This window comes from Lemur catta, chromosome 13 (assembly GCF_020740605.2).
Source record: "Lemur catta isolate mLemCat1 chromosome 13, mLemCat1.pri, whole genome shotgun sequence".
NCBI classification, from domain to species: Eukaryota; Metazoa; Chordata; class Mammalia; order Primates; family Lemuridae; genus Lemur; species Lemur catta.
In genome coordinates this window covers 4,938,540-5,010,628 of record NC_059140.1, presented here as the reverse complement: position 1 = coordinate 5,010,628, position 72,089 = coordinate 4,938,540, and the positions used below count along the sequence as shown (strand labels likewise).

At 39.9% G+C, this 72,089-nt stretch overlaps 2 protein-coding genes and 1 non-coding gene across 3 annotated transcripts in view; 1 reads left to right on the top strand and 2 right to left on the bottom strand.

The window, feature by feature from the left end:
* LOC123649444 (zinc finger protein 98-like) overlaps positions 1-23,394 on the top strand; it is a 27,966-nt gene extending 4,572 nt beyond the window's left edge. The window contains exons 2-4 of the mRNA XM_045567582.1: positions 11,216-11,342; positions 11,850-11,945; positions 21,818-23,394. Coding sequence (XP_045423538.1) covers positions 11,216-11,342; positions 11,850-11,945; positions 21,818-23,214 — 1,620 coding nt within the window. The 3' untranslated portion in view covers positions 23,215-23,394. The remainder of the gene's footprint in view (positions 1-11,215; positions 11,343-11,849; positions 11,946-21,817) is intronic.
* A 22,804-nt stretch (positions 23,395-46,198) lies between these two features.
* LOC123649443 lies at positions 46,199-69,646 on the bottom strand. Its single transcript, XM_045567581.1, has 5 exons — positions 69,015-69,646; positions 68,526-68,689; positions 52,195-52,308; positions 51,627-51,996; positions 46,199-46,271 (listed from the first exon to the last, which is right to left on the bottom strand). Exons 1-5 carry the CDS (start codon positions 69,419-69,421, stop codon positions 46,199-46,201), a joined length of 1,128 nt encoding a protein of 375 aa, XP_045423537.1. The 5' UTR covers positions 69,422-69,646.
* Positions 54,824-54,930, bottom strand: LOC123649535. The gene has a single exon (XR_006739043.1). It is a non-coding gene; the product is annotated as a U6 spliceosomal RNA (small nuclear RNA).
* Positions 69,647-72,089: the final 2,443 nt, after the last annotated feature.

Here is a 72,089-nt window from a genome sequence, read left to right as displayed (position 1 = left end):
AGAGTGTGTGAACTCCAAAGAGTCGCAACAGGCTTCCCTGTGTCTAACGAGGGCCCCAGGTGCTGAGAGTCCTCCGGCTCATGGACAGGACTTTTGAGTCAACACAAGTAGACAAGAACCAGCTTGTGAGCTCCTACTCACTAGGAGCAGGATGTGGATTTGAAGGTCAGTGAAGGAAGAAGACCTGTGGGACTTCTTGGGGACGAGATCAGGAGAGATAGGAGGAAACCAGGGAGAGTTTGCGAGCTTTTACTCCCTGAGGATGAAATGTGAATTGTGAAGATCAGCAAAGGGAAGATCTGAGTCCCGGTCTGGTGTCCGCCTCTCAGCTTGGTTCAGCAGGGTCCAAGTGGACAGTTACCTTACCTTGGGTGAGCTAACGCGCTCTGCCTACACTCCAGGATCAGAGACAAGTTAGAGAGGGACCCCTGCATGGCTCAGGAAAGATCCATGGAAACCTTGCCAATGACCCAGGGACTCAGGGGAAAGCACGATTCAGGGGTTAAGCCAGGATGAGCTGCCACTGCCTACTGCATCCCGAGTTGCAAGGCTTGCCTGCTAGAGATCCAGAGTCGTGTCCACCCAGTGTGCCCTCCTGGGTTTCTGCATCAAATGTTAGGTCTGGAGCCAAGAGAGAGACACCTGAAGCCTCAGGCATAGCAAAACGCAGTTTATTTTGAGCATCTTCGTTCAGATGGGTGGAGGCAAAAAAGCGTCCACACCAAGGGAGAGGAAAGCCTTGGGTTTTATAGAGGGTTTCTCAGGGAGGAGTGAGTACCTGGGCCAGAACAGCTGCTGCATTAATTTGTTTTTGACAATCAATTTCAGGGACCCCTGCCCCAGGCACATCCATCCTTGAGCTCTAGCGTGGCTCTTACCAGGAGAGCTAGGGAGGGATGAACGTCATCTCTATCAGGGAGGGAGGAGGAAGAATGGTGGCTGCAGCTGTCTGTTAGATCTACAAAGTCTGGGGACTCCCTAGACTTCCCAGGCTATTGTCTTACAAGCCTAAGTTTTGCATTAACCACATTGTGTCCTATACATACATTTCGGGTTCCCACCCGGAACAAACCTAACAGTTTTCCTGTAACTTAATACTGGAGTACAAGAAATGATTCTTCAAAAAAAATGTTGTTTAGTCATGCTGAGTGCTTTTGAAAATTGGAAAGCCTCAGAGATTTGCTTGAAAATCACCGTCCTTCTAACCTTGCCTTGATGCTTTGTGCCCTCATCCCAAGAGCAGTGAGGGACTCTCTGAAGTTTCCTTATCTAACAAAGAAAGCTTCTTACGAAAGTCAGTACAATTGCCTTCTATTGCCATCCTGTTTCCTCATTAGCTAATGCAGATATGTAATACTACCACTCCTGAATGGTGTTTCCCTCAACGTAATGCCTGCCTCTCAGGTTCATTCAGATGCCAAAAAGAACAATTTACAAGTTAATTTCTTTCTACTTGGTCCATTCATTCTTGATAATAACCATTTTTTGCTTCTCAAAAGAATGGTCTGCATTCGCCATCTGCATATCCTATGCAAAATAGGACTTTAGCATCTGAACCCCAGTGGGAGGTTGGGGTAATCCCTCTGTGATGTCCCCAAATGTATAGTAATACATTCATATGCCTTTTCTCCTATTTGCCTTTTGTCATTTGATATTCAGTGAACCTTCTGAGAATAAAGAGATAAGTTTTCCTTTGGCCCCTATATTAGTAATTTACAGGAAATAAATTTGAGTTACATTTTGGTTTGCTGAGGTAGTAACGCAAGGCACTAGAGACATTGCAGTCTAATTGCCTCCTATTTATTTTAACACTCCATAGTTTGACTTGTGTTCCCTCCATTTTCTTTTCTGTTCTCTCTCTCTCTCTTTTTTTTTTCTTTTTTTGAGACAGAGTCTTGCTCTGTTGCTGGGGCTACAGTGCAGTGTCATCATCATAGCTCACAGCAATCTCAAACTCCCAGGCCAAAGTGATCCTCCTTCCTCAGCCTGCCAAGTAGCTGTGACTACGGGCAAAACCCACCATGTCCAGGCAATTTTTTTTCTACCTTTATTAGAGATGGTATCTTTCTGTTGCTCGAGCTGGTCTTGAACTTCTGACCTCAAACTATCCTCCCACCTGAGCCTCCCAGAGTGCTAAGATTACTGGTGTGAGCCACAGTGCCTGGCCTACCAGTATTTTCTAGATGTACGGCAAGTGGGGCATAAATTCACCAGCCTGTTTCCTCAGCCTAACTCTTGTAGGCCTTACAGTAAAATCCTAAATGTTCAGTTTCTTTGCTACATTTCCAAATGCCAACTTCACATTCAATTTACACTATCAACTGTTTTTCCTTTATTGCCCAATGCAAACAGATGGAGTATTTTACTTTCTTGTCATTTCTTTACATAACAGTGGGGGGTTGTTTCTAAAATACTGGTTTTCTCTTTCTGAACGTTTCACATGGGAAGAAAACAGACAATAATTTCATGGCACACTGCTGTAAAAAATCTTTGTGTCTCCCCTCCTTTAATCTTCCTTAGGTACATACACTTTCCCAGAATGTCTTCGGGTTGAGGTTCATCTCTGGAAACTGTACGGGATGATGTGTCCTCACCCACGCTTATGCCTTTTCCTGGTCCTGGGTAATGACACAAGGACCAGGGCCTTGTCTGGGCATGACCCAAGAAGCCCAAAGCAGCCATGCTTTCTGCAGTGTCCCGTGAATATCAGTCTCTGGGACATCTCTGCCCAGAGGACAGCCTGAGGTATGTGGGTGGAGCCTCTCAGGGGAGCAGGTGATTTCCTTGAGGTTGAGAGGAGTCTCCCCTTCACCTAAAAAGCTATCCCATTGGGACTTTAAGAATTTTTTGTGCCAGCCTCTGTTTTCATTCCTTTGAGACACATTACTGATCAGCCCATCAGATGCTGGTATTCAGAGAAAGTTTCACAAATCATTTCTGCCCTCTGAATTCTCTCAAGTTTGTGAAGGCAGAAAAACTATTTCAAAGGACAAGGTTAACCCACCCCAACAAAGTGGTGCAAAAACCTGCAAAGCAGTACACCCTTGATGTGTGTTAGAAGGCAGAGTGCATTTTCTTTTGGGAGGGCGGTCGTCGAGCACTTTCTTGAGCAGGATGGCTGTGGGAGGATGTTCCAAGGGATGTGATGACCTTAGTTGACACTCAAGTCAGACATTCCTGTATTTCAGCCACCAGTGCCGCTTTTTGAATTTGTTTCCTTGAAAAGCTTTGTTGCTTTATTTCAGCTTCAGTTTTTCATTAATTGTAAAATGCAATTTATCTGTAGAACTTGAAAATGAGAAAGTATTTCTGAAAAGGCAAGAGAAAAGTAAAATTAAGAAAAGTGAATTAAACATATAGTCATATATTCCATTTCATTAAAAAAACCTTATTTACCATTTCCCCCCAGAATGAGTGTAGTAATTTTCTTAGATCTGTTCATTTTCAGGGGTGATTTCAAATGGAGTCCCAGGGCTTAGCTTTGGATTGCTACCATGGAAAAGAAAGAGACAAAGTCTCTTTTACTTTATGACTGCCTAAAAATGAATACATTTTGATAAGAAAACGTGGTAGGTAAATTGACTAATTACACCGATTTACCAAAAAGATCTCCCTTTATGGAGGGTAGAGAATATGGAGAGTGGTTAACTCTGTTCTGACTTATGGAGGTTGTACTTTAATGCTAAATCCTGTGAAATGGCACTTGAAAACTCTTGAGAAATGTTCACGTATGACTGTTTACTAAATGATTTCTTTTCATGGAAGTAACAGTTAAATGAAATGTTTATTTTGTGACAAGGATAGATAATTTTGCTTTCATGTTGAAGTATGAAATCGAAATGCCTTACTATTTCCTTACCTTCTATAAATATCAGCACCCAGTTTGTGGGATTTTGCTGAATTATTTTTATTTTTATTTTTATTGTTTATTTGAGACAGAGTCTTGCTTTGTCACCCTGGCTACAGTGTAGTGGTGTCACCATAGCTCATTGCAACTTCAAACTCCTGGGATCCAGTGATGCTCCTACCTCAGCCTCCTGAATAGCTGAGATTATAGGTGTACACTACCATGCCTGACTAATTTTTTCTATTTTTAGTAGAGATGGGGTCTCACTCTTACTAAGGCTGGACCCAAACTGCTGGCCTCAAGTGATTCTCCTGCCTCAGCCTCTCAGAGTGCTAGGATTACAAGCATGAGCCATCATGCCTGGCTTGAATTATTCAAACACTGGTTATTTTCGCTTCCAAAACTAAGTGAATAACCTTGACTGGGAACCAGAGTTTTGAGCCCAATGACTAAGCTAATGTCAGTCTTGATCTTCCAGAATGTGGTCATTGAGGACCCAGGGAGCCTCCCCTGCAGATATCCCAGCTTGCTCCCATCAGCCAGGATAGGAGCCCTTTATACTGAGAAGCTTCAGAGCCCTGGGAAGCTAGGGGTTGATCCACAGGCAGATGGAGGGGAGACTGGGATGGAGGTAGGGGTGAGTGATGAGATGCACTTTCTGAGGGCGTAACTGCTATTGCCCTAAGGCTCTTTCTAGACATTGTCCACTACAACATATTTAAAATTACAATTTGTTGTTCAATAAAATAAAGTCTTACTTATTTAAAGAAGTATTGTGATAGGGGAAAGCACCAAGTATAAGTCTACAAGCATCATGAAGGTTACAAGACAAGGGCTTTTTTTCATTGAGAGGAGCGAATGAATTTAGAAAGAAGGTGGGAGGGGAAGGGCAGGATGGATGGTGGAAAAGTAACATCGTAGCTTAGAGGCATTTTTACCCTGAAGTCGGCCTGAGGAGTGCAAGGAGGGTTTGCATGTTGGCACAGGCTGAGGATCAGTCAATGTTTAGGGTCCTGGCGGGAAGGAGAAAAACTTAGGCAATGTTTGGTCAAGGAATATTTTGTCCTGACCACTGAAAAGAAAACTGTTCTAATTTTTTATGAGGCAGTAAATGGAAATTTAAAGAATCTCTGTCAGGCTTTGTGATAGGTGAAAAAGGAGGAATAACCTCTTTCATAATGGGAAGGATGTTTCTCGGCAGTAAGCTGCTATTACAGAACACAAAGGGTGGGTGATTTCTTTCATCACAACTATTTACCAGGATTACCTGCCCAAATCTTCCCCCGCCACTTTCCCTTGCCGTATACATCTCTTCCACTGGGCTTTTTCTGAGTGGTGTACTTTATAGTATACCAAATTGATGTATGTAAGTAACGTGGTTTGCTGAGTTCACTGACTAGTTTTATCAAATTATTAAACTTCAGAGGGGGTTACAGGAGCATCTTATTGATAGGCAGTTGCTCAAAATTATGCCTGGGCCCCTGGGGCTGCCACTGGCATCTGCAGTGCGTGCAGTGTGGTAGGACTGAGGCCTGAACTCATGAGGTCTGTATGAAATCTGTGGTGTCAGAATTGACTTTTGGAGAAACATTTGGTGCCGAAAAGGTGGGCGATGTTCATCAGACTCCACACATTTGGTGTTAGAAGTGTCAGGTTTCTCAGGGAAGGGAGAGTCTGTTGTCCTGCACATAGGCTGTCGCACCATGTATTGTGCCGTGACTCTGCATCTCCTCCTGTGGCCAGAGGAGACTGAGGACACAGGAGGAGTCCTGAGGTCAGATCCCTCTGTGCAACTTGCTGCCCCATGTGATTCCCACCCATTCATGCAGTGGTGCAGCAGGCACTGATGTAGCCAGGCCCCTCCCAGGCAAGTCTCCTCCCTCTGGAATGGAGACCACAGCTCCATTGCTCTTAGAGTTTTCCACCAAATATCCACACTGGAGTCCTGGTTTATCTCCACCCCTAGACTCCAAATCTGCAGCAGAAATCTGGCCCTCCACCAATCCAGGCTTACAGCTGGATCGCCTGATTATAATCCCATGCCTGCATGGACACAGGAATGCCAGAGCATATCCCAGCCTGGGCTTGTATCTTTAGCACCGACAGCCCAACATAAGTGACTGAGGCAAACATACTAATTGATAGAGGTTTATTGGGCCAACATATAAGGATGTGCTTGAGAAAAACCAAACCACAGGCAAATCTGTGACTTTTTCCAAGGGAGGATTTGGGAACTTCAGTATTTCAAGGTGACATGGATAGAGAAAGTAAACGGAGGAGGGGTGTGGGCTGCCAGGCAAAATTGTTATATTCTTGTGAGGCCCAGAAAATTTACATATTACTTAAGCTAAAATGAATGTTTCAAGAGAAAAAGAAAGTGAAGGAAGAATCAATTATGTATATGTCCCTGAATACGTAGAAGAAAGGTTGATCTTGTTTCTGTTATATTTGTAATCAACATTATGAGTGTGGTGTTGAACAGACTCTAGTTTTAGGAGTTAGACTGAAAGTGCAGATGAAAAGTTACAACTTTTGAGTCCTTACTTATGGAAGGCCAACGAGGAGTTTCCTTTTGAATGATCTGTGTGGGCAGTCCATGTATATCCCTGAAACCTTTTACCTCTCCATGATCTGGCTGATGCATAATGCTAGTAATTACCGTTCATTTGTAAGGTGTTGCATGACTCAGCCTCCAAGCCTGACCTTTGATTTGCATAAGGAGCTTGAGGGATTGTCCTGAGATTTTTAGTTTCTTCTGCAGCACCAACCAGTCCTTACACCAGCTCTGCACTGTCTCCCACCCCTGGGTCCTTGATAGCACTCGTCTTTCTTCTGATCTTTTTCTTCCTCACAAACCTTCTTTCTTGTGCTCATAGTGTGACTAAGGCTACTCCTCTGGTGCCTGAATTCAGCACCCTCTGGGATTATAGTCATGAGTTGAAGGCCACAGCCCTTGACATGGTTTTTGTAAGAGCAGATGCAAATGAAAAATACCAATGGATCCTTCAACTGAAAAACATGAGGTTATACTCTCTTCTCTTTCTTAAAGTTTTTAGTTTTGTATGTACCTTTTTCTCTGCCACTTTGAAATATGTGTAAATTATTTTATGAGCTAACAGGTCTTTTGTATTTTTTTTTTTTGAAATTGGGGATTGTCTTTCTTTAAAATATAGGAACCACTGCTTTGAAATTTAAATAGTCAAAAAAATCTGCATGTATCCCAGTTTCTTTTAGAGTAGGAACCTCCCATTAATAGGCACCTAGCTCCAAATTGCAAAGTTGTCTTCTCTCATGAAGATATTAAAGGGTTTTTTTTTTCCTTTGAATTTAGCCCATTAGAAAGCACATTTGGCCTTTCCAATTACTGGGTGAATTTTGGGTGAACTACATTTGAAAAATGGTGCTGACAAATCTACTTGAGGACTAATTATGTTGACTTTTCTTTATGTCTTTTCAATCTCCTATCAGATTTCCTGAGATGTACATGACATTCTTGTTTAATTGTATAACAAAAGTTTTCCTTCTGTTTTACCATTGTGGAGAGTTATTCTGGGCTTGAAAACAATTTTGTTTTTATTTATATTTTCCAAACACTTTTCAGAATTACTAGGCATGGTAAAAAAATATAAAGTGCTAACCAAGCTTCACTCTAGAGAGCTCTTTCCTTCTTGGCCTTCCAGTAATAACTCACAATTGTGCAACAAAGTGCATGGTGCCTCCAATATCTACATGTAGAATGGTCTCTGTGCCTATTTGCAATCTGCTGTCTAGAGCAGTTTGGCCAGATTGCTACAAAAATAATGTTACAAGACAGCAATCATTTCTTCCAGCTGTTTGTCAATGACCCTGGCATTTTCAGACCTGAAATTTATACTGTTGGGCTTGCAAATCCAGCCAGGTAGACACATGTGCATTGAGTAGGACTGAGAATCTTAACGCCCTCTCCTCCTCTTTCCCAAATACTCATGAATATGTAGAGGGCACCAGCTGCTTCCCTATTCCTCCAAGACCTCAATCTGCAGCAGCAAATTCTGAATCCAGGTCCTCACGATCATAAGGATGTGACAGAGCAGCTTCCATGAGCAGCTTCTAGTTCCCCCTCATTCTCTATCACCCAAGAATACAGAGCCAGGTTGAGTCCACCTGTAATCCGCACATAAGGCTGGCCTCTACCTGAGATTCACAAGACAGGGCCAGTCTTGGGATAGGTTGTACAGAAAACCCGAGGGAAATATTTTCTGGATTGTGAGAAGTCAATATATACTTTGTGAAGCCAGCCTTTACTAAAGGAGGCCTTTCAAGTTTTCCAGATATTGCCCAGTGAGCTCTTACAGTTGTATGAAGGGTTCCTGTTGTAAATAGAATCTAGTGGCAAAATCTGTAAGTGTGAACAAGCACCTCAGCTGTGGGAGGCCAGGGCCACAAAGTATTCACAGCCATGATCACAACTACAGCTTCCTGTGCAGTTACTGGAGTAGGGTGTTCTCCTTCCTCATACCTAAAAGTTAGCTGATAAAGGACAGGTTATGTCACAACTGGATCCACGATCAGCTGCCCTACCAGGGCATTTCCATTTTCTCTGCTGACCTCACAGAGTCAGCCTGATTCTCTCCTGCCTGGATCAGCATGGGGACATCAGCCCAAGCTCACTGGGGACCCTCCCACCAGCATTTGGGAGGCTTGTGGAGATTTGGGAATGTCCTTCCATGCTGGGGTCAGGATGACAGGATATAATCCCGTCCATTTCAGAGGAAGAGGAATAAATTATGCAGGGTTTGTTCCTCCTCCAATAGAAAGAATCTCCCTTGTTGGTGTCCAGATTGAAGTTGCAGCAGTTTCCTGGTACTTCAGTGATGAACAAGGAGGAGGTCTTGAGACACAAACTGATAGATCAATCAATTCTTTCCATGTTATATAAGCATTAGAGGAACAAGTAAAGCAGGCAGGGTTCCTCCTGTCCAGTCTAGAGCAAATGGTTAAATGGTTGAATTCAGCACCATGTAGTAAAGACAAGGAAGTTGTTCAGACTTTTGCTTCATTTGGGCCATTTTCCTTATGTTGTGAGTTCTGATGTCAGCACATGAAGGACATTTATGCAGAAGAGTTGTTTTTATTTGTCTTTATTTCTTTTACCTTGCTAAGGATAAATATTTAGCTAGTTCTAATATAATTCCAGAAAAACTTAAGTGATTTGATTAAACTGCCTATTATTGTATGTTATAAAATGTACGAAGAAGCCTAGGGTGGTGACTCACACCTGCAATCCCAGAATCCTATGACGTAGTGTGGCCTGGAATAACAAATGGTTTATATGCTCAGTAAAGCCTGAGAGGCAATGCTTAGCTAAGTGTTTTCACCCCAGTTTCCAATTAGGATCACGTGTCCAGTTTAAAGAAACACCATCACCTGTGCCCTCCCTGCAGATTCTGTTTGTTGGGGTTGGAGCATCTATGTGGTTTTAATTAAGTGCACCACGTGATGCTAAAGTGAGTCCAGGGTCAAGCACAAGGGCTCCCAGATATATTTATGAAAGTTGATTCCAGCCTTTGTTCCATGTGGACCTCACAGAGTCTTCTCTGCATGGGTCTGTGGGGTGCAGGGCAGCACAGCCCAGCCCATGTGCCACTGCTGTAGCAGATATTGCTGGTGTCTGTGGTAGAGGAGGGCACCTGTGGGCAGGAAGGGAGAGAAATCACTCATTCATCTTCATGTAGAAGCTCCATGTTCATGACTTTGTGATGAAGGACAAGGAAGGGAGGATTTTTTTGCACTTCAAGTTCCCTCTGCCTGTGGGTGTAGTCGTAGCAGATGAAGGGGCTGTGCTGATGCCTTTGATGGCACTTTATCAAAATGCAGATGTGATTTGTGGAAATACTCTCACCTGAGAAAAAGTTCCAGAGAAGGAAGAGGAAGAAATGGCTGGTTCTTATGTACAGGTCCCAGGTCCAGAACCATGTTCACTTGTCATCCTGAAATGTCATGTGTTTAGAATGAAAGTCTTTCTTTCTCTTGTGATGTTCTGGCCTAATGAGTTTGTTTCAATGGTTCTTTTGTCCTTTTTTCTTTTAATGGTCAAGGTGCTCTGAAAAATCTTCCCCTGTATAGCAGAGCTTCCTATTCATTCTCTCCATCCAGCCGTCTTATGTGCCATGAACACTTCTCAAAAGTTTAAGAGCTGCCATATTGAAAATGTTCCCTTTGTGGCTGTCAAACGTGGGATCATGCGGCTGCCTAAGATTCTTATTTGGGACAGGGCCAGGTCCTTGGTATCAGTGAAGAAGGGGAACATGAACCTATTTAGGTTCCATGTGGATGCTCCATCAGCTCTGTGTATAACAGGCTGAAGTAAATGCACTCTTAAAGTGCTGACATTAATTGCCTAGAATAACTCAGAGTTTTAAAAAAGAATAATTAGAGAAGACTAGCTTTCTAGGATGCTAAGAAAAGACTTTACATACACTATCAGAGATTATAAAACATGGGAGATACATGTAGCTTGAGGTTTGCATAAAATTGATGTTTCCTCATGATTAGATTAAAATTATTTGCTTTTTTTGGCCACTGTTGTCACAGAGATGATGTTGTCTCTGCCTATGTGAATCAGCACCTGATACCAATGTGCTCTGTTATAGTTGTTAATGTTATACACTTAGTTAAGGTGCTCTTTAGCAGAGTTTTCCAGTATAAATTATATTCCTTCATTAATACACACCTTGGGGAGATGTGTGTAAACCATCACATTGAATCTGGAAGTTCTCATTTGTTCTTAGATTCTTTTTCATACAGCTTGCTTTGGAAAAGAAAGGTCTCATCTTTATTTACTGGTCTGATAAACTGGGATAATCCCAGGCTCTACCATATGGTGGATATAAGCCAAAATATCCTCCTGGGCTGGAAGCATTGGCATCACTCATGAACTTGCTAGAGATTCAGGCTTCATCCCATATCTTCTCAATCAAAATCTGCGTTTTAACCAGATCTTCAGTTCATTGTTGTACACGTTAAAATTTGAGAGGTACCTTCTAACCCACCATGACTTTTCCATCAGAGAAATATACACAACTTAATCATGTATGATGTAAATAAAGCACTCAAAAATGTCCATGGCTGTTTGGGTGGCCTTACTTTTATGCTGCATTATCTAAAATATATAGTAACTGCACTGTTTTTGTGCGTGTTATACTGTCCTCTTTCCACAGAGTTAGAGAATACATTAGGAAATATGTTTTTTTGTTAAAATTATCTTATGGGATAATTCCAGTCACTCGTGTAAGTCAGAACCAGTTCTCTTTACTCTCTCATTTCACCAGGATTAAAATTATCTCTGCCCATGGCTACTTGGTAAGTATGTGTTGTTTTTTTTTCCAGGCACTGTTGACATTCATGGATGTGGCCATAGAATTCTCTCTGGAGGAGTGGGAATGCCTGGACCCTGCTCAGCAGAATTTGTATAGGGATGTGATGTTAGAGAACTACACAAACCTGGTCTCTGTAGGTGAGGATAACTTCAATACACCATTCCCATTCCACACTAATAATGTCATATTTTTTGTAAATTATTTTCTGGGAGTTTCTGCTTTGCATGAATGAGTTTCTGATCCTTGTTTCCAAGAAAAGCTTGGGGATTTTTGATATAGAAAATAAAATATTCAAAGTGTTTTATCTTGACGTTAATCGTACCTCTTTTTGAGTGGCAAATCTGTATCTTTCACTCTACATTAGTAGTAATTGCAGAAACATAATAGCATAAAATATTGTTGCCCATACCTTGAAACGCAATTTCCACCACCAATTTTTGAATCCGTAGTACTGGGTAGTGAAGCTAAGAACCGACAAATGATAAATGCTTTCTAAGTGTTCTAAAGTTTCTGTCAGAAAAGAGTATTTGGGGATTATTTTTCTAGAATTTTCTATATGTTCTCTTTTCTCTATGGAGCACAGTACTAGATTGGTAATTGGAGAATCCCAGTAAGAGTCATGTGAATTTTTTCTGATAAAATAGGTCTTGCTGTCTCTAAACCAGACCTGGTCACCTGTCTGGAGCAAAGAAATGAACCTTGGAAGGCGAGGAAATACATTGCAGTAGCCAAATACCCAGGTAGGTGGGAGAGAATGAAGCAGATGGCACAGGGGAGAGAGGTCCAGAATTTAAGGAGGAAGCCAGACCTTAAAATGGGGTTTGGGAAGCTGTGCTTCAGTGAAAATGATTTCTAAGAATCCTGGGCTTCTTTCCCTTGGTCTCACATAAGGGCATGTCTTGTCTTTGTTTTTTAATTCCCTAAGCACTGATTCCCCGTCAGTGACCTTCCTTGAAGGTTACAGTGAGAAGCAAAGTTCTGTTCGTGGCTTAGAAGGGACAGCAGGATCTGAGTCCTGTTCTATTGCCTTTCAGGACATCTGTGTAATATCTGTGTATTTTTGAGGAAGTCTCTGTGAAACAATTATTTCATTTTCCTTTTGCATCATATGTGAAATGTGTGAGTGAAGTTGTGATATTAGAACTTGGTTCAGGTATCCCAGGGACACCACAAACAGATGTGGTATGTTTTCTGCTTTGTGGTTTCCTACCCTATGGAGGTTTTAAATGTAATTTTACACGAAATTCATACTCAGTAATTTGTCAGAACTCTCTAAATACAGTACATAGAATGTTATTTTACTTCAAAATTCTGTTTTTCTATCAACTATGATAAATAATTTCAACTCTATATGCCCAAATTCCTCAACTTTAATATAGATTAAGGTAATTTTTTTCTACATTTCTTAAATATAGTATGTCTTTGGGAAGCTTAGAACATTGCTCAGCATGTATTAAGCTCCCACTTGCTACTTTATTTTTTAATAACTGTCATTTTGTAGTTTTTCTTAGTTTGAAGTTTACTGAAACTGTCTCATTCATACACACACACACACACGTGTGTGTGTGTGTTGATATATAACATTTTCTTACAAATAAAATTTATATATAATGTATGCAATATAATTAATTGACATTTGTATACATTGTGAAATGATTGATAAAATCAAGTTAATGAATATACTTATCACCTCAGAATCACCTTTTGTTTTTCTATTGAGAACACTTAAGGTCTACTAGTGTCTTGGAAAAAAATAGGATACACGTTATTATTAACTATAGCCATGGTGCTATACACTAAGTCTCTAAAATGTATTCACCAGATAACTAAAAGTTTGCACCCTTTGAACATCTATTTTCCCCACCACAGGCCCTAAAAACCACATTTGTATTCTCTACTTCAAACTTTTTAGCTTCCCTGTATAAGTGAGATCATGCAGTATTTGTCTTTGTATGCCTGGCTTATTTCAGTTAGCATGTCTTTCAGGACCATCTGTGTTGGCGAAATGGTCGAATAATATTTTTTGTGTCTAAATAATATTCAGTAGACTATATATATACTGTGTATATATGCCTTATTTTCTTTATCCATTCAAAATTTTACAAGCAGCTTGTTTTCATATCTTGTCAATTGTGAATAATATTGCAAAGAACATAGGAGTACAGATATTTCTTAAAGATACTGATTTTTTTGTTTTTTTTTTTAGAGTCTCACTCTGTTGCCCGGGCTAGAGTGCTGTGGCATCAGCCTAGCTCACAGCAACCTCCAACTCCTGGCTCAAGAATCCTCCTGCCTCAGCCTCCCAAGTAGCTGGGACTACAGGCATGCGCCACGATGCCTGGATAATTTTTTCTATTTGTAGTAGAAATGGGGTCTTACTCTTGCTCAGGCTGGTCTCAAACTCCTGAGCTCAAGTGATCCTCCCATTTTAGCCTTCCAGAGTGCTAGGATTACAGACATGAGCAACCACACCCCAGTCAAAGATACTGATATTACTTCCTTTAATTATATACACAGAAGTGGGATTGCTGGATTGCATGGCAATTCTGAGTTTTCATTTATTAATAGAACCTCCATAATGACTTCACCAGTTTACAACTCACCAACAGTATAAAGAATTTCATTTTCTTCCCATGCTTGTCAAAACTTATTATCCACTCTTTTTGATATTAGCCATGTTAACATGTATGAAGTGGCATTTTAACATGATCTTGATTTTTAAGTGCCTAATGATTAGTGACGTTGAGCATCTTTTCATATATGTATGGCCATTTATATGTCTTTCTTGGAAAAAGGTCTTCTCAATCTTTCTCCGATTTTTCAATTGGGTTATTATCATTATTACTGTTTTTTTCTCTTATCAGACATATGGTTTGCAACCATTTTCTCCCGTCTTTTATGTTTTCTTGTTTCATTGTCTTTGCTGTACAAAAGCTTTTTTAGTTTAGTGCAGTCCAACTTATTTATTTATATTTACTTTTGTTGTCACATGTTTGATGTTGTGTCCAAAAAAATTGATTGCCAAGGTCATTATCAAGGAGGTTTTCCATATGTTGCTTTTATGAGTTTTAAGTATTTGTGCTTTATATAAGTCTATGTTTTGAATTAACTTTTGGGTATGGTATACAAGAAATGGTGTAATTGTATTTTTTTCTTGTGAGTATCCAGGTTTTCTAGCACCAAGTATTGAAGTATTGGTGAGACCATACGTTGCACTGTGTGCTCTGGGTGCCCCTGTCAAAGATCAGTTCACTTTCCATGCATGGATTTTTTTTATGGGCTCTCTGTTTTGTTCCATTGGTTTTTTGGACATTTTTTAATAAATGTTCTAGTGTGTTTTCATTGCTATAGTTTTGAAATTAGTTTGAAATCAGAAAGTATGAGACCTCCAGCTTTGTTCTCCTTCCTCAGTATTATGTTGGCTACTGAAAATATATTGTAGTTCCATAAAAATTTTAGGATTCTGTTTCTTATTACTGTGAAAAAATGCCATTGAAATTATGATAGGGAGTCCATTGAATCTTTAGATGACATTGCATAATATGGCACTTTAACAGTATTTATTCTACTAGTATATAAACCTGTGAAATCTTTCCATTGATTTGTGTCTTCAATTTCTTTCATCACCAGCTTATATTTTTCAGTGTAAATCACTTTCAACTTTTTAGTTCTTTATTGGTAAAATGTTTATTATTTTGAAGCTACTATAAATGAGATTACTTTCTTTTCTATTGGATAGTTTGTTGTTACTGTATGAAGACACAAATGACATTTGCATGTTAATTTAATATTCTACTCATTTACTCAGTGTATTTTTTAGTTTAAACAGGATTTATTGTACTCTTTAAGTAGTGACTTTTTTTTTCTTTTCTATTTGATGGCTTTTAAAAATTTTTTCCCAATATTTTTGCCTAAGACTTCCAATGTTACGATAAAATAGAAGGATTGAAAGTGTGTACAATACATCCTTCCATTTGTGTCTATGCATTTGAAGGAGCAAATGTGTCATCAACTTTTCATAAACTAATTTCAGCAGGTAAAAATATTTCCTTTTTGGGTCCACAGCTTGATGGATTATCCTCTGGACTTGCAAAGAATAGGAGTTTTAGCTGGCTTACAAGGCTGCTTCTAGGTCAGCTTTGATGCATCTCTTCTGTGGGTCTGTTACTAGGGGCTTGGACAGTTGTCAATTCTGTCTTGTTCCTGGGCAGACTGGATTGCCCTCGGGACTTTGATCTGTAGGGCAAGAAATTCCCGTTGGGTCTGCATATGGTGGGGAGGGTGTCCAGTATATGTATGAGTGTGGCTCCCACTGAATATGTGAGAGGTTTTCCCCAGGGCACGGTGTTGGTCCCTAGGTGTGCAGCACTGGCCATGCACTGTGGCTGAGAGAACTGGAACTGAGTTACAGCTGCTTCAGAGACCACAGTGAGTGCCAAGGTCTGTAGGCCTGCCTCCATGGACACAAATGGACAATCCCTGCAGGCTTCTGGAGAGGGAGAATCCTCCCTAGAGCATGGCTGGGAGGAGCTGAAGTTGCTTATAGAGTCACTTCAGAATTCTCAGTGGTACCAAGTGCAGTGAGCCATTTCTTGGTCTGTAGCCAAGACCAGGGGTTCTCAAGTTTACCACCTGAATGAGGGCCTGCCTTCTCAAAATGACCCTCTTTGGTCTTGGACTTTAGTATTATTTTACAGTCTCCTTCCTGGATCTCAAAGCTTTTATCAAAGCACTTAGATTTTGAGATGGGGGTCTCATAATATCACCCAGGCTGGTCTCAAACTGCTGGACTAAAGTGATCCTATTTCCTCAGCCTCTGAGTAGTTGGAATTACATGTTTGAGCTACTGTGCCTGGCTTTCATAAAGTCACTTTTGTCCATGGATGGCTGTCAAATTTTAGTTGCTGTGGGGAGATAGAAAAGTAGGAGACTTCCTATTCCACCATGTTGTGAATGTCACTCTCCTTGTACAGTCTCACTTTCTATTTTGTTCTATATCAAATTTTACATCTAAACATTTCTTGTTTTGCAATGACATATTACTGCATTACTTTTTTAAGTTATGGCCTTTGACAGAAGTTTATTGTGTGTTTTGTTTTGCCTACACATTATAATTTTGATTGAAATTGCAGCTTCCTGTATACAGTTTATCAGTCTGGTTTAATTAAAATACAAATCAGCCATATGTCTATAAAAATTATATACATTTTTTTACCTATACATTTATATATTTGGGAACACTGATTATATAATGTGTGTGTGTGTGTGTGTGTGTGTATAATAGATTTATATATAAAATAAATCTCAAAATCTAAGTGCCTGTATAAGAGTTTTAGGATCTAGGATCCCAAATATAAAAATATTTTATATATATATAAATCATAGGTTTCTAGTGAATGAACCCTTGTATTATTATTTAGTGTCCTTCTTTGTCTCATGTCAGTGTTGGCTTAAATTAGTGTGTTTTATAAAATAGGAAAGCTTTTGACTCAAAATGTATTTTGCCTAATATGATTGTGACTCTCCTGCTGTCATTTGCTTAACCATTGCATGGAGTATGTTTTTCCATCCTGCCACTTTCGGTCCATTTTTTGCCATTAGATCTTAAGTGAGTCTGCTGTAAAGAGAATATAGTTGGATCTTGCTTTTTGAGTTTCCTTAAACCCCTTTACTCAATTTTTTTCTTATGATTGGGAATTTTAGTCTATAAATATTTAAATAATTGTTTGAGTGGGAAAGGCTTACTATTGCCATTTTATTAATTGTTTTCCTTGATTCTTACAGGTATTTTGTCCTTCTTTTCCTCATTTTCTGTCCTTTGTGTCTCCTTGATTTTTGTAGTGACTTGCTTTGATGCTTTCTTTTTAAAAAATGTATCTCTATAGGTATTTTATTGTGGTTACCATGTGGATCACATAAGAGCTCTTATAGTTACAACAATATACTTTAAACTTGTAAGTAACAACTCTTCTTTACTTGTATACAAAAATTCTTCATTGCATCTGCCTTAAAATTTATGTAATTGATGTCTCTAATTCTGTCACCTTATACTGTATATCCTTTAACAGATGTTTCTTTTTTTCTTTTTTTTTTTGAGACAGAGTTTCACTCTGTTGCCCGGGCTAGAGTGCTGTGACGTCAGAATAGCTGACAGCAACCTCAAACTACTGAGCTTGAGCAATCCTTCTGCCTCATCCTCCCAAGTAGCTGGGACTAAAGACATGAGCCACCATGCTTGGCTAATTTTGTTCTCTATATATTTTTAGCTGTCCAGATCATTTTTTTCTATTTTTAGTAGACATGGGGTCTCTTACTCAGGCTGGTCTCGAACTCCTGACCTTGAGAGATCCTCCTGCCTCAGCCTCCCAGAGTGCTAGGATTACAGGCATGAGCCACTGCATTCAGCCTAACAGATGTTTCTGATCATTTTTGTGCTTTTATCTTGTAAACTTTAAAGCATGATTAAAAGCATTTTCTGCACCATTATTCTAATACTGCAGAACTTTATTTAGATGTACTTGCATCTCTTTCCCAGACAGGGTTTCTTTTATTTCAGAATATTAAGGGCATACAAATATTTTTGGTTACATGAATCACTTTTGAAATTCTTGAGTCATGACTACAGGTGTGCCCATCACCCAGATATTGTTCATTGTGCCCATGAGGCAGGTTTTTGTTTCTCTCCTTCTTCCCCCTGCCCCCTGCTTGATTTCCACCAAGTTTTACTTTCCTCTGTGCACGTGTGTGCTCATCAGTTAGTACTAATTTAATGAGTACATGTGGTGTTTTTCCAATCTTGAGATACTTCACTTAGGATAATTGTCCCAAGTTACATGTAAATGATTGCAAAAGGCATTAATTGAATTTTTTATGGCTGAGTAGTACTCCATGGTATAAATATACCACATTTTATTAATCCAATCTTAAATTGATGGGTACTTGGGTTGATTCCACATCTTTGCTATTGTGAACTGTGCTGAAAGAAGTATTTGAGAGCAGGTGTCTTTTTGATAGAAAGACTTCTTTTCCTTTGGGTCGATACCTAGTAGTGGGATTGCGGGATCAAATGGTAGGTCTACATTTAGTTCTTTGAGAAATCTCCATACTGTTTTCCATAGAGGTTGTACTAATTTGCAGTCCCACCAACAGTGTGTAAAGATTCCTTTATCTCTGCCTCCATGCCATCATCCCCTGCTCTCATGTGCAATGTCTCTGCACGGATTCTGAGCAGCTCCCCAGTGAGCCCAGAGGTCTGCAGTGGATGAGGGAGACTCCTCCCAGGTCAAGCTGCCTGCGACTTTGATTCCTCTCCTAAAAAGCAGTGCTACTTCAATTCTGATGTCTTCTCCGGTTCCCTGTAGTGTGAACTGTATGGGACCCCTGGCTTAAGCTCTGAGGTGGGTGGTGCTTATAAGAGTCAGCTATACCTTGTTGGATTGAGTCAGTAGGTGCTGTAATGGGCTATATGGTTATTCTCCCTGTCAGTGATTGATGCTTGCAGGAAAGAGCCAAGAGCAGAGGAGTTCTTTTGTGCCTGGAATAGGCTTCAGCCCCTTAGGAGAAGCATTAGACTATCCCAGACAGTGGGAGCGGCCAGCAGTCCCCAGGGGATTGCTTACTCTCCAGCACAACAGAGGACAATAGAAGAGTGAGGGTGGGTGGGGTTAGGTTGAGCAAGCCTGGAAGGCTCTGCAAAGTCTTGGCAGGGCTCAAAGTCCTATCCCAGGGCCCTGGGAAAAGCCACTGGGACAGGGGCCAAAAAGATCTATCAAAACTGAAAAGACTGCTTCTGGGGGAGGGGCTGTCTGTGGTTCACCAACTGGCTCTTGGAGTGAGCTCCGCCTCTCTCTCATTACCCCTGCCCTGAGGGGCTCCCTCCAGTGTCTGTTTGCAAATGGGCACAGAAACATGCTGCACTCAGCCATAGTGGACCACAGGCTGGGAACTTTATGCCGGGGGATCCACTTGAGTCTGACAGCGTGACTTTCCTGTGGGGGTACGGGCATTTCACCAGATTTCTGTGGCTCAAAACCCCACTGTGATTTCGCATCATTTCTTCCCATGTGGCTCCCTTGCCTACCAAGTGAATCTCTCAAATCTCTCCATTGTGCCCCCTGGGAATTCACTCACATCGTGGGGGCACAGGATCCAGGCTGTGTGTCTTGTTCACTGGCAAGTGTCTGCACAGAGTAGCACAGGCAGGGAACTCCCAGCCTGGGCACCCCTGGGTCCACCACTGGTCCCCAGAGGTAAAGGTGTGGAGAACACTGTAGGTGATGAGAGGTGGCTGCCCTCGCAGCTGCAGTACGTGAGGGAGGGAGGAAGAGAGCCAGGAATAGAGCCAGGACCCTGGCTCCTCCAGTCACCCTCCTTGGAAGAAAGCCTGCATGAAACGTCCAAGCTCCAGAGCCACTCCTGTTCTCCACACGATTCAGTGGGTGCAGCAGTGCCCATGCGCATAAACATGGAAAAGCTCACATACAACTGAGTAGCCCACTGAGTACCAAAGGTTTGTAGGAAGGAGAAACGCAGTACTCCCTTATTCCTTCACTGGGCTCTGAGCCTCTTTGGGTTTGATTCTCACCAGTTTCTTCTCATCTTTTTCTTTTTTATTTTTTGTGTTCTGCTTCACAGTGTCCCCCTGTGAAGTATGCAGCAGGCTCCGGCACCTCCTCCAAACTACAGATGAGTTGTGCCCATTCTGCCCTTTACTTTATCTAAAACACTTTCTTCCCTCTGGAGTGCTCCAGCAAGTGATGCCTCTAGTAGGCTCTTTTGCCCTCTCCCCTCTTCAGTTAATTATTGTTATATAATTTTATTGTTTTCTAGCATCATTTTATTTTCAATGAAAGGGCCTTCCAGCCGGGCGCTGTGGCTCACTCCTGTAATCCTAGCACTCTGGGAGGCCAAGACGGGCAGATCATTTGAGCTCAGGAATTAGAGACCAGCCTGAGCAGGAGTGAGACCAGTCTCTACTAAAAGTAGAAAGACATTATACAGACAGCTAAAAATATATATAGAAAAATTAGCCGGGCATGGTGGCACATGTCTGTAGTCCCAGCTAATTGGGAAGCTGAGTCAGAAGGATTGCTTGAGCCCAGGAGTCTGAAGTTGCTGTGAGCTAGGCTGACGCCACGGCACTCTAGCCCGGGCAACAGAGTGAGACTCCGTCTCAAAGAAAGGGGCTTCCTTTGCCACTTCTTGCAGGTCAGATCTCGTGCTGACAGACTCTTTCAGCATCTGGTTATGTTCATAAATCTTTATTTTTTCTTCTTTTAGGAGGATGGTTTTGCTAGATACAGTATTTCTGCTGTGCAGTTTTTGTTCTTTAGGCACTGTGACTATGTAACTCAATTTTTTTTCTGCAGGGCAAAGTTTATGATGATAAATCCACTGGTTCTCTCATAGAAACAAGCTGATAGATGACACATCACTCTTCTCTTGCAGCTTTTCACATTGTCTTTTCTGTGGCTTTCAAAGCTTTGCTTATAATGTCTTCTTATGGGTCATTTTGTTTATCCTAGTTAAAGTGCATGGAGCTTCTTGATTTCTTAATTCTTTTTCTTACATTTTAGAATTGCTCAGTCATTTCTATTTCTGGTCTTCAGCTCCATCCACATTTTGTTTTCTTTCATACTTTTTGTTGCTGTTCTAATTTTCCTCTATTCATTTAGTTGTCTGTGTTTCCATTTCACTCATTGTTCCCTATTCAGATGGGGCTTTTTAATTTTCTCAGGTAATTTATATATCATTATTTCTTTATAGTTAATTTCTGATTATTTATTTTGTTTCTTTTATTGTGCTAGGATACCCTGATAGTTTGTATATGTTATAATCTTTGGTTGATATTTGGGCATTAAATAAAAATCCATCTGTCACAATCTTTAAAAAATGGCTTTGTCCTAGGAGATTCTGATATGAATTGCTTGGGCGCCAGATTCTTGGAGCCTCCCAAATCTATTCTCAGGATGTTTATTCTGTGGAATTGTATGTTTATTTTCCAGGTGAAGTGATTTTTCCATGTTTTTTCTGAAGGCCCTGTAATCATTTGCTACACCTATTGTCTGCCACTTGTACTGAAGTCTCTCTGCTGCTGTAACAGTCATTTACCTTTGTTTTCAGCAAACCCAGTCTACCTTCCAAAGCACAACACAATTACATTCAGCATTCTGTGTTATGGGAGACACTAACCAGTCTCTGTAATGGCCCCGAAAGGTCCCAATATATATATGTGCCACAGTTCTCTTTCTTCTTTTGGGGAGAATCCAGGAGTTGATTTTTTAGACCCATATAAACCATGCTATATTAATATTAAGAAGCGCAATGGTAGGTAAATGTAAAAACTTTTCTTCCTCTTCTATGTGGCTTTTGGCATTGTGCTCTCCCAGGATGCTGCAAATATTTAATTGGTTTTAAAATTCACACAGAAACAATTTGCTCAGTGTATTTTTTATTAAAGTTATGTAGCTGTAACTGTATTAGGGCCTGTGGTATTTTACTATGCTATCTTGATAATGCGCTTGCTAGAATTTTATATGCTAGATTTGTAACAGATGTTTATCTAAGGCTCAAAAAAACAAGTGGGATAATTTGTTCTTTTTATTTCTTTCAGCTGTGTCTTCTCATTGCACCCAAGACCATTTGCCAGGGAAAAGCCAGAAAGATTCATTCCAAAGAGTGCTACTGAGAAATTATGAAGGCTCTGGACTTCATAATTTAAGCTTAAGGAAAGACTGGGAAAGTGTGCATGAGTGTAAGGAGCAGAAAGAATGTCATAATGGATTTAACCAATTTTCAACAGCTAGCCATTGCAAAGTCGTCAAATGTAATAAATGTTTGAAAGTCTTCAGAAAATTATCAAAACGGAATAGACAAAAGATAAGACATACTTTAGAGAAAACTTTCAAATGTAAAGAATGTGGAAAAGCCATTAACAAATGTTCACACTTTACTGAATATAAAAGAATTCATACTAGAGAGAAACATCACAAATATATTGAATGTGGCAAAGTCTTCAAGTCTTGGTCAGGCTGTTCTAATCATAAGTCAAGTCATGTTGGAGGGAACCCCTACAAATGTGAAGAATGTGGCAAAGCTTTTATCCAGTGTTCAAACCTGACCACACATAAGACAATTCATAGTGGAGAGAAACCCTACAAATGTGAAGAATGTGACAAAGCTTTTAAGCGGTCTTCATGCCTTAATATACATAAGACAATTCATACTGGAGAAAAATCCTACAAATGTGAAGAATGTGGCAAAACTTTTAAGCGGTCTTCATACCTTAATATACATAAAACAATTCACACTGGAGAGAAATCCTACAAATGTGAAGAATGTGGCAAAGCTTTTATCCAGCGTTCAAACCTTTCCAAACATAAGACAATTCACACTGGAGAGAAATCCTACAAATGTGAAGAATGTGGCAAAGCTTTTATCCAGCGTTCAAACCTTACCAAACATAAGACAATTCATACTAGAGAGAAACCCTACAAATGTGAAGAATGTGGCAAAGCTTTTAAGTGGTCTTCATATGTTAATATACATAAGAGAATTCATACTGGAGAGAAACCCTACAAATGTGAAGAATGTGGCAAAGCTTTTATCCAGCATTCAAACCTGACCACACATAAGACAATTCATACTGGAGAGAAACCCTACAAATGTGAAGAATGTGGCAAAGCTTTTATCAAATGTTCAAACCTGACCACACATAAGAGAATTCATACTGGAGAGAAACCCTACAAATGTGAAGAATGTGGCAAAGCTTTTAAGTGGTCTTCATATCTTAATATACATAAGACAATTCATACTGGAGAGAAAACCTACAAATGTGAGAAATGTGGCAAAGCTTTTAGCCAGCGTTCACACCTGACCACACATAAGACAATTCATACTGGAGAGAAACCCTACAAATGTGAAGAATGTGGCAAAGCTTTTATCCAGCGTTCACACCTGACCAAACATAAGACAATTCATACTAGAGAGAAACTCTACAAATGTGAATGATGTGGCAAAGGCTTTACCCAGTGCTCTTACCTTACTATACATGACAGAATTCATACCTGAGAAAAATCCTACAAATGTAAACAATGTGGCACATCCTTTAATAACTGTTCACATATTACTTGACATGACAGGGGTCATACTGGATAAAAGTGGTATAAATGTAAAGACTGTTGATACACCCTCCACAAAATAAAAGTCTTAGAGTGCACCATGGTTATTGACAGAGGAAAAAAATTACAAGTATAAAGACTGGTGCAATACATTTACCTGTATCGCAGATCTTATTTATTGTACACAGAATTTATACTGGAGGGTAAACCCCTAACAATTGCTTAAAGTGTATTGAACTTCACAGAATTTGGACTGGAGAAAGCCCTACAAATAAAATAAATAAGGAAAAATATTTGTTAAAAAAATATGCCTCAGGAAACGTCACCATTAATATGAAGTGATATTTTAGAGATACAAGAAATACAAAAAGATTAATCATAACTGAAGTCTAAATAAGCATCAGAGGATTTACAGTAGAAAGCACCAAGGCACTAACACTTTCAGACATTAAAGCAGAGGGTTGATTATGAAGAATAATCCAAAGTTAAGATAATTTATCTGTATGTAGGCTTACAAAGAGCAGAAGATTTGATTTTTTGAGGGTTATACTTATACTCAAATTATGCTATTTTGCATTGAAATGATCTTAGATGTTTGAAAAATTAAATATTGATATAGTTCAACATTCAAATCACTTGCTGCTCTGCTTTCATTCCTATTCTTTCTGTGAAAGGATGTGGCCAACTTTTGCTGCATCAGAGCTATGAAAGAACTTTCTAAATTATGTAGGCATTATTTTTGTACTCTTGCAAGGAAAATTAAGGACACCCAGATGTAATATTTAGTAAGAAAATCTAAGTGGAGAGGCTCTTTGTGATCAAGCCATAACATTGTTTTAAGTAATCTGTATGGTAAGTTTTTAATGTAATGTTCTTCTGAGAACATTTTCAACTATAGAAGTAAATTGTTTTACCAATTATATATTAAGTAATAGAACAAAGTAGATTTTGAAATGCTGTTACTAAGACTATGTGTGATCTTAATTTGTTTTAGTAAAACAAAATTGTTTTTAATGTATTACATGTTGTATATTCAATAAAGTCTTAACCTTCCACCAAGATTTACCTAGTCCACTTTATTCAATGTCCAGATAACAAATGTAAATGATATAATATTGGGTAACATAGTGGAACATAACATTACTAAGGAGCTTTTTTGCAGAGGCTTTAAGCTTCAGTTAATTTGAAAAGTATTTCTTCCATAAGTTATATTTTTATTTTTCTTTTTTTCAACTATAAAGAGCCATTAAAATGGTTATAATGAGATTATGTAGAAGTATAATCAAAGGCCATACATTGCTGAATAATGAATGACTATTTACAAATTTTCATTGTACATTTTTCTTTGAATGTGCAACCTCCCTGGCCTGAAAACTCCATATAGACTGTATAGATAAACTTTAAGTGCAGAATGATGGAGGAAATAATTGTGTTTGTGTGTGTACCTATTTTGAGAAGAAAAGAAAAATATTGGAATAAAACAAGTAATTTTAAAAAATGTTGATAATTTACTACCAAACTAGAAACCTCATAGGTTCTGAAAGTAGATATGTTTTCTCTGCTTTGAACTGAATTTATTTCTGTGAAATCTTATGGCTCCTGGTTCTGAATCTTTGCATGTAAATCCTCTGTTTCCAAATGCCTGTTGTTCATGCTACATCAAATAAATTATTGTTCCAAAAGTTAGGAAATATTCTTCATATGACTCAGGGATTATAAAAATAATTTCTATGAAATTTAATTGTGTTCCCAAAATAATTTGAAGATGTAATGCCATAGTGAGTATACGAAGATAAATTGTATTAATTAGTAAATTTCATCTTTTTCTTTTCAAATGGCGAAATTTGTTTAAGCCAACTTCTCTTTAGTTGCTGTCTTTTTCACTTTTTGTAATTGACATAATTGAGTTGGTAGACTATTGGGCCATTCCAGATAAACACTGAAGAGGCTTCATAAGTCATCAGCTTGTTTTGACATTTACTGGAATGAAAAAACATGACAGCACAAAGATGTATAATAGATGTTACATAATTAGCAGTGAGTATTTCTCTTACAGTGATTTTGTGGCTGCAGGTAAGAGATTGAAAACAGTCATGTGAAGAAATGACATCAATTCTGCATGTGCAGAGAGATCACTTGTTTAGAGGCTGCAACATTTGTCTGAATTTAGAAAGAGGAATTCTGCTTCTTTTCATTTCCAAATTGTGTCCATTCTGTTGCTGTGTGTTTATGTTCACCCCCAGCTACACACGCACCTCAGTCCTTCTTCTTTGCCTGTTCTATGGCTACAGCTTTCTCACTGTTCTCCCCACCCCAGATCATTTCACAGAGTACTTTATAAGTTCTTATGAGACCTTAGGATTTGTTTTCCATGTGGTCAATTTTTTTTATGTGGAGAGTTTGAGACAATTTATAGGTTATAAATGCAACATTCTGATCCCTTAAGTGAGGTAAGGAGGAGTCAGCGGCCATGGACAAAAGGGTTAAGTCAAGCAATTAGCATTGTTTTTGTTTGTAAAAGGAAGACATTATTAGATCCTAACACAAAATGTGGTAAATATAAAATTACTTGTATTAGGTAAAGCATTAATAAGAGTGAGCCATGTATTGTGAATGGTATGTAAGGAAAAATAACAGTTAATAAATATCCTAAGAGAAAGCATTTCTTAGAAATAAATTCAGAATGAAAGATAATGGTCAGTGTTGAATTTTGAAATTAATTTTTCATGAAATAGTTTATCAAAATTTATGTTTATAGGGAGAATCTTTTATTTCTGAGTGTGTATGCTAAGGGTTGGACAGTAATAAAATGACCTGTGTGGATTTAAAATTTCAAATAATCTTTTTTTCAGATTGATATTGCAATCTTGAGAAATCTTTCACTCTTATATTATTATATCTTCCTTTATTTTAATGGGTACAGTTCACAGTGCACTGTTTTCGTTCTTAGTCATCCAACCATAGCCAACTATTTTGTCACTCTCTAGAAAAATCTCAGAGATCACAGCAGGTTTTGGATTAAAACATCTTCTCAGTGATTTTGGATGCAAACTTGTTTTTCATGTTCACAGTGTGGCCAGAGACGAAACCATTAGCACCACCTGTGTCTTAGGTGTCTTCCATACCGTCACCATCAGTGCAAGGGACGCCACGAACCATACGTTTAAAGTGCATTGGCCACTGCCATTTTTTGGTACTAGGTTCTCAACTTACTGGTAAATATCAGAGTCCCTATACTTATGACCAAGAAATGGAATAACAACGAGATCACAAAAACTACATTTTTTGATGGAGTTTAGTTAAGCTTATGACAAAGACACAAACGCAATATTTAGAATATTACCAGTATTCCACAATTTTTCAACATTTATTTTTAAGTTTGCATGTACTATTTATGTATTTCTTATATAAGACATGATGTTTTCAAGTATATATACATTATAAAATGCTTAATTCTAGCCAATTAACTAGTATTTTGCCTCACATGTTATGTTTGTCGTGAGAAATCTTAACATCTAGTTTTTCCGCATTTTTTAAATATGCATTATGTCATCATTAACTATAGTCACCATGCTGTACAGTAGCTCTCTTGAACTTATTCCTCCTAACTGTAATTATGTATCTTTTGACAGTTATCTCCCCAAGCTCCCATCCTTCCTAAAAACTCCAGGCTCTGGTAATGCCATTGTACTCTCTACTTTAATGAGATCAACTTGTTTAGATTACACATTTGAATGAGATTGTGAAATACTTCTATTTTTATGCCTGGCTTATTTCAATTAACATGTTCTACATGTTCATCCATTTGATGGAAAATGACAATTTTTATGTCTAATATTCCATTATATATGTATAAATATTACACACATACACACTTTCTTTATCCATTCATTTGATTATGGACACTTAGGTCAATTCCATATCTTGGCTATTATAAATCAGACTACAAGAAATGTGAGAGTACAGCTGTTCCTTCAGAATACTAATCTTACATTTTTGGATGTATACTTAATTATGCAATTGCTATATCACATAGTAGTTTAGTTTTTTTTTAACTTTTGATAATTTTCCCAACTTTTTTCCACAAGGTTGCATTGATTTACAATCACATCAACGGCTTGCAAGTGTTCCCTTTTCTCTACATATTTACCAACACTTATTATCTTTTCTATTTTAATGGTTGTCATTCTAACAAGATTGAGTGGTTGATATGGTGGTTTAGATTTGGCTTTCCCTGATGATTACTGATGGTGAACAATTTTTCTTACATCCGTTGGCCATTTGTATGTCTTATTTTGAGTAATGTCTATTTAGGTCTATTGGCTATGTTGAAATAATTACTGAATTTTTGTTGTATAGTTGAGTTTCTCATATATTTTTGATATTAACCCCTTGTCAGGTGTATAATTTATACATATATTCCCATTTATAAGTTGTGTGATCATTCTGTTGTTTCTACCTGATGTTGTATAGAAATGTTTTAGTTAGAAATCTCATTTGCCTGTTTTTACTTGGTACCTGGAATTTTGAGGTTAAATTATGAAAATAATTATTTAGATCAATGTCATAAAGCTGTCATGCTAAATTTCCTTGTAGTAGCTTCATAGCTTCAGGCCTTACATTTAAGACTTTAATGAATTTTGAGTTAGTTTTTGTATATGGTATGATGTGAGAGACTCATTTCATTTGTCTGTGTCTGGACATCAAGGCTTCCCAACAAAATTTATTGAAGAGACTGTTCTTTCCCCATTGTGTTTTCCTGTCACCTTTGTCTAAAATCATTTAACTGTAAATTCAAAAATTTATCTCTGAGTTCCCTATGCTGCTCCATTATCCAACGTGTCTGATTTTAGGCCAGTACCACACTCTTTGGGTTTCTATATGTGTGTATTTCAAAACCAAGTATTGTGATGTGTCTAGCTTTTTTCCCCCCACTCCATTGCTTATACTCTTCAGGATATTTGTTGGAATCATATACATTTTAGCATTTTTATTTCTTTGAAGTATGTGATTGGTATTTTGATTGGGATTGCATTGAATCTGTAGATCATTTTGTGTAATATAAACATTTTGACAATATTATTTCTGCTAATCAACGACCATGGATATGTTTCCATTTGTTTGCATTTTCTTCTATTTCTTACTTAATGTTCTTTAGCTCTCAAGGTAGAGATATTTCATCATTGTTGTGAAATTTATTTCTAAGTTATTTTTTCATAGGTATCATAGATGGGATTGTCTCCTTTATTTCTTTTACAGATAGTTTATTTTTCATGCATATGAGTGCTAGTGAGTTTTACATGCAGATTTTGTGTCGTGAAAATTTACTGAATTTTTTTTATTAGCTCTAACAGTTTTTTGGTGAAATCTTTAAGGTTTTCTGCATATAAGATTATGTGATGTGCAAACAGGGACGATTTACCTCCTTCTGTTCCAATTTGGAAGGTTTTTATTTTTTCTTTAATTATTCTGTCTTGGACATGCACTACTGTGTTGACTAGAAATGGCGAGAGAGAAAATCCTTGACTTGTTTAAGCTCTTAGAGGAAAACGTTATAACTATTGCCTTTTGTTAGTATGTCAGCAGTGCGTTTGTCATACATGGCCTTCATTGCATTGGGATGAATTTGTTCTATATCTAATTTGTTGAGAGATCATGTGAAGGGATGCTGAATTTAGTCAAACCGTTTTTTCCATCTATTAAAATGTTATGGTTGGTCCTGGAAATTGTCTTCCTTTGTCAGAATCTGGGGGGATGCATCCATACCTAGAGCAGTCATTGAGGGCATCACATCTCACATTCTGTTGGTATGGCTCCCTTATGATGTCTGCTGCGAGTGTCTTACTCCCCAAATAATATTGAGGCTAAGGGATTTTTGTTTCCTTGGTTTACTAAATTATCCCACAGATGTAGAAAAGTGCCTGCACAAATAAAGTACTTTACAAATGCAAAAAAAAAAAAGATTTGCTCTGTTTGTGCTTTTGTAAGCACAGAGAAACATAGACTATCAAGACATGAGGTAGAGGGCTTTAGTGAGGGGGAGAAAAAATAATATAAATCAACAACCACATCATGCCCTGAAGCCTTTCCACAGAGCCAGGCACAAGGGACCTGCTTGTCAGGTCTTAGTCCATTTAGTCACTACAAAATCCCTGTGAAATTCATGTTTTGATCACCCCATTTTGAAAGGACAAACTGAGGTTCAGAGAGCTGCAGTGGTATCCTAATGACACAGCTAGTAGGTGGCAGAGTCACCACTGTACCTTGAAGGGGATAGATGCTCACCTGCTAAGCAGCTGCTCCAGGAAATGTGGGATGGTGGCAAAGTCCCAGTGGGAGCCCCAGAAGGTGGTGAAAAAGGAGATAGTTCAACCCTGGAAGGCTAGGAAGTCCACCAGTATCTGCTTTGTGTCTCACTGGAAATTGCACATTATCGATGCCTCTAGGTTCAGAGAAGACTCACTTTGATACTAGGGAGGATAAGAAGATACATATGGTCAGTGACAGCACCACAAACTACCAGAGGTTTGGATTCTAGAGCGCAAACCAGGAACACCACTTTAGGGACTTGTGCATGTTAAGAACATGGGTTTTCATGGTGAAAAATGCTCTAGGCTTTCAAAGTAAAATTTCATCTGAGAGTGGAAAATAATTAACCTATTAATATTGAAAGAGAATAGGGAAGGCCTTCTGACCACTGGAGGCAACAAGGAGCAGCATGGCCAGCCTAATAAGCTGTAGAAGATATAAAACCAAAAAAAAAGACAAATGACCTTTTAGCCACTAGAACTCAGCCCATACCCATATAAGGAGGGAGGCTCAATAATCTGTCTCTTGGGTAATGTTTTTTTCAAGACCACTGAAACAAGATGCTGACATTAGATGAAGAACCTCTCTACAAAGAAACCAGATATATCCAGATCTAAGCACCTCAAGCCAAAAAGGACACCCACTCTGAATTTGCCTTGATTATTACTCATTTTATTTCCATTTGAATGTTAAAAATCACACCCAGGGTTGGAGATTTAACATGTTAATGGGACACACAATGGAGGAAGAAGCATGTAATAGAGCTACAGAGGCACAAGAAAATCTTCACTTTTACCTCCTTACACACCATCCTTTTCCCACCTAAGCCTCTTTAAAACGCTCCCTGAACTTCCCTTGGGGACTCAGCAAGAGAACTTTTCCTCTGTGCTGCCTCACTTATGTTGAACATAAGCCCCAATAAAGCCTTCCTTGTGACTCTCTTCCAGCCTCTGGCTAATTTCTATTGCATAGTGAGCCCAAGACCTGCACCAGTAAAATGCCTTCATGGAATTTCCATGATATGTTTTCAGCTGTAGAGCAATAGCAGCCACCTGTATTAATAGCCTGTATGTATGAAAACCATTATTCCACTGAGTCCTCAAAAAAACTTTTATTACAGGGATCAAAAAACAGGCTTTAGGAGGGCATCTCATCTCACATTCTGTGGACATGACCTCTTTATGGTGTCTAACGTGAGTGTCTGACTCCCCGTCTGCAGCCAGCTGCTCAGCAGCACACAGATCAGAATAGAGAATCTTGTGCAGTGAGGGTTCCATGAAATTCCTTCTAGGCTACCTGAGGCTCTATCTGCTTTTGACATGGAGGGAAAGGGCCTGGAGAAATCTCATTTTCTTCACATTTTGGGTACAATGCACAGGAAAAGACACTCTAAAAGAAACATTTTCACCTAAAACAACATAATTGCCTCCTTTTATTTTGCAGTAAAGGGAGCCTTAAGAAATAGCTAAATAATCCTAAGCTGGCAATGGGGAAAATGGCAGGAGACTCCAGCATGAGAAAAAGCCCATCACAGGGCCAAGGATCTGCACAGATGACTCAAAGAAGACAAAACTCAACTAGGTATTAAACAAGGCAGAGGTGACTCACAAGTATCATTTGGAAACCTGGAAATGAAAGAAACCAGGATTTCATTTACTACACAGACACCAGATTAGCAAAAAATCAAAAAGATATTAACACCCAAGGGAGGCTGGATACATTATGTTGGGGGTTAAAATTTCAACATACAAGTTATATGAGGCAGTTAGTCTATTGTAGCTTTTAAGATTTTATTACAAAAAGGTTTTCATTTATCTCCCACTCACTCTGTCCTTTGTTCCCTTCCTCAATATCTCTCTGTCTGTCCCTGTCTTTCTCTTTCTCTGCTGTATTCCTCAAACTGAGGAAGCAAGCTCTGATGCTAGCAGCTGCCCTGTGGTAAGCCCCACACGGCAGAGAACTGAGGAAGTGACCAGGCCAGCAGACAGGGGGGAGCCCAGGATCTTTGCCTACTCTGAATCCTGCTGATACCCACATGAGTGAGCTTGGAAACTGATCCTCCCCCAATCCAGCTTCAGCTGGGACCGCAGCCCAGCCTAATGAGAGACCTTGAGGCAGAGGCTCCCACCTGTACTGTGCCCAGATTCTGTCCACACAAATTATGAGATATTAAAGAGTTGTTTAAAAGTACTATGTCTTGGGGCAGTGTTGTCAGAGAGAAGCAGGTCCCTCCCCTCATGTCTCCCAGGATCCTTTCTCCCTCTGCTCCTCTCTTCCCCAGGCCCCTTCCAGCCCCACTGGCCCCTTTCTAATCTCCTCTCCCAAAGTTACTCTACCTGTAAGTCTCTGTACCAGGGGTGGCTTCTCCTTGACACACTGTTCCCAGACTTGTGCAGGGTTGGCTTTCTGTTGTCATTCTGGTTACAGCATAAGTGTCACCTTAGTGAGGCATTTGGGTCCCTGCATGCAGTTACTCCCCAGCCCTCCTTCCCAACATCCTACATGATTTTCAATACAGCACTTGCTTTTTTCTTTCACATGTACTTGCTTTAATCCAGGTGTCCTCAGACTCTGGGCTCCTGGAAGGGGATCAGGGACCACTTGGTCATTTTCAGTACCATATGTTGGGCCCACATGTGCACCTGGTGCAGGGTGAATTCTTAATGCAGAGTTATTGGGTGAATAAATGAGAGAATCTCAATGGCCCTTTTCTTCCTCTGACCACCTCACAGTGGAGATCACTGATAATATCAGGAGGTGCAAGTTGACACAGGAAGCATTTATTAGCATTCTGAACAGGGATCTCTGTCGAGGAGAAATTCTCTCAAAAGAAGACACTTATATATATTGGAAACTGACAAGCACAAGCATTTTAACTCTAGCCGGGTAGAATTCTGGCTGGGCTGGTGAAAAAAGAGCCTAACTCTGAGAGAATCAAACCTGGGCATTCTAGATATTCATGCATTTACCCAGGGAGCATTTATTATGTTAAATCATGTACCTCACACTGTGCCAAGGGCAATAGAAGTTCAATAAAATTTAGTAAGGCACACCCACCCTCCAGGAAACACATTCTGGTAAGATGCTCTGAACTCCTGTATCGTGTATAACCATTCTAGTGGGTGTTGATTATTTTATTGTGGTTTGATTTTCATTTCAATAATGAATAATGTGTTGAGCATATTTTACATGCAAATTTTTATATCTTAGGAAAAATGTCTATTTAAATACTTTACCCATTTTTGATTGGTAAACTTTTTCATTACTAACTTTTGAGAGTTCTATATATATTCTCTCTACCAGACCTTAAACAGATATATAATTTAAAGTATTTTATCTCAATAAGGAATTTTCCTTTTAATATTCGATATGTTCAAATAATTTTTTTTAATTTGATATGGTATAATTGATTATTTCTTCCTTTTTTTGATTGTGCTTTTGGTGTAATATCTAAAATAATCTTTCCCAAACTCAAGACCAGAAAAAGGTGCTCTAATATTTTTCCCAAAAATTTTGCAGTTTTGTCTCTTACATTTAGGTATGTAATCCATTTTGTGTATTTCTGTATGAGTGTGATTTGGATTATGGATACAACTTTATTTTTTTGCATGTGGATATTTAATTTTTCCATCATCATCTGTTGAGCAGAATTTTTTCCCATTATTACAATTATTTGGCAACTTTGACAAAATCAATTTTACCACAAATTAATGTGCTTATTAATGGATTTTCAATTCTATTCTTTTGATCTACATAAATCTATTCTCATGTTAGTACTGTACATTTAATTACTATAACATTGTTATAGGAATTCATATCAGAACTTTTTCAAAATTCTTGTGTGTATATGATTTTATTTTCATATGAATTTTAGGGGGAGCTTCTCAATTTCAATTAAAGAAAAGTTATTTGGAAATTTGTATTGAATTCATAGATCAATTATTTGTGTATTTTGATGTTGCTATTAAATATTGTTACCCTGGTACATTGAATGTATCCCCATATATTCAGTTCTTTGATTTCCTTCAGCATTTTAAATAATTTTTTCACATAAAGTACTGGCACTTATTTTTAAAAATTTATTTGTAAATGCTTCTTTTTGATGCTATTGTTAATAAAATCATTTTCTTAATTTCATTTCCACTTGTCCATTGCTTTTATATAAAAGTACATTAAATTTTGTTTGCTGATCTTATATCTTCTGACAATGAGCTTGTTTATTAGCGTAATGAGTTTTTTAAATTCCTTACTCATTTTTATACAATGTTATGAAATGTGCGATAAAAGTCTGTTCTGTTTTTTCTTTTCCAATTAAAGAATTTAATTTATGTTTCAGGTATACTTTTCTTGCTAATACTTCCAGTACAATGTTGAAAAGAGTACTAAAAGAGGAAATTCTTCTCTTGTTCCCAAAGTTATGGGTAAAGCATCCAGTCTCTAATTATTAAGAATGATATTAGCTGTGGGTTTTCATAGATGCATTTTAGGAAGTCTCAGAAATTCTCTTGTAGTAATTTTCTAGGAATTTTATCATAAATAGGTGTTGGACTTGTCAAAATTTTTCTCTGCCTATTTAAATTATTACTTTCTTATTCAAAGAATATTTTGCACAGGAACAAAAGGTGGTGGAGGGAAGGCATAGATCTTGACCTCCCACAACGCTAGGTGAGTGCTCTCCCACAAGTACAGTGGTGTGAATCCACAGAGAATCAGCATGGGACACAAAAAGGAAGAAAAATTTAAGGTGAAAAGGAGATAAGATTGCGAAAAACTGGAGAGTGTGGAACGGACAATAGAGAGTGGGGAGTGAGACGGCTGTGCCGCCGCACCAGCAAGTGAGGGGGGTTCAGCCCCACAGCAAAGGAGCTTGTTTCCCCACTGACCTTCACACCCACTCAATCAGGGATTTGCCTGAAGTCGCTGCAGAATCACCACGGGAGACGTGGGGCTCTGTGCAGAGGAGACATTAGCTGGAAGCATCCTGGACTCCTGAACTCTGCCAGGACTGCAGTTGGGGGATGAGGGACTGATCTGGGCTGCAGCTGGAGACAGCTGCCTCTATGATTCGGTGGGTCTGTAGCCTGGAACCAGCTGCAGACTGCTGGACTCGCTCAGTCCCCGGTTCCGGCACCTGCCAGACCCTGAACATTCAGCCCCAGCGCTGGCGATCTGCGGGCAGGCAGTTGCCATTTTTGGGGTCCAAAGCCCAGCTGCTGTGGTGTGACAGGGTGCTGGTCGGCTCCCTCCCTTAGTCCGTGGACTCTCACTAGGAGCTCCGCCCACATGTGAACTCTGTAGAAAGGAGACATTAGCAGGAAGCATCTTGGGCTCCTGAACTCTGTGCCAGGACTGTGCTTGGTGGGGGAGGGACTGATCTGGGCTGCAGCTGGGGACAGTTGCCTCTATTACTCAGCAGGTCTCTAACCTGGAAACTGCTGTGGGCTACTGGGCTTGCTCAGTCTCCAGTTCTGGCACCTGCCAGACCCTGAACATTCAGTTCCAGTGTAGGCGATCTGTGGACAGGCAGTTGCCATTTTCAGGGTCCACAGACTAGCCGCTGTGGAGCGATAGGGTGCCAGGTGGCTCCCTGGGTGGCTCCCTCTCCTAGTCTGTGGACCCCCGTTAGGAGCTTGGCCCTTGTGTGAACACTGAGTGCTTCTCCAGTCATGAGAGAGTGGAACGTGGATCTTTCAGACATTGTGGCGGGGTGAAACATCGCCCATGGGAGCTGCAGCAGCCGGGGCGCTGGGCGAACACGGGCATCCCCCCCAGCCAGTGTCTTTCGAGCGGAAAGAGGCAGAAACCACCTCTAGAGAGGGAGAGGCAAGAAAAAGACACTTTCTGTCTGCAACCAGTGTGAATCCTGGCTGCTAATTGAAAGTCAACAGCCCAGTGACTTAACTTGTCAAACTGGTTCTATGTCAAATCAATTCTCTGGGGCTGGATCCACTAGGAGCAGCCACCCAACTGAGGTAGAAAAATTCTAAACAATGAATAACTGGCTCCCCCTAGTGACAAGGGAAGCAACACACCTAGGCTGCTACAGAGCCTAAGAACAGAGCACAAAGCATGCTGCTATCCAGACTAAAGCTGAAAGTAGAGATCTAATGATTGATCCAGATGGGAAGGACTCAGCGAAAGAACTCTGGAAGTACAAAGAATCAAACGGAAATCACGCCCGCAAAGAGAAATACCAGCTCTCTACCAATTCACACAAACCAGACTCAAAATAGCAAAATGACACAGGAAGAATTTCAAATATGGATTATAAAGAAGCTGAATGATATGCAAGAGAAAATGGATAACCAACACAAAGAAACCACATAAAAAATCCAGGACCTGGAAGAAAAATTCACTAAAGAAATCGAAATATTGAAGAGAAATCAAAATGAACTCCTAGAAATGAAGAATTTACTCAGGGAGCTACAAAACATGGTGGAAAGTCTCAAGAGCAGGGTAGATCAAACAAAAGAAACAATCTTAGAGATCAAAGATAACACTTTCCAATTAAATAAGTCAGTCACACAGATAGAGCAAAGAAATAGAAAAGACCAGAGTCTGCAAGAAATGTGGGATTATGTGAAGAAGCCTAACATGAGAGTTATGGGCATACCTGAGAGTGAAGAAGATAATAAGCAAGGGTTGGATAAGCTATTTGAAGATATAATTGAGGAAAATTTCCCAGGCCTTGCCAAAACTCTAGATATACAGGTTCAAGAAGCTCAAAGGACCTCTGGGAGATTCATAGCAAATAAGAAGACATCATGTCACGCAGTCATCAGACTGAACAAAAGATCCACTAAAGAGGCCCTTCTTCGAGCTGTAAGGAGAAAGAAACAAGTAACAAACAAAGGAAAGCCTGTCCAAATAATGCCAGATTTCTCAACTGAAACCTTACAAGCAAGAAGAGACTGGGACCCCATTCTCACTCTTCTGAAACAGAATAGTGCCCAGCCTAGAATCTTGTACCCAGCTAAGCTAAGTTTTGTATATAAAAGAGAAATTAAGACATTCTCAGATGAAGGAAGACTGAGGAAATTCACCAAGACAAGACCAGCCCTCCAAGAAGTACTCAAAATAGAGTTACACATAGACCAGGACAAGAAAGACCCATGAACGTAAAACTACTCAAGACCTAAAGATCAAAACCCATTACCATAATGGCTCAAGAGTGAAAACACAGCAATGAAGTTCTACCCAACAAGATGAACAGAAATCTTCCCCACCTATCAATTCTCTCAATAAATATGAATGGCTTGAATTCCCCATTCAAGAGACATAGACTGGCCCAATGGATAAAAAAATGCAAACCAAGTATCTGTTGTCTTCAGGAAACACATCTAACCTGCAAAGCTACATTTAGACTGAAAATAAAAGGGTGGAAATCAATATTTCAAGCAAACAGAAGCCAAAAGAAAGCTGCTGTGGCATTTTTAATCTCCAATAACTTAGTTTTTAAACCAACAAAAGTAATGAAAGACAAAGATGGCTACTATATACTGGTGAAGTACACAATTCAACAAGAAGACATAAGTATACTTAATATAAATGAACCCAACTTAGGTGCACCCAGATTCATAAAGCAAACCCTACTTGATCTGAACCAAATGATAGATAATAATACTATAATAGGCGGAGACTTTAACACCCCACTGATAGTGCAGGACAGATCCTCCAAACAGAAAATAAACAAAGAAATAATGGACTTAAATAGAATGCTAGGACAAATGGGCTTGACTGACATCTACAGGACATTCTACCCAGAATCCACTGAATATACTTTCTTCTCATCAGCTCATGGGGCATTCTCTAAGACTGACCATATCCTAGGACATAAAGCATGTATTAAAAAATTTAAAAAAGTAGAAATTATACCACACATCTACTCAGATCAAAGCGGAATAAACATAGAAATTAACCCTAACAGAAATTCTTGTTCCTACTCAAAGTCATGGAAGCTAAACAACCTTTTCCTGAACGATTATTTTATAAATGAAGAAATAAAGATGAAAATCAAAAGATTCTTTGAATTAAATGACAAAGGAGACAAAATTTATCAAAATCTGTGGGAGACAGCTAAAGCAGTGCTGAAATGAAAATTTATTTCCATAAATCTCTATACCAAAGAGACACAAAACTTACAAATAGGCAACCTAATGAATAGATTCAAAGAGCAGGAGAAAGAACAGACTGACCCTAAACTCAGCAAAAGGCAAGAAATTATTAAGATCAAAGTAGAACTAAATGAAGTGGAAAACAGAAAAACTATACGGGAGATTAATAAAAAATAAATAAAACTGGTTCTTTGAAAAGATAAAAAAAAAATAGACACACCTCTGGCTAGACTAACAAAGAGCAGAAAAGAAAAATCTCTAATAACTTCCATCAGGAACATGAAAGGAGAAATCACAACCAATGCCACAGAGATACATGATATCATCTATGAATACTACAAAAATCTTTATGCACACAAACTGGAAAATGTGGAGGAAATGGACAAATTTTTAGAAACACACAGCCTTCCCAGGCTCAACCTGGAAGAAACAGAATTCCTGAATAGACCAATATCAAGAACTGAAATCGAAACAGCAATAAAAAACCTTCCCAAAAAGAAAAGCCCTGGACCAGATGGGGTCACACCAGATTTTTACCACACCTACAAAGAAGAACTGGTGCTCATCCTACATAAACTATTCTCCAACATTGAGAAGGATGGAATTCTGACAACACATTTTACCAAGCCAACATTACATTGATACCAAAACCAGGAAAGGATGCAACAAAAAAGAAAAGCATAGAGCAATATCCCTTATGAATATAGATGCAAAAATTCTCAATAAAATTATAGCAAATTGAATCTAAGTGCTTATAAAAAATATAATCCATCACGACCAAGTGGGCTTCATCCCAGAGATGCAGGGATGGTTTATCATATGCAAATCTATAAATGTAATTCACCACATAAATAGAAGCAAAAATAAAGACCATAAGATCCTCTCAATAAATGCAGAAAAAGCATTTGACAAAATTCAACACCCTTTTATGATAAGAACGCTTAACAAAATGGGCATAGATGGGGCCTATCTAAAAATGATACAAGCCATATATCACAAACCCATAGCCAACATCATACTGAATGGGGAAAAATTGAAAGCATTGCCACTTACTACTGGAACCAGACAAGGCTGCCCACTGTCCCCATTAGTTTTCAACATAGTATTAGAAGTCCTTGCGAGAGCTATCAGGCAAGAGAGCAGAATCAAGGCAATCCAAAAAGGGACAGAAGAGATCAAACTCTCGCTCTTTGCTGATGATATGTTATTCTATCTAGATAACCCCAAGGATGCAACCAAGAGATTCCTGGAATTGATCAATGAATTTAGTAAAGTCTCAGGATACAAAATCAATAAACACAAATCAGAGGCATTCATGTATGCCAATAACAGTGAATCGGAGAACAAAATTAAGGACTCAATACCATTCAAAATAGCAAAAAATGCAATAAATTACCTGGGTATATATTTAACTAAGGAGGCAAAGGACCTCTATAGGGAGAATTATGAAACACTGAGAAAGGAAATCCCAGAGCATGTGAATAGTGGCAATCCATACCATGCTCTTGGATCAGAAGAATTAACATTGTTAAAATTTCTATATGACCCAAAGTGATCTACAGATTCAATGCATTCCCAATAAATTACCAACATCATTTTTCACAGATACAGAAAAAATAATTTTGTGCTTTGTATGGAACCAGAGAAGACCCTGTGTAGCAAAAGCAATTTTAAGCAATAAAAACAAAATGGGAGGTATTAATTTGCCAGACTTCAAACTATACTATAAGGCTGTGGTTATTAAAATCACTTGGTATTGGCACAAGTACAGGGACACAGACCAGTGGACCAGAACAGAAAATCCAAATATAAAGCCATCTTCATATAGCCCTCTAACCTTTGACAAAGCAGACAAAAACATATTCTGGGGAAAAGAATCCTTATTCAATAAATAGTGCTGGGAAAACTGGATAGCCACATGTAGAAGACTGACACAGGACACACAGATTTCACCTCCCACAAAAATGAAATCACGGTGGATAACTGATTTAAACCTGAAATGGGAAACGATTAGAATTCTATAAGAAAATGTAGGAAAGACTCTTACAGACATTGGTCTAGGCAAAGAATTTATGAAGAAGACCCCTAAGGCAATCACAGGAACAACAAAAATAAATAAATGGGACCTGATTAATTTAAAAGGCTTCTGCACAGCCAAAGAAACAGTCACGAAAATAAACAGCCTACAGAATGGGAAAAAATTTTCGCATACTACACATCAGATAAAAGACTGATAACAAGAATCTATTTAGAACTCAGGAAAATCAGCAAGAAAAAATCAAACAATCCTATCAAAAAGTGGGCAAATGACATGAATAGAAATTTTTCAAAAGAAGATATGAGAATGGCTAACAAACATATGAAAAAATGCTCAACATCCCTAATCATCAGGGAAATGCAAATCAAAACCACAATGAGATACCACTTAACTCCGGTGAGAATGGTCTTTATCAAAAAATCCCAAAACAACACATGTTGGCGTGGATGCGGAGAGACAGGAACACTCATACACTGCTGGTGGGAATGCAAACTACTGCAACCCCTATGGAAAGCAATATGGAGATACCTTAAACAGATTCAAGTAGACCTACCATTTGATCCTGCAATCCCATTATTGGGCATCTACCCAGAAGAACAAAAGTCATTTTATAAAAAAGATGCCCAATAATGGGATTGCTGGATCGAATGGTAGATCTACTTGAATCTGTTTAAGGTATCTCCATAGTGCTTTCCACAGGGGTTGCACTAGTTTGCATTCCCACCAGCAGTGTATGAGTGTTACTGTCTCTCCACATTCACGCCAACATGTATTGTTTTGGGACTTTTTGATAAAGGCCATTCTCACCGGAGTTAAGTGGTATCTCATTGTGGTTTTGATTTGCATTTCCCTGATCATTAGGGATGTTGAGCATTTTTTCATATGTTTGTTAGCCATTCTTATATCTTCTTTTGAAAAATTTGTATTCATGTCATTTGCCCACTTTTTGATAGGATTGTTTGATTTTTTCTTGCTGATTTTCCTGAGTTCTAAATAGATCCTTGTTATCAGTCTTTTATCTGATGTGTAGCATGCGAAAAATTTTTTCCCATTCTGTAGGCTGTCTGTTTATTTTTGTGACTATTTCCTTGGCTGTGCAGAAGCTTTTTAATTTAATCAGGTACCATTCATTTATTTTTGTTGTTTCTGTGATTGCCTTAGGGGTTTTCTTCATAAATTCTTTGCCTAGAACAATGTCTGTAAGAGTCTTTCCTTCATTTTCTTCTAGAATTCTGATCGTTTCCCATTTAAGGTTTAAATCCGTTATCCACTGTGATTTGATTTTTGTGAGAGGTGAAAGGTGTGGGTCCTGTTTCAGTCTTCTACATGTGGCTATCCAGTTTTCCCAGCACCATTTATTGAATAGGGATTCTTGTCCCCAGAGTATGTTTTTGTCTCTTTTGTCAAAGATTAGATGGCTATATGAGGATGGTTTTATATTTGGGTTTTCTGTTCTGTTCGACTGGTCTGTGTCCTTGCCCTTGTGCCAATACCAGGCAGTTTTAAGAACCACAGCCTTGTAGTATAGTTTGAAGTCTGCCAAATTTATACCTCCCATTTTGTTTTTATTGCTTAAAATTGCTTTTGCTATACGGGGTCTTCTCTGAATCCATACAAACTGTATAATTATTTTTTCTAAATCTGTGAAAAATGATGTTGGTAATTTAATAGGAATTGCATTGAATCTATAGATTGCTTTGGGTAGTATAGACATTTTAACAATGTTGACTCTTCCGATCCATGACCATGGTATGGTTTTCCACCTATTTACGTGTTCTGCAATTTCCTTCCTTAGTGTTTCATAGTTCTCCCTATAGAGGTCCTTTACCTCTTTAGTTAAATATATTCCTAGATATTTTATTTTCTTTGTTGTTATTTTGAAGAGTATTGAGTCCTTAATTTGGTTCTCTGATTGAATGTTATTGGCATATATGAATGCCTCTGATTTGTGTATATTGATTTTATAACCTGAGACTTTACTGAATTCATTAGTTAATTCCAGGAGTCTCTTGGTTGAGTCCTTGGGGTTTTCCAGTTACAACATCATATCATCAGCAAAGAGTGAGAGTTTGATCTCTTCTGTCCCGATTTGGACTCCCTTGATTCTGCTCTCTGGCCTGATGGCTCTCGCAAGGACTTCCAATAGTATGTTGAAAAGTAATGGGGACAGTGGGCAGCCTTGTCTGGTTCCAGTTCTGAGTGGGAATGCTTTCAATTTTTCCCCGTTCAGTATGATGTTGGCTGTGGGTTTGTCATATATGGCTTGTATCATTTTTAGGTAGGTCCCATTTATGCCTATTTTGTTAAGTGTTCTTATCATAAAAGGGTGTTGAATTTTGTCAAATGCTTTTTCTGCATTTATTGAGAGTATCTTATGGTCTTTATTTTTGCTTCTATTTATGTGGTGATTTACATTTATAGATTTACATATGTTGGACCACCCCTGCATCTCTGGGATGAAGCCCACTTTGTTGTGATGAATTATTTTTTTGATAAGCACTTGGATACGATTTGCTAGGATTTCATTGAGAATTTTTGCATCTATATTCATGGGAGAAATTGATCTGTAGTTTTCTTTTTTTGTTGCATCCTTTCCTGGTTTTGGTATCAATGTTATATTGGCTTGGTAAAACGTGTTAGGGAGAATTCCATCCTTCTCGATATTGGAGAATAGTTTATGTAGGATGGGCACCAGTTCATCTTTGTATGTGTGGTAAAATTCGGGTGTGAACCCATCTGGACCAGGGATTTGTTTTTGGGAAGGTTTTTTATTGCTGTTTCCATTTCAGTTCTTGATATTGGTCTATTCAGGAATTCTATTTCTTCCTGACTGAGCTTGGGAAGGCTGTGTGTTTCTAAAAATTTGTCCGTTTCCTCCTCATTTTCCAATTTGTGTGCATAAATATCTTTGTAAAATTCATAGATGATGTCATGTATCTCTGTGGCATCGGTCGTGATTTCTCCTTTCATGTTCCTGATGGAAGTTATTACAGACTTTTCTTTTCTGCTCTTGGTTAGCCTAGCCAGTGGTGTGCCTATTTTATTTATCTTTTCAAAGAACCAACTTTTTGTATTATTAATTTCCCTTATGGTATATTGTTGTCCTTTTCATTTAATTCTGATTTGATCTTAATAATCTCTCGCCTTCTGCTGAGTTTGCAGTCAGTCTGTTCTTCTTTCTCCAGCTCTTTGAGTCTATTCATAAAGTTGTCTATTTGTATGTTTTCTTTCTTTTTGAAATGGGCATTTATGGAAATGGATTGTCCTCTCAGAACTGCTTTAGCTGCGTCCCATAGATTTTGATAAGTTGTGTCTCCTTTGTCATTGAATTGAAAGAATGTTTTGATTTCTGACTTGATATCTTCCTTTACAAAATACTTGTTCAGGAGAAGGTTGCTTAGCTTCCATGACTTTGAGTAGGAATGTGAGTTCCTGTTAGGGTTCATTATTACTTTTATCCCACTGTGATCTCAGAAGATGCATGGTATGATTTCTATTTTTTTAAATTTTTTAAGACATGCTTTATGTCCTAGGATATAGTCAATCTTAGAGAATGTCCCGTGAGCTGATGAGAAGAATGTATATTCAGTGGATTTTGGGTAGAATGTCCCATAGATGTCAATCAGGCCCATTGGTTCTAGCATTCTGTTTAAGTCTACTATTTCTTTGCTTTTTTTCTGTTTAGAGGATCTGTCCTATGCTGTCAGTGGGATGTTAAAGTCTCCAGCTATTACAGTATTGTTGTCTATCATTTGGTTCAGATCAAGTAGGGTTTGCTTTATAAATCTGGGTGAGCCTAAGTTGGGTGCATATATATTAAGTATGGTTATGTCTTCTTGTTGAATTATGCCTTTCACCAGTATGTAGTAACCATCTTTGTCTTTTATTACTTTTACTGGTTTAAAGACTAAGTTATTGGAAATTAAAACTGCCACACCAGCTTTCTTTTAGCTACCATTTGCTTGAAATATCGATTTCCATCCTTTTATTTTCGGTCTAAATGAATCTTTGCAGGTTAGGTGAGTTTCCTGAAGACAGCAGATACTTGGTTTGTGTTTTTTTATCCATTGGCTGCGTTTATTTCCTCTGAGTGGAGAATTCAGGCCATTGACATTTATTCAGAGAACTGATAAGTGGGACAGTTTTCTGTTCATATTGTTGGGTACAACTTCATTGCTATGTTTTCTCTCTTGAGCCATTGTGGTGGCTGGAATTTGATCTTTAGCTCTTGGGTGGTTTTACATTCGTGGTTCTTCCTTGTGCTGATCCGTGTGTAACTCTCTTTTGAGTACTTCTTGGAGGGCTGGTCTTGTCTTGGTGAATTCCCTCAGTCCTTGTTTATCTGAGAATGTCTTAATTTCTCCTTCATATAGAAAGCTTAGCTTAGCTGGGTACAAGATTCTAGGCTGGGCATTATTCTGTTTCAGAAGAGTAAGAATGGGGCCCCAACTTCTTCTTGCTTGTAAAGTTTCAGTTGAGAAATCTGGCATAATTCTAATGGGCCTCCCTTTGTATGTTACTTGTTTCTTTCTCCTTACAGCTCGAAGAAGGGTCTCTTTAGTGGATATTTTGGTCAGTCTGACGACTACGTGGCATGGTGTTTTCCTATTTGCTATGAATCTACCAGGGGTTCTTTGAGCTTCTTGAACCTGTATATCTAGAGTTTTAGCAAGGCCTGGGAAATTTTCCTCTATTATGTTTTCAAATAGTTTATCCAGCCCTTGCTTATTATCTTCTTCACCCTCAGGGATGCCGATAACTCTCACGTTAGGCTTCTTCACATAATCCCACATTTCTTGTAGACTCTGATCTTTTTTCTTATTTCTTTGCTCTATCTCTGTGACTGACTTATTTAATTGGAAAGAGTTATCTTTGATATCTGAGATTCTTTCTTCTGTTTGACATACCCTGCTCTTGAGACTTTCCACTGTGTTTTGTAGCTCCCTGAATAAATTCTTCATTTCTAGGAGTTCAGTTTGGTTTTTCTTCAATATTTCAATTTCCTTAGTGAATTTTTCTTGCAAATCCTGGATTTTTTTTGTGGTTTCTTTGTGTTGGTTATCCTTTTTTTCTTGTATATTATTCAGCTTATTTATAATCCATAACTGAAATTCCTCCGGTAACATGTTGGTATTTTGAATCTGGTTTGTGCCAATTGGAGGAGAGCTGGTATTTCTCTTTGGGGGCGAGGTTTCTGTTTGGTTTTTTGTGCTCCCCATATTTTTCCACTGAGCCCTTCCCGTCTGGATCGTTAGACCTTTTCTCACAGCTTTAGTCTGGCTAACAGCACGCCTTTTACTCTGTTCTTAGGCTGTGAAACAATCTAGGTATGTTGCTTCCTTTGTCCAGAGGGGGAGACTGTTGTGTGTTGTTTAGAGTTTTTTCTATCTCAGTTGAGGGACTGCTTCTGATGGGTCCACCCCCAGAGGATTGGCTTGACCTAAGACCAGTTTGGCAAGTTAAGTCACTGTGTTGTGGGCTTTCAGTTAGCAGGCAGGATTCACATTATTTGCAAGCAGAAAGTCTCTCTCTCTCTCTTTTTTTTTTTTTTTCCTGTCTTTTGGTTCTTTCTCTAGATGGGTGGTTTCTTTTTTCTGTCTTTTTCCGCAGAAAAGACACTGGCTAGGGTGAGGAGTCAGCACCCTTGCTCGCTCAGTGCCCCAGCTGCTGCAGCTCCCATGGGTGAAGGTCTACCCTGTGCCAATGTCACCAAGGTCCAGGCTCCACACTTTTGTGTCTGGGGAAGCACTCAGTGTTCACACCCGGGAAGCGGACCTGACGGGGGTCCACGGACTAGGGGAGGGAGCCCCCTGGGGAGCTGCCTGGCACCCTATGGCTCTGCAGCAGCTATGTTTTGGACCCCACAATGGCAGCTGCCCACCCGCAGATCACCGGCACTGGAGGGGGGAATGTTCAGGGTCTGGTAGGAACCAGAGCTGGGGACCTGGCGAGCTCAGGAATATACAGTAGCTCCCTGGCTAGAGGGCTACCAAAGAGGAGAAAAGAAAAAGAAAGAAAGAGAAAAAAAAGAAAAAAAAACTAATAATAATAATAATAAAATTAAAAAAAATACAAATAAAAAGAAAAAGAAAAAACAAAAAAACTAATAATAATAATAATAAATAATAATAATAATATTTAAAAAAACCAATATGCATAAAAAGAAAAAGAAAAAGAGAAAAAAAGAAAAAAAAAAAACCTGTTATTCCCCGACCAAGAGTCTTACCTCTTTCCTGCTGATGTCTCCTGTCCACAGAGTTCATATAAAGCCACAGCTCTTGGCGTGGGTTCACGGACTATAAAAGGGAGCTACACAGGACCCGTGCAGCCCCCTATGGATCCGCAGTGGCTAGGCTGTGGGTCCCAAGATGACCACCGCGTGCCCGCCAGTCGCCGGCGCTGGGGGAGAATGTTCAGAGCTCGGCAGGCGCCAGAGCCAGGGCCCCGGCAAGCACCACAGCCCACAGCAGCTCCCCGGCCAGGGGGCTGCCGAAGAAGGAAAAGAGAGAAAAAAAAAATCTGCTTTATAATTTCAAGATCGCGGTCCCTCACCTCAGCGAAGCTCCGCACCTGTTCCTTTAAGTGTTGCATTGCCACGGAAACCTCCCAGAGTCTGAGCTCCTTCCCGCTTATGTCACCTGTCCTCGGAGCTCCACATCTCCCATGGTGATTCTGCACCAACTTCAGTCAGATCCCTGATTGAGTGGGTGTGGAGGTCAGTGAGGAGAACAAGCCACTTTGCTGTGGGGCTGAACCTGCCTCACTCCTTGGTGAGGCGGGTACAGCCGTCCTGCACTCTCCAAATTATCTCGGTCTGATTTCCCACTCGCCTCTGTTTTGCCATTCCTGTGGGGGAGCGATCCTCTAGCATTGTGGCAGGTCGAGATCCATCCCTTCCTCTCCTGGAGCACGAATCCAGGAGGTCACTTCCACTCCACCATCTTCCTCCCCCCATCTGCAGTTTCTCTTTGGAGGGTGGTCACTGAGCACTTCACTGAGTACGAAGGGGGTGGGAGGATGGCCCAAGGTATAGGATGACCTTAATTGAAACTTGAGTCAGACATGTGTGTATTCCACTCACTAGTGCCACTCCCTGAGTTTGTTGCATTGAAAAGATTTGATCCTTTATTCAGCTTCAGATTTTCATTAACTGTAAAATCTAATTCATCCATAGAGTTTGAATAATAAGAAAACATTTCAGAAAAGGCAAGACAACAGGTGGAGTTTGGAGTATTACTCAGCTATAAGAAATAACGGTGATATAGAATCTCTCATGTTCTCCTGGATAGAGCTGGAATCCATTCCACTAAGTGAAGTATCCCAAGAATGGAAAAATAAGCACCACATGTACTCACCAGCAAACTGGTTTCCCTGATCATCACCTAAGTGCACATTTGGGAATAACACCAATTGGGTATTGGGCAGATGTGGGCGGAGAGGATGGGTGTATACCTACATAATGAGTGCGATGCGCACTGTCTGGGGGATGGACATGCTTGAAGCTCTGACGTGGGGGGATCGGGGGCATGGGCAATATACATAACCTAAACTTTTGTACCCACATAATATGCTGAAATTAAAAAAAGATACCAATTCTCCACCCCTAAAAAAAGAAATGGAGTTCAAAAAAGGGAATTAAATATGTAGTGACATATGCCATTTCATATAAAAAATCTTATTTACTCCACCACCACCCTGAGTGAGTGTAGTAAGTTCCTAAGATCTGTTCTTTTCTGGAGTGATATCAAATAGAATCCCAGAGCTTAACATTGGAATGCGACCCTGGAAAAGAAATAGATAAAGTCTATTTTCTGTTATGGGTACATAGAAATGAATACATTTCTACAAGAAAGTGTGGCAGATAAATTGGTGAATTGCACAGATTCACCAAAACATCAGTTCTTCTTTTTTGCTTAGTAGAGAATTTGTGACAGTGCTTGACTCTGTTCTGTTTTGTGTGATCTGGAAGTTAGAGTCTAATGCTAAATCCTATGGGATGGGACTTGAAAATTCCTAGAAATGTTCACAGATGATTGTTAACTAAATGATGTATTTTCATTAAAGTAATGATTAAATGACATGTTTATTCTCTGACAAGCACACATAATTTTTCTTTTCATGTTGAACTATGAATTATAAGTGCCTTATAATTTTCTTATTACACCATATAAACAATGCTGAGTGTGTAGGATTTTTCTGGATTTTCAAATACTGGACATTTTCTCATCTGAATCTAAGTGAATAATCCCAACTGGGAACCAGAGGACTGAGCCCAATGACTAAGCTAAGGTCAATCTTTTTAAAATTTTTAAATTTATTTTTTAATTTTAATTTTTACTTATCAGGGGTACATAATAGTTGTATATGCTGAGGTCGATCTTGATACTCCAAAATGTGGCCATTGAGGGACCAGGTAGCCTCCACTGCAAGTATCCCAGCATGTGCACACCAGCCATGGCAGGGGCCCTTTATACTTAGATAAGCTACGGAGCACTGGAAAGCTGGGGGTCCACATGCAGATGAGGTCATGGGTAGGATGGATGCAGGGGTGGGATGTCATGGAGAAGTGATGAGATGTTCTTTCTGACAGTGTAATTGTGACTGTCTTGGGGCTGTTTCTAGATGTTGTCTAATACAATAAATATGAAAATTACATCTTATGACCAATAAAATAAATTTTTAATTATTCAAAAAAGTTTTAATAAGGGAAAACACTAAGTATAACATCTGCAAACATCACAAATATTAGGCAGACAAGGGCTTTCCCTCATAGGGAGGAGCAAACAAGATTAGAAAAACGTGGGACAGGGTGGGCAGAAAAGAAGGTGGAAAATAATGTCCTAGGTCAGAGAATGTTTTATCCTGAAGTCAGCCTGTTCTTAGGAGGGGCATAAACAGGGATGTATGTTGGCTGAAACTGAGATTGGGTCAAACTTCAGGGGCCTGGGGAATGGAGAGAAACTTAAGCAGAGTTTAGTCCAGAACTATTTCGTTCTGATCACTGAAAACAGAACTGTTAGACTAATTGTTTATGAGCAACAAATGAGAATTTTCAGAGTCTATGTTGGGCTTTGTGACAGGTAAAAAGGGAGTATCACCTAAGTTGTGATGGGAAGGGTCTTTCCTTGCAGTGAGCTGCTCTTGAGAACACAGAGGGTGGAGATTTCCTTAATGGCAGCTACTCACCAGGATTACTACCCACCCATCATCTCCTACCACTTTCCCTCGCCCTATACATATTTTCCTTCTGGCTGTTCCTGACTGGTATCCTTCATAATCAATGGTAAGCATAAGTAACGTGGTTTGCTGACTTCTATGAGTAGTTCTATCAGATTATCACACTTTGAAGAGGCGGTTATGGGAGCCTCTGATTTACAGGCAGTTGCTCAAATGTACAGATGGGCCCCTGGTGCTGCCACTGGCATCTGCAGTGAGGGCAGTGTGGTGGGACTGAGCCCTGAACTTGTGAGGTCTGTGCCAGTTCTGGGTGGTGTCAGAATTGAATTTTGCTGAAATCATTGGTGTTGGAATATTGTTTGTGTTCAGCAAACTCAACACATTTGGTGTCAGAAGTGTTGTCAGAAAAAAAGACATCACAAGGGCCTGGGGTAGAGGAAGATTGTAGCTGTCTAAGGGACAGAGGGTCTGTTCTCCTGCACACAGGCTGATATAGCACAAATTGTGCTGTGATTCCCCATCTCCTCCTGGGGCCATATGGGGCTGACGACATAGAGGGAAGGAGTTCTGTGGTCAGATTCCCTGTCCTTACACTGCTTCTGCCATGTAATTCCCACCCATTTATGCACATGCATACTAGGCATTGATGTGGCCATGCCCCTCCCAGGCAAGATGCCACCCTCGGGAATCCAGCCCATAACTTCTTTGCTCCTAGAGTTTCCTGCTGAAGACCCACACAAGAGCCAAGAAGACTCATGGGTTCTCCAATATCCCAGAGCCTGAATTTCTAGCAGCAACCTATCCTGCCATGAATCCAGGCTTCTGGACCACACAGGGATAATCTCTCTGCAGGGACACTGGAATGAGCCAGAGCATATCCCAGCCTGGGCTAGTATCTCTAGCACAGTCCAAATAAGTGACCAAGTCAAAGATACATGAGTGGAGCTGTATTAAGCCAAAGTCTGGGGACACTCCCAGAAAAAACACAAACCGCAGAGACATCTTTGACTTTTTCTGAAGGGGAATTTGGATACATGTGTATTTAAGGAGATAAGCCACATAGAAATAAAAAGGAGGACTCTGGGCAGCAAGGTAAATTGTTTATATTCTAGTGAAGCCCAGGAAATTTATATTTTACATAGGCTAAGGCAAATGCTTGAACAGAAAAAGGGAGTGCGTGAAGATTCAATTATTTGGATGTCCCTGGGTAGGTGGAAGAATAATTGATCTTGTCTTGTTTCTGTCCTACACTTAGAGGATAAACTTGTAATCAACATTATTAGTGTAATATTGAACAGACGTTAGTTTTAGGTGCTAAACTTAGCCTGCAGACCCGAAGTTACAGTTTACATGTTCTTGCTTGTGGGAGGCCAGCAAGGAGTTTCCTTGTAAATAATCTGTGGGGCAGTCCCTGTAGATGCCTGAGACATTTTACCTTTCCATGGTATTCTGGCAGATGCATAATATTAGTAACAGCTGCTCATTTGGAAGGGGCTATTACATGACTCAGCCTCCAAACTTGACCTTTTTGTACAAGGAGTTGGGGGGGTGATCCTAAGGTTTTTATTTTTGTTTATAGCACAAACCAGTCCTTCCACAAAGTTTACACTGTCCCCCACACATGGGTCCTTGATGGCATCTGTCTCTCTTCTGCTTTCTTCTTCCCCACAAACCATCTTTCTTGTTCACACAGTGTGCTTGAGGCTACCTCTCAGGTGCCTGAATCCAGTGCCTCCTGGAATCATTTCCATGAGTTCAAGACCTGGCTATTGTAAGAGCAAATACGAATTAGAAATACCAGACTGAATCCTCCAACTTGAAAATAAGGGAAAAGGTTTTGTTCTCTTCCTTTTTCTTGAAGTTTTATTTAGAACATTTTCATGTGCAAATTTTTTATCTCTCCTCTCTGAAATATATGCACTTCATTTTACCACCTGAATAGGCTTTTTATCATTTTCTTAACTCGGGATTGCCTTTCTCTAGGACCTAGGGACTATCACTTCGAAATGTAAATAGTGAAGAAGATAGCATCCTATTCCACAGTTTCTGCTGGAGACTAGAAGCTTCCCTTTATCAGGCACCTGGCTCCAAGTGGCAAAACTATCTTCTGTCATAAAGACAGGGGAAGTTTTATTTTTTCTTTGAATGTAGCCTATCAGCAAACACAAATGGCCTTTCCAATTACTAGGTGAATTCATGGTGAACTATATATGATGAATGGTGCTTTCAAGTTTTCTACTTCAGGACTATGCGACTTTTCTTCCTGTCTTATGATCTCTTGGCAGATTATCTGAGATACAGATTACATTTTGGTTTAATTTGTAATAAAACAGTTGTCTTTCCATTCTACCATTGTGGAGGGTTATTCTGAGGTTGGAAATGATTTTGTTTTTAATGTGTTTCCCACACACTGTCCAGAATCCCCAGACATGACATAAACATACAAGGTCCCCACCAGGCTCCACTCTAGAGGACCATTTTCCTCTTGGCCTTTCAGTCCCAACCCACAACTGTGCAGCAGAGTACTTGCTGCCCCCAGTATCTGCAGCTAGAATGGTCTCTCTGCCTATTTGCAATCTCCCTTTTAGAGCAGTTACACTAGATTTCTACAAAAATAGCTGCAGAGGGCAGCAGTGAGCCATTCCAGCTCTGTTGTTCAATTACCCTGGTTTCTTCAGACCTAAAGCTGATCCAGAAACCCAGCAGCCCAGAAAATCCAGCAGGCTTACACACGTGTACAGAGTAGGCCAGAGAATCTCGACTTCCTCCTCTTTGCTAAATGCCCATGAATGTGTAGACGGCCCTGTCTGCATCCCCACCCCTCTAAGACCTATGTATGCTGTTCCAAATTCTGAATCCATGTTCTCAGGTGCTTTAGGACATGATAGAGCAGCTTCCATAAGGGGATCTCTCCTCTGGTTTGCCTCCTTATGCTGTAACAGCCAAGAATGTAGAGCCAGGTTGATTCCACCAAGAATCTGCACATAAGTGCTGGCCTCCACCTGAGATTCACAAGACCAGGCCAGTCTTTGGACTGAAGTTGTATACAAAATCCAAGGGAGTCATTTTCTGCATTGTGGGAGGTCAACACAGTCATTCTAAAGCCCACTTTTGGAATGGAACCCTTCAAATTTCCCGGATCTTGTCCAGTGAGCCACTGCAGTTGTGTGAAAAATTCCTAGTGGGAACAGAATCTGGTGGCAGAGTCTGTAAATGTAAAAAGGCACCTCACCTGTTGGAGAGCAGGGCCATAAAATATTCAGAGCCAGGACCACACTACAGCTTCCTTTATCCTGCATTACTGGTGTCGGGTATTCTTTTCTTTTCTCAGAACCATCATCAGAACCTGATGAGGGACAGGTAATATAACACCTCAGTCCAGGCTTGGCTGCTTTACCAGGGCAGGTTTTTGTTTTTTACATCCCCCAGAATCATTCTGAGTCTCTGCTACCTCACTCACCATGGGGACATCAGCCCATACACACTGGGAACCCTCTCACCAGCACCTGGCGCTTTGAGAAATTTTGGGATGTTCTGTGCAGACTGGGGTCAGGCTGAGAACAGAATCTCATCTGTCTGCCATCTCAGAGGAAGAACAATGGCCATGAAGGGTTTGTTCCTCCACTCATAGAAAGAATTTCCTTTGCTGGTGCCCGGGTTGGAGTTGCTTCAGTTTTCTGGTACTTCAGTGAAGAACAAGGAGAAGGTCTGGAGACATAAACTGAGAGATAAAGCAATAGATCCAATTTTGCATGGAAAACAGATGAGGCTGTCATGATCCCTACTGTCCAGGAACTTTCAGTCTAGAGAAAATAGGAAAATGGTTGAATTCAGCACCATATTGTCAATAGAAATAAGGGAGGTGTGCAGGGGACTTTGGCGTCATATGGGCCACTTCCCTTATGTTGTAAGTGCTGATGTCACCATGGAAAGGGCTATTCATGGACAAAAGAGTTGTTATTACAGTTATTGCTTTTCCCTTGTTAAGAATAAATGTTTATCTTCTAATGAAAATGCCCTGGTAAACATTAAGGTTTTGGTTAAACTGCTTACTGTTGTATGTTATAAAATAGATAAAGAAGGCTGAGGGCAGTGGCTCACATCTGTAACCCCAGCACATTGGGAGGCCAAGGCAGGAGGATCACTTGAGTCCAGGACTTCCAGACCAGCCTGGGCAATATAGTTAGATCCCACATCTCTACAGAAAAAATTTTAAATACTAGCTGGGCATAGTGGCACATGCCTGTACTCCTAGCTACAGGGAAGGCACAGGCAGTAGGATCCTTGAGCCCAGGCATTGGAGCTTGCAGGGAGCTGTGATTACACCAATGCCCTCCAGCCTGGGTGACAAAGTGAGACTGTCTCTCAGAGAAAGAATGGATGAATGACTAAAATAAGATGAGGAAGTGGCTTAAATAAATTGGAATTATACAAACTCTCAGAGTTGTTTCTTTAAAGCAGGCTTAGGAAAGGCAGCATTGGAAATACCACAGTGGCACAGAGATGAGAAGCCTAGGACTCACTGCCCACCCCAACCCTGTCAAGCTCCAACCTCTTCTGAGCCTTTTCCAGATCTGTCCACCTCCGCCAGAATATCCCCTCCCAGAACTGATTAGAGGAGATCAGAATTGTGGGTGGCTGCTCCAGCCCTCTCTCCAGAGCTGGTGTTCACAATTTTTTGAAACCTAACAGCAGACACATGGGAGCAAAGGCATATTTATTTCGACACCTTAATTTCTTTGCTTTTTATTAAAGTCCCTGCTTCTAGTGATACCCCATCCAACAACCTGTTTCCCATTCATGGAGATTCAGTAGTTGCTCCATGAGTCACAAGAAAGTAAATATCAATACAAAATGAAGAATCCGTGTGAACTACACCCTTCTTTTCTGTATCCCTGCCATATGTCTGTATTCAGCTCTTATTCTTACATATTCATTTTAAAATCAATAATAGAGAAATGGAAGAAGAAATGGAAAGCCTGGGCTCTTGATCTAAATCCTGGAAATTATGGGACACTTACCACCCAACTCCTAGGGTGTCAGGAGAATTAACTCACATAATGTGATGTTCCCAGCACAGTGCTCTGTAACATGCTTGGGACCACATAGTACGTGCTCAGTAAATGTTGCATCAGTGCTGAGTATACATTGTTTTCCAAGTGCAGACTTAGACATTGCTGCCTCTGTAAACTTTAAGGGCCAGCCGAGAATACTATGTTTGTTCATAATGGTGATTGGTGGTCTCTACTTTAGATGAAAAGTATTGGTTTTGTTTAAAAAATGGGGCATAAGGGTCCCTGTGCAGTGCCTGCTGTCTCTAGCTGAGTGCCACTCGTAATGGGTCTGGGGGAGCAGCACCAGAATTAGGAAGGGATTTGTGAAAAAAGCCAATTCATAGACTCCCTTCAAATCTGCAGAATTATAACCAAGTACAGGTTTGACTGCTCGACACCTGAAAGTGAGACTGGTCACCACTAAGGTGCTCACACGGTAGCAATATTCACTGGGAGTTGAGGGGCTGGGGATGGGTAAACGCACAACTAATGGACGCAGTGAGCATTGTAGGGGGAAGGGCCTCAAATCATGGCTTGGGTGTGGCAAAGTCATAACATGTTTGTACCTCCATATTATGCTGAAATAAAAAAAAAAAAAAAGAAACAAGAGTTGGTGAAAGGAAAAGCAGGTTTATTCAAGAGCTGGCAACCTGAGCAGATGGTGGACTAATGTCTCAAAGAACATCTCAAGTTTCTCAGGCTGACCAAAAGGTTTCTAAGGGGAAAGGAGCTTGGGACAGTGTAGGTAGGAGCTGGCTGTGTGCAGGTCAGCATGTCTTTTTCTTTTTATTTATTTTTTATTTTTCTTTAAATATGGAACGCTACATGAATTTGTGTGTCATCCTTGCACAAGGGCCATGCTAATCTTCTTTGTATTGTTCTAATTTTAGTATATGTACTGCCGAAGTGAGCACAGCATGTCTTTTTCTGATGGTTGTCTTGAGTAGTGGGCCATCTGGCAAGTGTCAGCTAGACTGAAACAGAATTGAATGTTAACTGCTCAGCATTTCCCCAGGGGAGTTCTGAAATCTTGGTTCTATACTTAACTGCGCAAGGCTAGTCCCTGAAATTCTTAAGCAAGGAAGGAAATAAGCATTTCAAGGGAAAGAGTGATTATTTGCTTCAAGATGGAATGACTGCTGCTGTTACACAATCATGTTACTTAGGGGGGCCAGAAAACCAAATGATTTATATGTACATTAAAGACTGAGAGGCAATGATTAGCTAAGTAGTTCTCAGGCTTCCAATTAGCATCGCGTGGCCAGTTTGAAGCAACACCATCTCCTGTGTCCTCCCACAGATCCTGTCTGTTGGTCTGGGTGGGGGCACTGATGTGGTTTTAATTAAATGCCCCGTGTGATGCTAAGGTGAGGCCAGGGTCAAGCACAAGGGCTCCCAGATACATTCATGGGAGTTGAGTTCAACCTTTGTTCCAGAGGGAGGTCACAAGGCCTACTCTGCTTTGGTTTGGAGGGGGCAGGTCAGTACAGCCCATACTCCTATTGCTGAAGCAGAAATTTTAGAGGTACCTTCTGATTCACCATAACTTTTGCTTCTAAGAAATATGCACCATTTACACTGTATGATGTAAACACAGCACTCAAAAAATGTGCATGCCTGTGTTTGTGGCCTTATTTTTGTACTGTATCATCCACAAATGTATAGTATCTAAACTGGTTTCGTGCGTGTTATGTCATCTGCATTCCTCAGAGTTCACGGATACATTAGGGGAGATTTCTATGTTAAAATTATGTTATTAGATAATTATAGTCACTCATATAAGTCAGAACCAGTTTTCTTCACTCTCTTATTTCACCAGGAATGAAATTGAGAACTCTCCCTACGACTACTTGGTAAATATGTGCTTTGTCTTGTTTTGTTTTGTTTTCAGGGGCTGTTGACATTCAGGAATATAGCCATGGGATTCTCTCCAGAGGAGCGTGTGTGTCTTGACCAGCTCAGCGGAATTTCTGTAGGGATGTGATGTCAGAGAACTACAGAAACCTGGTCTCCCTGGGTGAGCATCACTTCAATGCACAATTGCTATTCCACACTAAGCATTTTATATTCTACCTTTGTAGAATGATTCCTGGGATTTTCTGCTTTCCATGACATGAGTGAGGTAGATTTTTGTTTCCAAGGAAAAAATGGGTATTTGTTGATGTAGAAAAGAAAATTTTCAAGATGTTTCATCTTGACATTAATCTTTCCCTTTCTTGAGTTGAACTATATTCTTCACTCTAGATTAATGGTAATCCCAGAAATTTAGTGGCATAAAATACTTTTGCTCACACGTTAAAATAAAATTTCTGCCACCAATATTTGATTCAGTAGTACTGGGTAATGGAGCTGAGGACCCACAAATTCTAAATACTTTCTAAACATTCTAAAGTGTATCAGAAAATGGTATTTTGGGATTACTTTTCTAAAATCTTCTCTAATATTTTCTCTTTTCTACTGAGCACAGTACTAGGTTGGTAATTGTGGAATTCCAGCAAGAGTCATGTTACTTTTTCTTCTAATAAAACAGGTCTTCTTGCCTGTAAGCCACACCTGATCACCTGTCTTGAGCCAAGGAAAGAGCCCTGGGAGATAAAAAGACACGGGACAGTAGCCAAACCCCCAGGAAGGTGGGAGTGAGTGAAGCAGATGACTCAGAGGAGAGGTCCCAAAGTCAAAGAGGAAGCCAGATCTTAAAATGTGGTTTGGGAAGATGTGCTCCAGCAGAAACGGTTTGTAAGAAACTTGAGTTTCTTTCTCTTGCTTTCACGTAGGGGTATCTCTGTCCCTTGATCTTAAATTCTCTAAGGACTTTATTTTCCCTTCGGTGATCTTTCTTCAAGGCCACAGTGAATCAAAGTCCTGTTCATGGCTTGTAAGGGACGGCAGGATCTGACTGCTTTTCCATTGCTTTCTAGGACATGGGAATATCTGTGTATTTTTGAGGTACTCTGTGTTAAGCCATTCTCAGTTTCTTTCTTTTTGAATCAGGTCTGAAATGTGTATGTGTAGTGGTGATATTGGAATTTGGTTCAAACATTCCTGCTTTATGATTTCCTATGCTATGGATGTTTCAAATGCGATCATACAGAACTTGATTATAATTTTATTAGAACACTAGGTATCTCCCTAAATATCAAAAAGCCTTTAATGTTATTTTACTTCCAAATTCCGTTTTTTAGTATGAGCTGTGATTAATGATTCATACTCTTTATTCCTAAATTCCTCAATCTTCATATAGTTTCATGTCTCTACTCCCTACATTTCTTAAATATACTCTGTTATTGGGGAGCTTATAACATAGCTGAGCAAATGTTAAAATCCCACTTGTTACTTTTTTAATAACTGTCATTTTATAATTTTCTCTTGTTTATAATAAAGCTTACCAGGACTGTGCCATTCATATATATATTTGTGTATATACATATATATGTATGTATATGTGTGTATAACCTGGATTTTTTCACAAATAAATGTTGTATAACTATATACTTATTGTGTCCAATGTAATGATTTGATGTGTATACATTGTGAAGTGATTAATATATTCAATAAATGAACATATCTATTACCTCACCCTTACTGTTCTTTTGTAGTGAGAACACTTAGGATCTACTGTGTTCACAAATGTAGGATACAAAACATTATTAACTATTGTCATGGTAATATACTTGAGGTCTCCAAAAGTTATTTACCTTATATTCAAAGTTTTTACCCTTTGAAAAATATCTCCCCATTTTCTCCACCTCAGGTCCTGGCAGCCACCTTTGTACTCTCTGCTTCTATGAGTTCAACTGTTTTGAATGCTACATAAGTGAGATCATGCAATATTTATCTTTACGTGCCTGACTTATTTCATATATATAATGTCCTCCAGGACCATCTATGTTGTTGAAATGACTGAATAATATTTTTTATGGTGGAACAATATTATATTGTGTATATGCCATATTTTCTTTATACATCATTCACAAATATTTAGGTTGTTTTCATATCTTGGCAATTGTGAACAGTGCTTCAATGGACATAAGAGTCCAGATATTTCTTCAAGATACTGATTTTATTTCCTTTGGTTGTATACACAGAAGTGAGATTGCTGGATTTTATGTTAGTTCTATTTTTTTTTGAAGTACCTTCATATTTATTTTCATAATCTACCAATTTACATCTCACCAACAGTGTACACAATTTTTTTCTTCATGTGCTCCTTAAAATTTATCTCTTCTTTTTGCTATTAGCCATCCTAACAGGTATGAAGTGATATCGCATCATGACTTTGATTTGCAATTGCCTAATGATTGGTGATGCTGAGAACTGTTTCATATACCAGTTGGCCATTTGTGTGTCATTGTTGGGAAAATATCTATTCAGTCTTCTACCTATTGTTCAACTGGGTTATTATTATCATTACTTTTGCCTTTGATTTGTGTGAGTTTTGAATGTATTTTGGATATTAACTGTTGGCCAATAAATTAATATTCCTACATTAGAGACAGAAATGATTTCAGGAGTTTTGCAGGGCTTTGCCCTGAAGGAATATGTGAACATCTTAGTTCGCATATCGAAAGCTGCCTGGCCTCAGGAGGGCGTCTCAGTGGTCAGTAGCAGCTGCTTCCCAAGGTGACACTGCAGTCTGAAGCCTGTGGTTCTCACCTGCTTTGTACAACAAAGCTGGTTTGCATGGAGCCCCAGGATGGGAGGGCAGCTGATCAAAGAAGTGCCCATGGAGAGACAGACACCTGTGGCTAAGGGCAGTTAGCCCAAGGAACAGCCTTAGCTTGACTTCTGAAGATCTGTCTCAGTACACAGTAACTAGATAAAATATGGAGCCACTATATTTCTGTTTAACTTTTCTGCTAAAGTGATAGTTTTATCTTAGAACTTAGAAGTTTGTCCTAGAAAGATTTTGTAAATGTTTGCTCACATGGATAGAGTTAATTAAGTGTTCTACAGAAGCATGTGGGAGACCTTGAACCTAAAATGAACTACCTGTTATTATGTAAATCTGTTACCCTTGGCAACCGATCACTGCACCTATAAATACTGATGTGAAATTTCAGTCCTGGCCCTAAAATTCACGGGAATATTTTGGGGACCCCCAAGTACCTCTGCTTTTGTCTATTTTCATCAATCTATCTATTCTTTCTTTTTTTTTTTTTTTTTTTTGAGTCAGAGTCTTGCTGTGTTGCCCAGGCTAGAGTGCTGTGGCATCAGCCTAGCTCACAGCAACCTCAAACTCCTGGGCTCAAAGGATCCTACTGCCTCAGCCTCCCGAGTAGCTGGGACTACAGGCCTACACCACAATGCCCGGCTAATTTTTTCTATATATATATTCCTTAGCTGTACAAATCATTTCTTTCTATTTTTAGTAGACACAGGGTCCACTCTTGCTCAGGTTGGTCTCGAACTCCTGACCTCAAGCAATCCTCCCACCTCGGCCTTCCAGAGTGCTAGAATTACAGGTGTGAGCCACTGTACCCAGCCGAATCTATTCTTGTATACTCTATTTTTGCCTCTGTGTATTGTTTTATTTCCATTTTCTATTAGTTTTTCATCCTTTGCGTCGACCCCCGAAGAGGGACCTGATTGTTTCTTGGGAGTGTAGCTAATTCCCCACGATTAACCTCTTATCAGATATATGGTTTGTAAATGTTGTCTCCCATGCTATAAGTTTTCCTATTTCATTTTGTTCTGTGCAGAGCTTTTTAATTTCATGTAGTCCAGCTTTTTTATATTTGCGTTTGTTGTCATATTTTTTGTATTGTTCCAAAAAATCTAATACCAAGATCAATATCAAGGAGGATTTTCATATGTTTTCTTTTAATATTTATAAAGATTCATGTCTTACACAGGTCTTTATTTTACTTTGAGTTAATTTTTGGATATGGCGAAAGAAAAAAGGGCCTAATTTTATTTTTTTTGTGTAGGTATCCAGTTTTCCTAGCACCAGTTATTGAAGAGACTGTACTTTCTGCATTGTGTGTTCTTGGTGCTCTGTCTCAGATTAGTTGACCTTGTATGCATGGATTTATTTGTGGGCTCTATATTCTGTTCCACTGGTTTTTGTGTTACTTTTTATGTACACACTGTCCTGATTTTATTACTGTTTTGAAATATAGTTTAAAATCAGAAAGTATGATGACCCCAGCTGTGTTCTTCTTCTTAAAGATTACTTTGACTCTTCAAACTCTATTGTAGTTCCATAAAAATTTTACGATTGTGTTTTTTATTACTGTAAAAATTCCATTGAAATTTTGATAGGGAGGCATTGAATGAATCTATAGATCTCTCTGGATAGTATGGCACATTAGCAGTATTTATTCTTCTAATCCATAAACATGGGGTAGTTTTACATTTATTTGTGTTGTCTTCAATTTCTTTCATCATTTTCTTATCTTTTTAAGTATAAAGCTCTTTCACCTCTTCAGTTAAATTTGTTGGTGAAACAAGTATATTATTTTCATACTATGGTAGATGAGATTCTTTTCTTCTTTTTTATTGCATAATTTGTTTTTAGTGTATGAAAACGCAAAATAATAGTTGTGTTTAATTTACTATTCTGTTAATTTTCTGAGTGCATTTTATAGTAGCAGCCGTATTTTGGAACACTATTTATAGTAATAGTTTTCTGTGTGTAAGATCATGCCATCTGCAAATAGTGACATTTTTCCTTGTTTATTTTCTATTTCAATGTCTTTCTTCCCCATTCTGTTGCCTGATAGTTCTGCATAGGACTTCCAATACTAGGTTAAAATAGAGGCATCAAAAACAGACACAATATAGCCTTGGATTGGTGTATGTGCATTTGAAGGAGCAAACACTTCTAATTTTATAAACTAGTTTCAGCAAGTAAAGACCTTCCATTTTTAGGTCCCCAGGCTGATGAGATCTTCACTGGGTTTACAGAGAAGCTAGATTCTAGCTGGCTCACAGGGATGTTGCTGGGTCTGCAGTGTGATCTGCCTTTAGTGGGCCTGGTACCAGGGGATTGGGTGGCTGTGAATTCTGTCTTATTGCTGGGCAGACTAGCTTGCCTTCAGGACATTGATCTGTAGGGCAGCAACTTGGTGTTGGGTCTGCTTGTTGTGGGCCTGATATCAGGTGTGTGGATGAGTGTGGCTCCCAGTATGTGGGAGGTTTCCCCCTGGTAACTGTGTCCCTAGGTGGGTAGGACTGGCCATGGACGGTGTCTAAGAGGGCTGTAACTGAGTCATGGCATTGCTTCAGAGGCCAGAGTGAGTGCCAAGGTCTGCAGGCCTGACTCCATGGCCATGAATGGGCATCTCTCCTCAGGTCTCTGGATAGGCAGGACCATGCACAGACAACACAGGCAGGAGTTGGAGATCCCTGAAGAGTCATTGTAGAATGCTCAGTGGAACCAAGCAGAGTGAGCCATGTTCTGGTCTCTACCAAGACCAGGGGCCCTCAAATTTACCATGTAAATGAGGCTCTGCCTTCTGAAAATGACCCTTCTTGCTCTTGGGCTTTAGCAGGGTTTCCAAACCCCCTACCTGGATTCCAAAGCTCTCATAAAGGCAATTGTTTTTGAGATGTGGCTCTCACTGTATCACCCAGGCTGGTCTCACACAGCTGGTCTTATGTAATCCTCCGACCTCAGCCTCCAAGTGGCAGGGATTACAGGTGTGAGCCAGCATACCTGGCTCTCATAAAGGCACTTTTTTACATGAATGGCTACCAAATTTTTGTTGCTGTGTGGGAATATATAATCAGGGGATTTCCTATTGCACCATCTTGCTGATACACTCTCTCCATACATTTTCACTTGCTATTTTGTTCTATATCAGATTTTCTGTAATTTTAAATTCAAATGTTAAGAGCAATATGCTAGAATTTCACATTATGTAAAAAGCAAATTAGATAATTCGTAGGCATCCCCTATTTATTAAAAGGTTCACTTATATGTTTACTTAAGGCAAAAAGGTATCATTAGAAGTTGCATCCATTTTCCTCAGCCTATATCTAAATTATAATTTTATCCATGTTTCTTTTCTATATTAGTGACTCTAATCATTTTTACAAAATTCATACTTTTACTTTATTTAGAAATATAAGCCTTTTATTTGCTTCTATAGGCTATATTACAGCATTTTCATTTTGTGTAAAAATAGCATCAATATATTAATAAAATAATAACAAATTATCCTTAATGATTTTAAATGCTCATTCATTAAAATTTTCTGAATCGAGCCTGTTATTAATGATTATAGTACATTTTCTGTGAAATGTTACTGTCATACACCACATACCAATGATTCAAAATACTTGATTTCCATGGGTGCACAGTCACACTTGACGTTGTAGTTATCTAGAAAAAATTTTAACAGTACATCAATGTTGCAGATCAGTTTTTATATCTAAACATTTCTCTTATTCCTGTTTAGCAATTCCATATTATTATGTTTCTTTTTAGAGTAGGTTCTTTGATGTCAGTCTCTTGTGTGTTTGGTTTGACCTGTCTCATAATTTTGGAAAAAATTGCTATTGTGTGTATGCATTTTAATTAAATGTGTGTTTTAATTAAAATATGAATCAGTCATATGTCTATCAAAAATTATATATGTGTGTATTTTTCTCTATACACACGGCTACAAATTTGTTTATGGCTTATTTTGTATGTTTGTTTTCCTGGCTGATTTTCAGTGGTTGTTTTATCCTGTCTCAGTTAGAAGTCATGGAAATAATGTTAATTTTCCATATGTTTATTGATGAATCTAGATTTTCTTTGTGTGAGAGAAACACTATTATGATGTGAAGGTAATTTTTGAAAAGCTTTATAATTATTCTTGTTATCCTTTTTACAAAATTGTGGTAAAACATAAAATTTGCTATATGAAATATTTTTAAGTGTTCCTTTCAGTAGTGTTAAGCACATTTACATTGTTATGCACGAAATCTCTAGAACTTTTACATCTAGCAAGTCTAAATCTCCATATCCACTTTATAACAACTGCCCGTTTTACTGTCTCTCCACCCCCTCTACAAGCTCCATTCTACTTTCTATTTCTATGAGTTTGACTACTTATGGTGTCTCACATAAGTGGAATCATCTATAGTCACTTAGTTACGGGCTTATTTCAGTATATAAATCTTCAATACATAAGGATAAACTAAAAGTTTGTCATTAACATAGAATGTGGAAAGACTTTCTTTTCTAAGGCTGAATAATATTCCTTTGTAAATGCCACATTTTTTATCTGTTCGTCAGTTGAGGGACATCTGGGTTGCTTACAAGTTTTGGCTTTTGTGAATAATGCTGCAATGAATATGGGTACACAGATAGCTCATACAGGCTCCATGTTGCATACTTTGGTTACATACTGAGAAGCAGGATTGCTAGAACATACAATAATTCCATTTTTAATTTTTGGAGAAAACTTCATACTATTTTTATAGTGTCTGCATCATTTTTCCCAATCAACATTTCACCAGGGTTCTAATTTCTCCATATTCTAAAAAAGTCTTTATTTTTAATAGTATTTCTTTTAATGAGTGTGAGGTAATATTCTATTGGGCAGTATGGACATCGTCACAATATTGTCTTCCAACCCTTGAACAAGAGCATATTCAAGAGTGTGTCTTTTAATTTTCATTTATTTGTGAATTTTCTGCTTTTTTTCTGTTATTGATTTCTACTTTCACTCCATTTTATTTATAAGTAATACTCTGTAATATTTTAATTTTTAAAATTTTTTAAAGAATTGTTTTGTGGCCTAACAGGTGGCCTTTCCAGGAGAATGGTTTATGACCTACTGAGATTATACTGCTATTGTATGGAGTGTTCTCTGTATGATTATTAGGTGTAATTGTTTTAGAGTGCTTTCAAGACCACTCTTCCCTTATTAATATTGTGTCTTGGTTTTTTATTCATTACTAAAAGTGAAGTTTTGAAGTTATTATATTGCTGTGTATTTCCTGCTTCAATTATGTCAATTTTTACTTTATATATTTGGAAATACTGATTTTATATATGTGTGTGTGTGTGTATATATACATTAGTAAATTATAGGTTCTTAGTGAATGAGCCCTTATTATTTAGGATTCTTTTTTGTGTCTTGTGACAGCTGTCATTTAAAGTATGTTTTATGAAATAGGACAGTTTTTTTTTTTTCCAGACAGAGTCTCACTCTGTTGCCCAGGTTAGAGTGCTGTGGTGTCAGCCTAGCTCACAGGAACCTCAAACTCCTGGGCTCAAGGGATCCTTCTGCCTCAGCCTCTCAAGTAGCTGGGACTACAGGCATGCGCCACCATGCCCGGCTAATTTTTTCTATATATTTTTAGTTGTCCAGCTAATTTCTTTCTATTTTTTTGGTAGAGATGGGATCTCGCTCTTGCTCAGGCTTGTCTCAAACTCCTGACCTTGAGTGATCCTCCCGCCTTGGCCTCCCAGAGTGCTAGGATTACAGGCATCAGCCACCGTGCCCAGCTGGGCCTTATTTTTAATAACAAATTTTAGCTATGCCAAAAACATATATTTTTTAAGCAGTATTAAGTTTATAAAATCAATTTTGAGACATTTAAAAAAAATTCTGAGAGATAAAGGAGGTTGAAAACCAAGCCATCAAGGCTTCATGGAACAAGAATGACCTTATGTGGTAAAACCCTGCTGTTTACATAGTAGTAGCCCCAAGATATTCTATTCTTTGGTAACAGATATTTCAGGTGGGCATAGGCCAACTAGGTTCAGGGGACACAGGCACACTTTTTGTTCAAAGAGCCAGATAGCAAATATTCTAGGCTAGCAGGCCAGATGATCTCTGCTGCAACTATTTAACTCTGCATGAAAGCAGCCACAGAAAATATGTGAAAACCTGGGTATGGCTGTGTTCCAGGAAAATTTTGTCCACCAAAACAGGCAATGGGCCAGAGTTTGCTGACATCTCACCTAGCTGAGGATCTGGGGCTGCCCAAGATTCCACCAAGTCTGCTAGAAATAAGATCTCCTGTGAGGCCAGGGGGTTACGAAAACCTCATAGTAAATATTCCCTTTCAAACCTCATCCATCCTGCTTCTGACCTCGGAGCAGCATGCATTTCCTTCTGCACACACAGCACATGGTTTCAGTGAAAAGGTAAATGCCAGTCTCTCCTCTGTATCACCAGGGGGGCAGGCTGCAAATGCTCAGTACATTTTGAACACTGTCTCTTGGGACTTTTGCTTTACATTTTGCTGTTCCAACTAAGAAATCTATTCTTGCTATTTAGATATGTCCAGATTTGTTAACATCGTTATAAGTCGCCCAAAACCAAAAACCCAATACTATAATATTTCTAGTCAAAATTATGAATTTATGAAAAAAGTAATGATCCCCAGCAAAAACTTCACTACTTAGACTACATGCCAACATGTTTACTTATTTTTCAAGATAATTTTATCATAAGAACATTTAATACTAAAATACCTTTACTACAAAATGACGCCTCCCATGGATTTAATTATAAGACAAAAAATTCCATATGCATTCTATAGGGAGGTACGATGCATCAAAATATGTTTTTAAAATCTGTGTCCCCAGAATCAAACATAATGGGACAGCACAGGATTTTACTAGAGAAGATGTTCAGTAATAAAGGGTAGGTAAATAAATAATGCTCCAACTATTTGGTGGTGCAGCAAGGAGTTATTAGAAGGCACGAGGTAGAGCAGTGTGCACTGGCCTGGAAAGACATCCTGGAGCACTCTGCAGGGATGAAGTACTGTATGTTTATTTCACTGTTTTAAGTTACAAACAGCACATATAGAGTGAGCCTTATTTTTGTAAAATAAACAAAATGTTATATTTACATGCATACAAAAGGTTTAAGAAGAAGCAATACCAAAATATAGAAATTAGCTCTGGGTATTCTGAGGATAACAAATGACTATTCTGTGTTTTCTAAATCTTTTACATCAACACATTAATATTGTTATCAGAAAAACCCAAACAATAAAAAGTGTTTAAAATAGCTACTGGAAAGAGGAAAGATCTGTTGCTCAGAGGTTTCTCCACATCACATTGCCAATTCTTTCCCTGTCCTCACCCTCAGCAGGAGGGAGAGGAAGAGATTAGACAGAGCACCTTTGCCCGGCAAATTAGCAAAGCTCCTAAAGTCAGAACATAAAAGGCTGCATGAGTAATAATGAAATTGAAAAATAGGTATTAGTATCTTATACCATATTACTGATACCACCATCAGCTATCTTAGATACACTGTTACATAAAGGCAAGGTAGTAAAAAATACTTTTTAGTCTGTCTGGTAGGAATGCCCCTTTGAATTGACTTGAAGAAATCACATTCTTCCAAAATGTCTCAGAGGAGAAGAACAAAGCAGAGCATCAGCTACAAATGATTTTTATCTAAGTAACCAACATAAGTCAATTCTTTATGTAGAAAAGCTAAAATATTTTATATCTAAGTAGGAATTTCTCAGTTTCCAGGGAAACTAATACAAAATTATCTGAAATAAAATATCAAACATAAACTTTCAATGTGTCCATACATTATATTTGGTGTCCTAACTGTGTTTCTATGGAAAGTTAAGAATAATAGGGAAATGCTAAAATTGAGGTTTCTCTTATCACTTTACTGAAAGCCACAAAATTAAATTTTAAGACACACATTGAATGAAAATTTAACTGTCATTCTCATAAACATAAAATGGTAAACTCTGTGCTCACAAACTATTCTTTTCAAGTTTCTTGATTAAACTCTCTTCTTCATCACTCTGTGCTTAACGTCTGGTGTCTTATTTGCCCTCTTGCCAGCTTCTCCTAATATTCTTCTGTCCAGGGAGTTCTTCAGTTCACAGTTAGCAGAACAAACTCTTTAAAACTTATTTGCCCCTTTATTTGACTGATAAATTTAGGCCATTTGTTACCTCTACTTTTATTCTCATCCACTGAAATGAACGTATAGAAACAAGGGGAAACCAGACACGGTGGCTCACACCCATAGTTACAGCTACTCAGGAGGCCGAGATGGGAGCTTGAGCCCAGGCCAGGAGTTTGGGGCCAGCCTGGGAACAGTGAGACCCACCACTTTAAAAGAGACAGAGGGGCAAATGTTGCCACTGAGTTGTTTAAAATAAACTTTGAATGGAACTAACCAGCAGTAAGTTCTAAGAGATAGGTCTACTTTATGGGTAAAATATAAGACATATCCCTCAGATTTTTAAGTTCTTTAAGAACCAGATTTGGCACATGTACCACGTCCATGTCAGTCTGAGGACTTAGAACCTCGTTCCCACTCAGCAGTGGATTTACATAGTCATTTCCGATCTCTGAGTCCCTGTTTCTCCATCAGTAATACAGGGAAAATGTACATAGGCCTTACTTGTATTTGGAAGGGCCAAATGAGATATACATGAAAATGTTTTGCAAATTCTGAAGAATAACATAAAGAGTGTAAAGGCCCACTAGAAAACTTATGCTTGCTCGCTAGATGACTGATGTCCACTTGACCTAAGTCTATACTTTAAACCTATGTTTCCTCTCTAGGTGACGTATGTTCGGCTTGACTTATGTCTGTAACTGGAAAGATGTACCCTGCAGAGATAAAGCAAAGCAATTAACTTGTAACTAATTGTTTAAACTTTCCAGCTGCCTGTCGTGAAATTTATTGTGCTTGCTTGATGCCTGAAAGAATTTTCCTTAATTGGTGCTATCTGTTTCTGTAAACCTGCTTGCTTAAAGATTGTAACTGAAATGGGGGGGGGGGTCCAGTCTAAGGCTGGTCCCAGACCCCACAGCTGTAGAAAAGATGATATAATGTTGTTTCAACCACCGTGCCTAAATTCACGTAGCTCTAACTTAGGATAGTATAAAACTTTCCTGGTTTTTTGGCTCAGGGCCATTCTCTGTACTTGTACTCTAACAGGGCAGGGGGTGGTCGCTGGCCAGCTAATAAAGACTCATAACTTGGCTCAATTCGGTCTCTAGGTGGTCATTTCTTGCACTCCATACTATAACAAAGAGACTATTTTGAGCTCTCATCCACTAACTGGTTTTGTAAAATCACTGGGAGGCTTGCCTTACACCACCAAGCAGAGTGGAAGTTCTCACAAGCATTTGCATGCTTTGTGTATAAAGGTACAATTAATTAACATATTTGTTCATTCTTTCAGAATTTTTAAATATTCTCAAAAGCGAATACAGTACTTCCCAGTTACAAAGGCACATCCATCATGTCATGAGGCTTCATTATTCCAACTTTTAAATAGATTGAGGCCAATGAAGTTTAAGTAGAAGAGCTATAAGACATTTCCTGTATAGTAATAGAACCAGTGGCATTTAAATGAAACAAATGAGCCAACCACATTTAAACGTCTTTATGATACAATGTTTTCTACTTCAAAGCACTCATTTTTATTAAAGAACCACCTTGTTAGCCTGAATTATTTTTACCTAGATTCATCCCTTTCCAAAATTCTAGAAGCGAAAACTCAAAGGTTTCCTCTCCCCCGGCCCCGCCATGGTTTGAAGTCTGAAGAGCTTTAACCTCAACATTCTTACCTTCCCACGGGATTCCGCTGGGGGGTGTTGGAGGCGGAGCCATGGCAACAAGCGGTGTGGCACAGGCAGGGTCTGGCATTTTAACTCCCAAACCTTCACACCACCTCTCCTTTGCAGGAGGAACATGAAGTCTGTTATATAACAGAGGAGCGCTGAAGACATGTCTGTTTCAAAGTGGGAAATTTAAAGTAATCAGAACTCCAGGTAAACTACTTTGTTTAAAATAAACAAAGCAAAACAAAATTTCTGCAGCCCTGGCAGTAACATTCACACCTTTCACAGTTATTTTAAACACTTCCCACAATTTTCTTTCTTCATGTTCAAATTACAGTTGGAAGGAATAAAGCAGCCTATTAAGTACACCATATGGACAGTCCTATGGCAACCTCTATTTTTAATTTAAGTAAGAAATCCTCAAACATTTGGGTCTCAACTGTCCCACGTATCAGATACTTAATGAGTGGGAGGAAGGAACAACGAGGCCCTTACCTGGCTCCTTCGCTTAGGTTCCATCTGGACAGGGAAGGACCGAACTCCGAAGCCGGCACGTGTGAGTTTTCATTCAGAAATGGGAGGGAATATACCGAAAACATCTTTATCAAGTCCCATGGGATGATGAATAGAGCTACAAAAATCAAAGGCCTCAGGGAGGGTCCCATGCGGAGTTGGGGAAATGGGAAGAGGGGCAAGAACTGGGCATTTGGGCAGGAGGAGGGGAGGAAACGGGCTGAGTGGCAGGGAGAGAACCAGGGGTGGGGCTGTGAGGCAGGGCCAGGCTTCGCCCCGGGGGCGCAGCCTCGGGAGAACTGGGTCCGGGCAGGCAGGAGCCCGAGGGTGAGGAGGCCTCCCGGGGGACCCTGGGGGTAGCAGAGGCCAGAAGTGTCCCTCTCAGGCATCTCCCGGGCACTGACGCGCTGCAGGTGGTGGCCCTCACCAGCTCCAGAACCCTACTTGGCAGTCTTCATGGCAGTGGGTGCCGGCGCCACCGCTGCCGGGTCCCCCCACAGCCTGGCAGACCTCACGGTCCAGCCCGGCTGGATGGGTGCGCCGGCCCAGCGTGGGGCCGGCACCGGGAGACACACAGCAGCCCCGCGTGTCCCCACGGGGCGCCCCCGCTGCTGTCCGGGCCGCTGCGCGCTCGCTCCCTCCCCAGCCCCGCCGCGCTCCGCAGCCGCTGCGCGCCCGCTGCCCGCCCGCTGCCCCTGCAGCCCCGCCCCGGGCTGCGCTCCAGCCTCGGCCCCAGCGCGCTCCCGCCGGCCGCTGCCGCCTCGGCGCCCACACGGGTTCGAGGGTGGGGACCAGCTGCGCTGATTTAAAAGGGACGGAGACCCAACAAACTCTGAGGGGCGCCGCCACGGCCAGGAAAAAGCACGGTCAGAGCTCCCCCTCCTTCCGCTGCAGCCTCCATACTGAAGGCTGCTCGCCCTGGCCGGTCCTTGCCAGCTAGAAAGTGTCCTGTGGTCGCCTGGATACAAGGAAAACGTCACACCCAGAGTTCCCTCTAGGCGCCCACCTCAGAGCCCAGGGAGGTGACTCACCGTGTCCCGCCCTTCCCTGCCCCGCCCCCCCAGGGCTGCCCCGCCCCTAGGCAGCGAGTACCGGGCTCTGGTTGTCACTCATCCCTGGCTGCCAGGACCTCTCTCCTGCGGGAAGTGCAGGGGCCCTTTGTTCCTTGCAGCCATCGTCGCCAATGGGCTCTGTAGAAAACCCCTGTTAGTAAAGAGCCGGTTCCGTTAGCGAATTGTTTTTCTCCCTAGTCTAACACGTTTTCTTTGCTCGTCAAACTTAGTTACACCTGGAGCTCAAACCGTGAAAGCCAGTATTTCACAAATGACACCCAGATCAATGAAGCAATTTGCTCCAGGTTACAAAGTCAGCTATGCAGGTATTATGCGTATGGCGTTCACAGTGCTGCCTTTAATAGGTGACTCCATTTCTGGTACTGTTTCTGGCTTCTCTTGTGGAAAATTTCATCTGTTTAGAGGTTAGAGAAAGCAACTAGGGAGCCACTACCATGTATTAAATTCCTATATAGAAGAATTGGCACAAAACATCGGTAACCTTGGGAGAAAGCAACTGGAGTTTTGAATACTAGGGAGGGCCAATCTGCCAGAATCAAAAGTATATCCCAGACGTTAGAAAGATGGGTTCATACACAATTTAAAGAAAGGAGGAGCTTGGTTTTGTTACATTCTGAAAGGACAACCTAAGACGGCTGGGATTCTCTTTCTCAGAGTTTTCCAGGCACACACTGCAATTGAAACCGATGACAGAGAAAAGGGAAAAATACGTACAGACACCTTTTCAGTTGCTTGGCAGATAAAATACAGAGTGGAAATAAGGAAGAATGACTCAATGGTGGCACGGACCCCGAAAAAAGACAAATGTCCAAAATCATGCAAAATGCTGCATATAGTTAAAAAGCCTTTTTAAATTATTCTAGGAAAAGGAAGACAGGAACAAGGAAAGGATACGCTTTAGTTCTAGGGTTGAAAAGCAAACAGCTGACGACGCCAGCATTTCTCAAACTGTCCATATTCTACCAAAGCTCCGTGAACCAGCAAGTTCATTACAAACAGCAGCGAACGCTCTTTTCCCTCGTTTTAACTCTGTAAGTGTGAGAAGAGTAGAAGGGTTTGGAAGGCAGAGGAGGGTGTCAGCGGCTGCACAGTTGTCCTTGGGGGAACCTGCCTGTAGACAGAGACAGAGGCCCAGCCCGCGCCTGCCCTGCGGCCTCCCCAGACGGCGACTGGGTGTGACTCCCACCCGAGGCCGCTCCGTGAGTTTCTTTTCCACGCCGGCCAAGGCAGCCATAATATTAATATAAAACATGAAGTGACGCCGGCTGCGGTGAGGCCCAGGCAGCAGGCAGCCCTGGCCCATGCGCCTCCACTGTCTCTCCGGGAAGCCCCGCCCAGGACAGGACGGCGCAGCGCAGGGTGGCGCTGGGCGGCCGCTGTCGTCTGGGTCCCGCGCCCACGAGCCGCGCCCACCCGCGCCCCTCCCACGCGGCACCTGCAGTGATCACAGGGCCCCTCCTCTGGCACGTCGCCTTCCTCCAGAAGAAGCCACCAGCTTGGCCGCCAGCTGCAGCATGGCCTGCCCTTTGTCCTGTGCAGCCACCAGCTGCCCCATGCGCCCACACGCGACCCCCGCGCGGCTCTTGCCACTCTCGGCCAATGGGGTCGCCAGACCTGTGCCTGCCTCCCGCCCCGTTCGGCCAAGGGGGTCCTGGGGCCGGTTGGGACCCTTAGAAATTTGCAATTTACCCCTGTTAGTGGCTGAGGGAGGGGTGGAAGGAGAGGAGACATTGGGTGCGGGCGACATCAAGACTGGCGCTCACAGCGGTGCGCTGGTGGCGGGGCATGTTTGCTTGGAGCAGTCTAACGCTGCTTGCACAATAAACGCTCACAGGTACAGGTAGTGTGTGGCCTGTTTATTTACTGGTGGGTGTCAGCGGATCGGCTTCCCTAGTTCTGAAAAAATGGGGAGGTATAACAGGGAAGCGGCCGATGGAGATGAGGGCCATCTTTTGATGTAGCCGTGATTTATGTAACCCCTAGA

Bases quoted from the DNA above. Each gene is read 5' to 3' on its own strand.
- LOC123649443 (XM_045567581.1), bottom strand. From the start codon at position 69,421: ATGCCTGAGAGGGACACTTCTGGCCTCTGCTACCCCCAGGGTCCCCCG. The intron at 52,309-68,525 runs GTAAGAATGTTG...GTCCCTCATCAG, and splicing joins CAGCGGAATCCCGTGGGAAG to GTTCTGATGATGGTTCTGAG. The intron at 51,997-52,194 runs GTGAGGTGCCTT...ATACAACTTCAG, and splicing joins ATGGCCCTGCTCTCCAACAG to TCCAAAGACTGGCCTGGTCT.